Source organism: Cryptomeria japonica, chromosome 7 (assembly GCF_030272615.1).
Source record: "Cryptomeria japonica chromosome 7, Sugi_1.0, whole genome shotgun sequence".
In the NCBI taxonomy this organism is placed as follows: Eukaryota; Viridiplantae; Streptophyta; class Pinopsida; order Cupressales; family Cupressaceae; genus Cryptomeria; species Cryptomeria japonica.
Window position 1 is genome coordinate 444,776,402 of NC_081411.1, and position 72,089 is coordinate 444,848,490.

General features: G+C 35.3%; 2 protein-coding genes across 2 annotated transcripts; one reads left to right on the forward strand and one right to left on the reverse strand.

Annotated features, from left to right (window-relative positions):
- The first annotated feature begins 2,743 nt into the window (after window positions 1-2,743).
- LOC131030434 (ABC transporter B family member 15-like) lies at window positions 2,744-59,198 on the forward strand. The gene is made up of 10 exons (XM_057961270.2): window positions 2,744-2,885; window positions 3,250-3,455; window positions 22,283-22,537; window positions 22,624-22,678; window positions 23,202-23,380; window positions 23,510-23,967; window positions 24,070-24,610; window positions 55,022-55,942; window positions 57,184-58,181; window positions 58,829-59,198. The coding sequence occupies exons 1-10, from the start codon at window positions 2,744-2,746 to the stop codon at window positions 59,196-59,198; spliced, it is 4,125 nt and encodes a 1,374-aa protein (XP_057817253.2).
- Window positions 59,199-63,956: 4,758 nt separating this feature from the next.
- LOC131030385 (ABC transporter B family member 15) lies at window positions 63,957-71,866 on the reverse strand. Its single transcript, XM_059208752.1, is given in 8 exon segments — window positions 63,957-64,323; window positions 65,070-66,067; window positions 67,078-67,944; window positions 69,261-69,801; window positions 69,906-70,369; window positions 70,726-70,904; window positions 71,014-71,068; window positions 71,630-71,866. Coding segments are annotated over 8 exon segments (3,708 nt in total).
- Between the last annotated feature and the right edge of the window lie 223 nt (window positions 71,867-72,089).

Sequence of the window (72,089 nt, forward strand, 5' to 3'; positions counted from 1 at the left end):
ATTCACATGCAACATGATAAAGATGAGCTTATGAGACAAGTTGGAATTCTTGAAAATGAGTTGATCACTGCAAATGAACACAAAGACAAATTCAAGAAAAGTTCAGAAAGACTTGATGACATGCTGAAAAGACAAAAACCTGATGGAGATACAATTGGACTTGGATTTGAACATGGAGAAAGTTCGGGGACTGCAAACAATTAAGATCACAGTAAACCAGTAAGACAACCTAATGCTTATAAATTCAATGAGAAATGTTTCAATTGCAATAAATTTGGTCATAGAGAAAATCAGTGCAAATTTAAAAATAATCAGAATACAAACTTGCCCACCGGTCAATGTTTCAAATGCAATAAAGTTGGTCACAATTCAGAAAATTGCAGAATGAATGTGAAATGCTATGTTTGTGGTAGATTTGGGCATTTATCTAATCAATATAGAACACAAAATGGTCAAGGATATGGAAAATCTATTCAGAGGAATAATGTAACTTGTTATGCATGTAACAAGATTGGACATATTGCAAAATTTTATAGAAGCAAGACTATACCGGTGAACAATAAAGGATCTAGTGTGAAAGGAAAAGAAATGGTAAATGAAATAAAGCAAGAATTTTCAAAACAATGGATTAAGAAAGGAGATCAGAAAGTTGATGAATCTATCTCTACACTGGTAGAATAGAGTAACCCTCCATTGGTAGGAGATCCTTCATCTAACTAAGGAATAATCCTTAGGGGGTATTGCAGCAAATTGAAAATCATGCATTCTACCTTGGGTTGATGGGAAGAAGATACATTTATTCTTTACTGGCAGATATGTTAAGTTTTCACTTAACCGACGAGCATTTAATGCAGTTTTTGAAGAACTTTTTGGTTATAAAGAACTGGAAAACCCTCATTTCGACTCACCAAGCATTCAAGCATTTAGAGAGCGTGAAATTGAGCAAGGGCATTCTAAGGAAAATCAGCGAAGTGATTTTCAAGCATTCAAACTTTGAGTAAGAGGTATTTATCTTTCGAAATGGCATCTTCATCTTCTGCACCTGAGTTTATTGCAAACCCTACTGTGGTCTAAAATGTTAAGCGACCTAGGCCTGTGTTTAAAATCATCCTTGAAATTGCCAAGCAAGATGATTCTATCAGAAGATTTTTCAAAAATTCCGAAGGGAGTCACTTATGCTGAAAACCCTAGAATCTACATTCACTGCAATATAGAAAATCTAGGAACTGATGGTTTGGAGAACATGTACAGTGGTTTCATTACTGATGAACAAGGTTTAATTAAACCGGAGCATAAGATAGTTGAAGACTTAGGATTCATTGAGATACTGAACATACTTGAATTTCCTAAGGAGGTAATCTGTCTAGTTCTGAGTAGAGTTCATGGAGAGTTCATGTGGCTTGAATCTATTTTTAAAATATCTAAGGGAGCAATCAAGGCAGTTAATGGTTTACCCTCAACCGATAGTAGGCCCGACAAAAATAAGAAGATACCTAACAAAGGAGTTATGGAGTTAACTGAAGCTGCATCTGATAACAGATCTCTTAGGGTTAATGACATTACATATACTAATGTGAGATATGTGAGTATGGTACTTGGATACAGAGTAACTCATGCTAACAGATTGAATTCAGTTTCCAGCTTATGTACTCATAATGCATATGAGATGGTAAAGAACAATGCTAAGATTGATGTTTGTGAATGGCTTAAAGATGAATTAATAGACAACCTGAAAAAGATTAAGGGTGACAAGGAATGGACATTTCATTTTGGAAACCTTCTTGTGTGTCTAATGCTTTACTTCACCAAAGAGATACCTGACATTGGTCATAAGGACTTTGGATATGACATCCTGGTAGGCAAACAAATAAAGAAAGCTATCACCGGTATGAACAATAATAGTGACAACATTATAACATATTACTTCAAAAACTTTCAAAATAAGATGAGAGCTAGAGAAAGGTTACCCCAGAGCATAGTAGACAGGTATGGCAAGCAAATCTACTTTGTAATTAAACGTGATGAGACATGGATGGAAGCAGTTAGCCCTATAACTATTTGGGTTACTGAAATGGGTTATGAAGTGGATATAAACATTCTTAAAACATATGCAAAAACATTACTAGAAGCACCTAGAGAACCAGCTGAAGAAACTTTTAGAAATGCTGATACCATTGAGAGTGTTGTTACAATGCAAAAACAGAGAAAAAGAAGAGAAAAGTTTATCAGAGATGAATCCAAGATGGCCAAGGAGGTCAAAGAAAATGTGATGAACATAAGTGGTATATCCACCAGTGATCTAGAAGGATTGAAACTGGAAGCTCACGTTTCACCGGTTGTTACTTCTTGAGATACTGACAGTGGGAAAGCAACAGAGTTCAAAAGAGTAGAAAGGAGGAAGACAAAACCCTCACCAGTACCCTCTCCTTCTCCCAAAAGGACTAGAACTTTGAGGATGAAGCAACAGGAAGTTAGGGAACCTAAAAATAAACTAACATCAAAGAAGAAATAGACTAAGACACCAGATACCCTGACATCGGAGGAGCTGGTAAATGAGATCAAATAGGATGAAAATATTTGCAATGTGAATAAGTACTATCATTCCTACAAACATTCAGACAAGGACACTATAGAGGCCAGTATAATTTTACATTTAGATATCTATAAAAAGGTTTTGATTGAAGTTGTAGAGGATCTACCAAATGACTTATATTTAAGGCTAGAAGCTAAAAGAATGTCAGCGATGGAATTGGATAAAAAGCTAAAAATTGAAGCATTATTAGCAGTGCATCTTGTAAACTCTAGAGAGGAAATTGATGAGCTAATCTCTGAGGAAAACCAGTCAGTTTTTGTTAGTGGACACCAACAAGTAAGCCTAATGGCTGGTAGAGTTACGGAGATTGCTGATGAGACTGCAGACAAATGTGATATCTTTTTTGTTGAAAGGGAAAAGAAAGAGGAAAAAGAAAGACAAAAAATAGATAAAATATTTTGCTAAGGTGTACTGAAAGGACAAAGGGAAAGGCAAGATTGGTGGTGTACCTTCTATAAAGGTAACAGATAAAATCCCTCCACTAGCTCAGGACACCCCTCCATTAACTTCGACATCACATGTACATACATAAAATCAACTAGATAAGGCAAATAATGAAGTAACTCATGATGATACTAACCCAGAGTTTGAAATAATTTTCACCATCAATGTGGATACATAGGACATAAACATTGTTGTGGATAAAGAGATTGCAGAGGTTAAGGCAGATGATGTTAAGGATAGTAAGGTCTCTGAGATATCGACACAAGAAGAGCAACCAGAGACTGAGAAACCAACAGAGGATAAGGTGACTAACACAAAGCAACTAGAATCAGAGAAACCGACAGTTGAAGAGGTACTAGTACAGACTGAAAAATCAAATGCAGAGGTACAAACACAGATAAAGGAATTCAAAGAAAATGTAAGTAAAGTGGAAGCAACTGATGGAAATAAGGAGGAAATAGTGAAGGTAATTGGGCAAGCATCTGTTGAGAGGAACCCCATAGCAGAACCAAGCACATTTACAGGTGAATTTAGACCTACTAACACAACGGAGGTTCTATCAAATTCTATCAAGAGGGTAACAGATTGTAATGCCTTATCATTTAAGGCTATTGATAACACAATACCTATCTTGAAAATGATTGCACCTACCTATAAGATGGATCACATTAATGATTTTTTAGGTAAATTAGACACATTGTCCAAATTCATTACTGAAAATGTCATAACTATAGATAAAGTGAATGAGGAAACTATAAAGGAAAGAGTAGATAAAAATAAAGGAGAATTCTTTGAGAAAACCATAAAAAACTGTAATGAGCATATGGATTCATTATTACCGATACTCAACTCAACAACTTTGGAGTATAAGGAACTATATAGAGAAGCATGTAAACCTCACTATTTGACAGAGGATATAGATGAGGAAATCAAGAAGACACGGAAAGAAATCGATGATATTGCAGATAATTTGATAGGTTCTTCAAGACTTATCTTAGTTTTTGAGCAGGAAATGGCAGTTTTTGAGGAGAAGTTAGAGAAATTTGAGAAAGAGAAAGAAAGGATAAGGTCAAAAGCCTGGGAAATCAAAAGTAAACTTGGTCCAAAATTGGACTGTCTCATTATTCAGCGGGTTGAGCTATCAAAGGCAACAGTTCAAGGAGAACAATAACCGGAACAACAAATGCACTATCTAACTGACATGATCCATCAGACTGAGACCATTCTCTTTGACAACAACAAATTCATGTAGAGCCTAAATCTAGTTTTGGAAGACATTTTTCAGATTGTAACCAACTAGTTATAGGCGATGAGGTAGAATTTTTGTATTCTTTGATTCTTTTTGACATCCTTTGTCATTGATGTCAAAGGGGGAATAGTATTATGGAGAAAAATAAGGAGCAATATGGAGAAAGTAATTGTACAGAGGATATCACTTGCTCAGGGGGGTCACACTTCTTTTTGCATAGCAGTTTTGGATTTTTCTCATGAGTGTTGCCATCAATGCCAAAGGGGGAGATTGTTGGCATTCTACACTCTAATGAGAATAGTTAATGTTGTCATTAATGGCAACCAATTGGCAACCAATTGGCAACCAACCGACATCATAGACATCATACACCGACATGCATCGACACCGGCAGGTACTTTCATCGGCATCCAGATTACACTAGAAATGAAGTATACTGGCACTTAGGGCGACATGGGATATAGTTTTTCTTATATGAATTATATTGTAATTATAATTAATTATTTTTAAGCCGACTTGGTATATTGTAAAGGCTCATATATATGAGATCTTATAGGTCATTTTGTATGATGATTGGATATAATGAATAGGAGATTATTGTATGAGGTGATGTAGTTGACAACGAAGGTTTTTGTTAAGGTATTTGACTGAGCTTAAACTGGTACTGAACTGGGAATTTGAGATGCTATTTTGAGCAATACATTGTATTGAATTTAATTATCCATATTGTAGTCAGTGAGACTCTTTTGAGCAGTGCGCTCTAGGAAGTTGGCCTTCCTACATGTGCAGGCCCCTATTTTAAGTAGTATTTATTCATATTGGCCAATGAATAAATATTGTGGGTCACAAATCCCACCGAGGTTTTTCCCACACCAGGTTTCCTCGTTAAAATATGTTGTGTTTGTTAGTTAGATGAGAGGGGAGGTGAATCAGATAACTTCAATTATCAATACTCTAATCAGATTCAACCTCGGTAGAACTTACTTGATATGCAACTTATGACTGTAAATCATTCAAACTCATAAACAGATAAACTTAAAACATTAAATCACATTTAACACTAGATTTAATGTGGAAATCCTAATAGGGAGAAACCACTGTGGGATTTCGGACCCACAAGAAAATATACTCTTCTAGAGTATGCTCGGTTAAAAGAAAATCCTGTTAAAGATTACATAAACACATTGCTAGATGTGACTCGGTCAAGGGATTTCCCTCAAATCTATTAGAATCTTCACTTTGTTAGAAGTGACCTTGTCAAAGGATTTCAAACACTCAATTAGAATGTTACCTTCCTAGAGGATTTACAAATAAGAGTGTTAGGTCCACTCAGTTAAGAGATTTCCTGTCACTTACAAAAATAAATAACAGTAATAAAATATATCTGCAACTTCATATCTGAAATGTTATAGAAGATTCTATATGCTCAATGTGCTCAAGATAATCTTGTCATAAGACTTATCTTTCTCCTTGCTGGGCTTCTGACTTTGTTCTTCAATCAGATCTTCAATCTTCTGTATTTAGTTATCACTTCTGTAGCATCACTATGCTTCTATTTGCCCACATTCTCTGTTCATCAACATCTCTTTATTTATAAGCAGTTCCTAACCTCTTAATCTCCTTAATCACATTTCCCATGATTAATCTTAGCCATCAGAACTTCAAAATTGACTAGGTTCATTGAATCCTTCGATCTGAAAATGTTTTATCTTGCCTTGAAACTTGTATTCCTTCCTTGGTACTTGTGCTCAGTTAGGACCGTTCAATATGTGCTGTAGATCTAACTCTTGAATTTTCATTGCCATTGATCCGTAACAAACTTCTTGCAAGACATTCCAATCTTCTATAAATCTCCAGCTCATTGGCATCCTTCATTTAATAATGTATTCACTTATTTAATGCATTTTGTTACTGCTAGGTTGATACTCGGTTAATACTGAACTTTACTCGGTAGACATTCTCTCCTCGGTGCATTTTTCTTTCATTAACTAACATCGATAACCTTGGAGTTTACCGACTAGCTCCTTGCTTGGTAAAATAGAATAATATCAAACCTTTACTCATGAAATATTTTTTCCTTCTTGTTTAGTCTTCGAATACACATATATAGGATATCAAGACAATCAAAACATCATAATCTCATCACTTTCTAACTCGGTAATAGTTGCCCATTGAATAACTTATTACTCCCCTTCATTTTCACATTCTTCTGGTGTCATTTACCGACATCTTTATCCTCATGAAAACATATTTTTTAAGATATGACAACATCATATTGAATCAGAAAATCAATTGCTTGACATCAATGACAAAATAATAATACTAAGATAGTAATCATCCTTTATCAATTATATCATTCATCTCCAACAACCTTCTCAATATCATCAACCAACAAACTTATTGTAATGCCAACAATCTCTCCCTTTGGCATTGATGGCAATACCAACTTGATTTATTCCAATTGATTCGAATGCTGCTAATCTTCTCCTATTATCCTTGAGCTGTAAACTTGTCTGTTAATCTTCTCCTATTATTAGTCTTCTCCCCCTTTGACAACAAAGCCAAAAGTAAGACTGATCCATGATTACTTCCCCTGTGAAGTAATTTCCTTGTTGTTCAAACATATACAAATGTATCTCGGTCAGAGCATCTTGTCTTCATTCATTGTTTCCTGCACAACTTTAGACATCCTTCTAAAGTGTGTAAATCAGCATCAACTCACAAATAGTATTCTATGGAGTAATAGAATTGATGTTGTCACCGAACTCTGTTAGTGAGTACTTGATAGGGCTGGACCCCTAACTTACTTCTGAGATACTCAAAAGTGTCCCTTAGCAGTGGCTTTGTGAAGATGTCTACGATTTGTTCCTTTGTGCTAACATATTCCAGCACAATTTTCTTTTCTTGAACTTCTTCTCTAAGATAATGATACTTTATAGAAATATGTTTTGTCTTAGAGTGCATTACCGGATTCTTTGAAATGTTAATAGCATTGGTATTATCACAAAATATAGTTACTGGCTTGGTAACTATCTCATTCATACCTTCCAACAGTTGTTTGATCCATGCTATATTGGTACAATTCAATGCTGCAGTGACATATTCAGCTTCAGTTGTTGACTATGAAATGCATCCTTGTTTCTTTCTAAGCCAACTTACTAGTTTTTCTCCCAAAAAGAAAGCTCCACCACTTGTGCTTTTCTTGTCTTCAATATTTCCTTCCCAATCAGCATTAGTATAGACTTTTAAGTCAAAATCATTTCTCTTTTCATATAGTAGACCATAATCTTCAGTGCCTCTCAAGTATTTGAAAATTCTCTTGATTGCTATCATATGAGTTTCTTGGGGATCTGCAGAAAATCTTGCAGCTATACCTACTACATGTGCTATATCAGGCCTGCTGTGAACTACATATTGCAACTTTCCAATCATAGATCGGTAAAGTATCTCATCAACAGATGCAGATTCATCATTCTTTGATAGTTTACAATTAGTAGTCATAGGAGTACTTACAGGTTTAGAATCCTCCATTCCAAATTTCTTCAAGATTTCCTTTATATACTTGGATTGAGTAATAAAAATCCTATTTTTCATTTGCAGTATTTGTAAACCTATAAAATACTTTATCTTGTCGATTAATGACATCTCAAATTCTTTGCACATTTCATTTCCAAAGTTCTTACATAAAGAATCATTTCCACAAAAAATAATATCATCAAAAAATATGGCTGACATCAGTATTCCATCATCCTCATCATTCTTCATATACATGTTGTTGTTTTCACTAGTTCTCATAAATCCAATCTTTAATAAGTAAGAGTGCAACCTTTCATACCATGCTCTGGGTGCTTGCTTTTGGCCATATAAAGCTTTTTTCTCTTCAATACCTGATCTTTATTCTTCTCTTCAATAAATCCTTCTTCTTCTAGTATACCATTCAAAAATGCAGATTTGACATCCATTTGATATACCTTGAAATTTTTGTAAGCATCATATGCCAACAATGTTCGTACTCCTTCAAGTCTTGCTACAGGTGCAAAAGTCTCTCCATAGTCTATTCCTTCTTCTTGATCATAACCTTTGCAAACTAGCCTTGCTTTATTCCGAATGACCTCACCTTTTTCATTTAGCTTATTTATGAAAATCCACTTTGTAACGATTACATTTTTCTCTTTTGGTCTTGGGACCAGTGTCCATCTTTCATTTTTCTTGATTTGATCAATCTCTTATGTCATAGAATTTACCCAATATTCATTGCTTAATGCTTCTTTTACTATGCTCAGTTCAAATTTGGATATCAGACATGTGTTGTGTTTTAGTTTGTTCCTTGTCATCATTGGAGCATCCTTATCTCCTATAATCTGACTTGATGGATAATTTCTTCTGACATATTTTGCTAATATAGGCTCGGTAGACTCTGTATGATCTTCTTCATCACTCGGTAACTGAATATTTTCTTCATTAGCTTTCTCAGTAAAATTTGTCAGTTGTACATATACAAAATCTTCACAATCTTCTGGTTCTTTGGAGTTTCCTTCATCATTCCTTTCTGTAAATTCATCAATTTTCACATTTGCACTTTCCACAATTTTGTTAGATGATTTGATCAGACATTTAAATGCTTTACTCCTAGAGGAATAACCAAGAAATGTTCCTTCCTCACTTTTCTGATCAAATTTTCTATTTCTATCATCTTTGTGAGCATAACATCTACTTCCAAATATTTTAAAATAACTTACATTTGGTTTCTTGTCATACCAGATTTCATAAGGTGTCTTCATAGTTCCTTTCTTCCGTTGTACTCGGTTCAAGGTGTAAACTGCAGTGCTTATTACTTCTCTCCAAAATATTTGAGGTACTCTCTTTTCTATCATCAAAGTTCTGGCACAATCTACAATTGATCCATTCCTTCTTTCAGCTATTCCATTTTGCTATGGTGTCCTTGGTGCCGACACTTGTCTTTTTATACCATGATCATTGCAAAATAAGTTAAATTCATCAGAAATGAATTCTCCTCCTCTATCGGATCTTAGACATTTCAACTGTCTTCCTGTTTCTTTTTCAACTCTTGCCTTATACCATTTGAACATTTGAAAAGCTTCTGATTTCTCTTTTAGAAACATAAATGACATCATCCTTGAGTAATCATCCACAAATAATATGAAGTATTTATCACCATAGTAACTTTTAACTTTCATAAGACCACAAAGATTAGTGTGTACAAGATCTAAAATTCCTTTAGAAGTGTAAGACTTACTTGTAAAGCTTGATTTTGTCATCTTACCCATTTGGCATCCTTGACATATTGCATTCTCAGTTTTTTCCAAGCTTGGTAGACCTCTTACATGATGCTTCTTACTTAATTTGATCAGATTATCAAAATTTACATGACAAAACCTTTTATGCCATGACCAGGTATCTTCTATTTTTGCATACAAACAATTGTTCTGAGTTGAGTCAAGGTGAAATGTATTACCTCTTGTTTGAGTCCCGGTAGTAGCCAACTTTCCATGTTTGTCATGAACTTTGATAATTCCTTTATGAAATTCTATTCGGTATCCTGTATTGTTTAGCTGTGCTACACTCAACAAATTATATTCAGACCTTCAACCCAATATACATCATCACATTTAGCATTGTCAAGAAGTATAATAGAACCTTTACCTTTCACAGGACATGGTGCATCATTACCAAATATTACATAACCTCCATCATAATCTTCTAATTTAACAAACTTGTGTTTATCACCTGTCATGTGATGTGAGCAACCACTATCTATGATCCAAGAATCATTATTATTTATGTGTGATATTAAGGCTTTTTCTTCATACCTTTCTTCATCTGATCCATCTTTGATAGCCACGTATACAACTTCCTCTGTCTCAGTCCCATCAGATTTATCATCATTGGATTCCTCATCAGCTACTAGGAATGTCTTTCTATCTCTCCTTCTGAAGTCTCGATGCCTTCTGTATTGGTTGTCTTTCCATCTGTCATCTCGGTATTCTTTCTTTTCATCATCTTTGTCAGGACAGTTAGAAGCCATATGTCCAATTTTATTACAGTTAAAACATTTTAAAGGTAACTTCCCTTTATACTTACCTTTGCCTCTCAGTAACCTTCTGGCCAATAATGCTTCAAACTCTTCTTGCTTTCTGATTTCCTCATATAGTTTGTGTACTTCTTCCATGTTATTGCGAAATATCTCACTTGCTCCACTGTGATTTCCTTCAGCATACTTATACATTCTATCATTGTAATCTTCAGATTCACTGAGATGAAAAGGACTAAAATCAGATTCAACTTTGTTTACCAAAGACCCACTGTTATCAAAATTACTTAACTCAAAAGCATGTAGCTTACCGATATTAGCATCCAAAGAGACTAGCATGTTTGGTACATACCTTAATTCATTAATTACAGAGACTTGAATGGTATAAGCAGGTAGAAGTATTCTCAGCAACTTACTTGTTAGATTCTTTTCTTCAATAGTTCCTCCTGCTCCTTTGATTTGATTGATAGTTTTTTTTAACCTTGTACTATATTGGATAATGTTCTCGCCTTCATTCATTCTCATGGATTCAAGTTGTCCTCTTAGACTATCTACTTTTGCTCTTTTAGCATGTTCATCTCCACCATACACATATGTGAGCTTATTCCACATTGCTTTGGCATCATTACAACCTTCTAGATCATTAAACTCTGAGTCGGTCAAAGCTGATGTTATCTCAATCATTGCTTGAATATGTTCTTGCTTTGCCTTTATTTCTTCCATTGTCATAGGGTAGGTGCTAGGTGAAATGTAATCATTCTCTAGATAATATGTTGCATATTCTCCAATTCCTGATAAGTGTAGCTTCATCCTTTTCTGCCATGTGGTGAAACTTGACTTGTTCAACTTTGGTGCATCCCTTTTATACATCTTTGGATCTTGCCTCAAGCTCCTTTAAAATTTTCTTTCAGAGTCCAAGCTCCGATACCAATTGTTAGTTAGATGAGAGGGGGGGTGAATCAGAGAACTTCAATTATCAATACTCTAATCAGATTCAACCTCAGTAGAACTTACTTGATATGCAACTTATGACTGTAAATCATTCAAACTCATAAAAAAATAAACTTAAAACATTAAATCACACTTGACACCAGATTTAACATGGAAACCCTAATAGGGAAAAACCACTGTGGGATTTCGGATCCACAAGAAAATATACTCTTCTAGAGTATGCTCGGTTAAAAGAAAATCCTGTTAAAGATTACATAAACACATTGCTAGATGTGACTTAGTCAAGGGATTTCCCTCAGATCTATTAGAATCTTCACTTTGTTAGAAGTGACCTTGTCAAAGGATTTGAAACACTCAATTAGAATGTTACCTTCCTAGAGGATTTACAAATAAGAGTGTTAGGTCCACTCGGTTAAGAGATTTCCTGTCACTTTTACAAAAATAAATAACAGTAATAAAATATATCTGCAACTTCATATCTGAAATGTTATAGCAGATTCTATATGCTCAATGTGCTCAAGATAATCTTGTCATAAGACTTATCTTTCTCTTTGCTGGGCTTCTGACTCTGTTCTTGAATCAGATCTTCAATCAGATCTTCAATCTTCTATATTCGGTTATCACTTATGTAGAGTCACTGTGCTTCTATTTGCCCGCATTCTCTGTTCATCAACATCTCTTTATTTATAAGCAGTTCCTAAACGCTTAATCTCCTTAATCACATTTCCCATGATTAATCTTAGCCATCTGATCTTCAAACTTGACTAGGTTCATTGAATCCTTCGATCTGAAAACGTTTTATCTTGGCTTGAAACTTGTATTCCTTCCTTGGTACTTGTGCTCAGTTAGGACCGTTTAATCTATGTTGTAGATCTAACTCTTGAATTTTCATTGTTGTTGATCCTTAACAAACTTCTTGCAAGACATTCCAATCTTCTATAAATCTCCAGCTCATTGGCATCCTTCATTTAATAATGTATTCAGTCATTTAATGCATTCTGTTACTGCTCAGTTGATACTCGGTTAATATTGAACTTTACTCGATAGACATTCTCTCCTCGGTGACTTTTTCTTTCATTAACCGACATCGATAACCTTGGAGTTCACCGACTATCTCCTTGCTCAGTAAAATAGAATAATATCAAACCTTTACTCATGAAATCTTTTCTCCTTCTTGTTTAGTCTTCGAATACACATATATAGGATATCAAAACAATCAAAACATCATAATCTCATCACTGTCTAACTCGGTAATAGTTGCCCATTGAATAACTTATTACTCCCCTTCATTTTCACATTCTTTCTGTGTCATTTACCGACATCTTTATACTCATCAAAACATACTTTTTAAGATATGGCAACATCATACTAAATCAAAAAATCAATTTCTTGACATCAATGACAAAATAATAATATTAAGACAGTAATCATCCTTTATCAATTATATCATTCATCTCCAACAACCTTCTCAATATCATCAATCAACAAACTTATTGTAATGCCAACAATGTTATGGTGTGCATTTATGTTGTCTCTGTTATTTCTATTTACTGCACTATTTCTTGTTTATCGGTACATTGTTTTGGGTTGCAAAGTTATAAATAAGTTCAAATATTTTACTAACTGGTTAGACACTGATTCACCCCCCCCCCCCCCCCCCCCCTCCCAGTGTCTTTGGGACTATCATTGAATCTAACAATATTAATTTTTTACTTAGTGTAAAACTCATTTGGCATAACTTATCCACCAATATATTGACTCTTTTCAATTGAGTCCCACACCATTATTTTACTGCAAATCAAGTTTTTAACTTTATAGGTTTTTTTTAGGGGAAGTTATTTATTGTGATGGCTATATCTTTATAATTAGTTTTTCAATTACGTTAGAGATGGGGAAACATAGGAAGTATAAATTTATTATCACCCACCCGAGTGAGTTTCATCTATTGTTATGTTTTTTTGATAAAAACAAATCAACTTTTTGTGCTCCCCCTTTTTGAAACTCTTAATCTTCACCATTTTCAAAACACAGTAGTAGTTTAGAAACTAGATTCAGAGCACTACAATGCTTGTTCATATTGTATCTTCAAATTTTAAGTTTAACTATCTTTATATTCTCATATAAGATCAGACTATGCCTTTTTAAAAAAATGTTGGCATCTTAAGACCCCCATTTGGTTCCCCATATTGGTGCACTTAACTAATTATTAAATTATAAACAAGAAAATGAAAAATACAATTGCATTTCATGATTTAATGACAATTCAAATTTTACAAAATGATTCATTAAATATAGTAATAAATATAAATACCTATAAAATGCTTAATGTCTTCCAATTCTAATTTCCAATTTTCTACTCACTTTGGCGATGAGACTAGGAGCTTTTTTCATTTTGTTCTTTTTTTCCTTCACTTTGCAGATGCCCACTTAAATGTATCTCAACATAACAAGTTGTGTTATTCATTGTATCATTTCCATTTGTTACACTATCACTATGCTCTGAAGTGTTGCACAACCAGGTGAAATCCAAATGCTGGTTCCCATTGTTTTGTACATCCTGATTTTTGCTAAAATCATACATTTTTTAGAAAATATAATGATTTAAGCTTTAAGAGATCCTATTTTAAGTTTTAAGAGAGTTAGATCGAAGTCTCTCAGATCAAAATTTATTGGATAGAACCTCTCTACTTCTAAATCATACTTGCAATGGAGTCTCCTTTGCATCTATCAAATGTTGATAAAAAAACATTTTTACATTAGCTTTTGGGGGGTCAAATGAATTCATTTAGAAGTTTTGTTTCTTTAAGTATTTGGTCATTATTATAATCTTTCCAAATAGTATAATTTTTAATATATTTAATTTCATTGATATATTTTTATTTTATTTCTTAGGAATATAGGGTTTTCACCGAACATGAACTTCTTTGTTCAATGCTTATGGAAAAATAATAAACGTCACCCAAAAAATTCTAAAAAATATTTACACACTAGGTATTGAAGTCCTCTTTCCAACAAAAAAAAAATGATTTTCGTTACATATACAACAACTTATGTAATATCAAATGGTCATATGTCAAAATTACAGTTAACTCGACTTCAAATCTTAATAAAATATGAAATATTGAAGATATTGTTACAAAACCAATTGCAGACACTAGAAGTGGATGTTGCAAAACCAAATTCGAAAGAATCACATTCATATCTATAATAGAAAAAAGTTCTGCTATACAGAGTGAGTATCACTCTTTGAAAAAATTGTTTTTTGAAAAAAAACTAGTTTTCGAGGAAGATAGGAAAATGGAAGCAAATTGATTCTAAAAATTATCAAAAAAATATTTTTAGAATCTACATACAAAATGACACAAATCACTAGTTTACATCATCTACAAATTCCTTACGGTTTAGAAGCAATTGATGTCTGAATTTGGAGTTGTTTTGAAAATGAATATTGTAGTGTCAAAGTTGGCAAAAAAGTGTAACCCACTATTGTGGGTTCACCCAACCCTCTTTTGTTACATATGGACCTCCAAATTGTAAGTTCTCTTTCATCGATAAAACTCTAGATATCATACCTAGTTGTATGCATCCTCAAGCAATTTTCTAAATTCTTGTCTAATTTATTTCTTATCTTTGATTTGAAGAACCCCAATGCATGGAAAAGTCACTCATCCTCCACGGATCCCAATATCATAGTTTGACATAACTCAACAAGTTTGAAGTATTGTGAAACTAATTCACTGCAGCGTCATAATTTGTCATCGATCTAATTTACACCTCATGTTTGTGCTCCCACTTTAGTGTGTCCTATCCCCATCTCCTCTCTAGGTCCGATTGGACTCGATTCTCTAGCTTTTAGGCCATGAAAACCCATTGGTGGGTCCCATGATGACGTACCCTTCCCCCTTGTGCCTTATCTTGGTCCTGTTTGTAGAGGGACTAGGGTGTGGAATTCCCTGGTCTGGACCTAAAATGCCATGGTCTCTCTTAATGGGGACCGAATTTAAATTGGGGCAGATGTTGTATCTCCCTACCGGATATTGATCCCTGTGGCTACACATGACTATTGGAGGTCAACCTAATCGGTAAATTACCTAGGGAACTCTATTTTAAGATATTTTATCAACCTATTTTTATCTAGGCTAAGCAATCTAAGACTCCATCCCTAATATTCATGCATCTATGAAGAATTCATCATCAAGCATTTTCAGAGATCTTGAAGGCTACATATTCATCCTTCAAGCGCTGTGGAGCAAAATCACATCAATATTGTGCAAGAATGTGTGTGTGATTAGGGTTTTTTATTTTCATGTGTTTGTCCTGCCATTGCACTCAACATTTGTGATTACATTTAAAGAACATTGTATCATCATCAACATGTACAAATATGGGGTATACCTATTCAATATTTATTTCAGTATTTGCATTATTTCATTCAAGGTTAATTCCTAAACTAGGGTTTGACTTAGGAAAACCCCTATCCCCAACATCTTCCCCTTTGTTTCTGTGTGCAGGTTACAAGTGCATAGCTGTACTCAAAAGGATCAACATAGTTAATAGAGATGAATAGGTTCAGTTTTTGACAACAAAAAATTCAGAGCACCATGGCAAATTGATACTACCTGGTCCCAAAAAATCAGATCAAACTTCTAGAAGAATAGATTCCAAACATCTTATTCTACCTTGATCCAGGTCAGTGGATCCATGGGACATTTGTAGCCTACTGTTTCCGTCAGATCACTTCAATAATCTCCTATTTTCCCCTAATTTTAATCTATCCAATTTAATACTTGGGAAAGAGGAAGTCAAATCCCAACCTAGGTGAATCTAATCAGAATTCTCAACCCTTCTTTAGTGGGATTGAGGCTATAAATTTTAGGTTCACCCCTCTTTCCCCTTGTGATGGTCAATTTTTGGAATTGCTTGTGGTTGTATCATTGAAACCCTGATTTCCAAATTTGCACCATTACATTCACGTAATATCTTTCTCTAACTTAAGATTGCCCAAAATCTTGTTATTGATCTCGATCTGAAGGGATTCTCCAAGTTCTTAGTTTTCTCCTTCATTATAATCCAAAATTGGTTGATTTCTCTATGACCTTAACTTTTATTAAAAATTATTTCTATTTCCTTTCTATTGATTTTGAATTGTGAACTTAGAAATGATTGATCAAGATCATTAACCTCCTACAAAAATCACTTCGATCACAATTGACCCAATAATTTTAAGATACACAATATACATACCTTTTTGTAGTTATTATAGATGGAATCGATATATAATTTTTTAAAAAATTGTTGGAGTAAATTATTATTTATTCATAGCTTAAGTTTTACTTAGGCATCATTGGATATTCCTATGTGTTAGGTAAAGTTTATTATATTTAATTGCCTACCTACATTTAGTTAATTGTGTCATTAGTTGGCAAGTGGTTATACCTAACATTGTCTCCTATTGGTGCTCTCCTCTATCACCTTTTGTTTATAAGCAAACTCATTGTACATTGTTAGACATCTCAATACAATCATCATTTGTGTTGTGAAATATATTTTCTCTCTTGTGAAGGTTTATAGTTGTTTGCAGGTCTTGGAGGTTGATCACTCCTACAGAAACAAATCTCACATTACTCTTTAAATTAGTAATTGTAGACTTAAGAATGTTGTTAAAACATTCCCTTCTAATAGCTAGTTCTCTCAATCTAGTAGAGCGCTTGACAAAAACATGGTACAATGGTGCATTCGTATCTGAAATCCATTTACAAAGAAATAAAAATCCCCTCTTGCATTAAATTATGAAAATTAGTAGGATTGTCCACATTTGACATTATTTGCTAGCTACTAAATTTTGGACTTATAAATGCCTACACTGATATATATAGATTATCGAATGTTAGTCATGTCATTTTTCATAGTCTAGTATATTTTAAATTATATATTTATTTCTTGGATTTTTTTCACAAGAATGTTCATTTCACCTAGCATGGGGAGAATATTGTAAAAGGACAGAATCTTTATTTACTGAGTTGTGATGTTCGTACATTAGTCTGGTCAAATATCGATATTATGAAAAAAAACTCATTGTGTTGGTCCATGCACGAAGATCCATATGGTACTAACATTCTTAAGAAGTTTTTTTCCTATGGTTATTTCCTTAGCAAAATTTTGAAATTTTAGAAAAGTTTGGGACTTCAGTAGAAGTATGAGTAGAGCTCACAAAGTAGATTTTCAACTTCAGCTGCTAAATCAAACAAGTACTCACAACTTTAAATGCCAAATTAATTCTATGGGTCATGCAGTGAATAAGAAACATGTATGAAAAAGAAGTACAGTTTGTAGATTTACACAAAGATCATTCTTATGACCTTGCATCACTCAACTCCTACACTAGACAACTTTTTGGCAATAGTGAATTCATCTACACCGCTAGTTTCATTCAAAAATTTCTTAAATAGTTCAAATAAGTATTGTGATGTGGCATTCTATTACATTAAAAAACATAGAGTAGATGAGGTTAGCAAACATGATTGTGTACAATATGGACATGCATACATACCCAAGAAGTATTATCTACCACTATAAATTCATCAAGTATATAATGCAGTAAAATTTGAATCTTTTATTTTTTCTTGTACATCTTGTTTTTCTAGCTCAACAAAACAAATTGTCCATTCCCATCCACAATTTATTGACCAATGTGTTAGAGGAAATTTATGAACACCCACAAAAGATAATAAACTATTATATTGAGGGTAGTCTGTCATAAGACGCCCTCTAGTCAAAACATGAAAAACAACACTCAACTAGACAATTTTATCCTTGTATAGTTTTGTCACAAGCTTTCCAAATTGAGCTTAAATTGAACCTCCCAATTCAACTAGATTTGTCTTTGTTTTGCATATGCTCATCATATTCGATGAAATAATCAACATGCAGACATTCTTCCTTTGTTTATCATCTAATCATTGATAGTTCGTTCATGTCTATGATTTTTTTTTATAAACTTTATCAATACAATTTTCTATAGTGTCTAGCTTCAACTACAACTTCTTGTTCTTATTACATTTCAACCTATAAATCTTACACTTGCATTCTGCTGGAGGTTCATCATTGTTTGTATTCTCCACTACTAATATGAATGGGTACTTTGACACCCAATCAATATAAAAATTCCTTGTCATATCCCACTCATGCCTCATTTTTTTATTTTATTTTATTTTCCCCTTCCATGTAGTTACAAAATAATTTGTAATATTTTCATCCAATTCAAGTAACTCATTTTGGTTATCCTAGTTATCCCTTGGAATATAATCTATGACATTGACATCTGAGTCAATTAACTCATTTTGATATTTTCCTAGGTTATATTCTTCATTAATATTTGGTGCAACTCTTAATTTTATAGTTCTATACAATGGACCATCAACATTGCCAAAGTATGACATTATGGTTTTGCATTTTGATGGTATCCCTTCACCACTTTTAGGAGTCTTGTTTCTCCTTGACATCTCTCATGAAATAAAAAATATAAAAAAGTCTTTTTGTTTAATAAAGATTCATAGAATACAGGTCCCTAATTCCTCGGGCCCTAGATGCCTCCCTACTAATAATATGTAACAATGAACTAAAAATAATAAGTATATAAATAATCTTATAAAACTATAAACTAAACTGTCACTTACCTTTAGATTTTCACTGATTCCCTTATACAACAAGTCATGTAGTTGCAACTCGCCTATGATCTGAATCAAGAGTTCCTAATCAAACAAAACGTGTCGAATAGTTCACGTGCCTTGTCAAAGCTTTCACATTTTGCATACATGTCTACTAGGGCAGTTGCAAATAGAAAATCTGATAAAAAATCCTCTATTGTTTATCCTATGATATATGTCCATACCTTGTTCCAAAGCCCCTATTTTCACATAGGTTGGAAGGATGTTGGAAAATATTTGCACCCACCAATCGCATTCGATTGAAAGTTTCTAAATCCTTTTTAACATATCCATTTTGTTGGTATCTTACAATCAAGGTGTTTTATGAGAACATATTTCTTTGGCTTTCTATCAAAAAGTTTGCGTACCTTGTTTATGTCCTATTTTGACACAAGTGGGGAGTATGGTGCAAATAAAAATGATGTTGATGGAAATTTGTTTGTGGCATATATAGTGAAACTTCCATGTGGGAACACTATTTGAATTCAAACATTAACAATGCCATTTATTTGAACAAAACGAATGAGAATGAAATGTTAAGTGAAAGGATTGGACCCAAAATCACCTAAGTTGTCATAGCTTAGTGTGTTGTTTAAATTTAGTTGTGGGTTGGTAGGAATGGAATGATAAGGTTTGATGGAATTCATTAAATACTTCTTCTCCTAATAATTTTGAGTCTTCCCTCCATTCTATAGCAATAGCTAGGAAACCATCTAGATCTTGAAGTCTTCTTTCTTTGGATAGTTCAACTTGTAGACTCGAAGGAGTTGTTAAATCTACAAGATAACTAGATGATTGACATATGTTTTAGTTGATCAATTTGTGCCTTCAATTCTTCTTTCATTGTCTTATCCTTCTGTATACGCTTAAGGATGGTGTCTACAACTTGTTGGAGTGACAATTTCTCCTTAGCTCTTGTTTGCACTCTGAAGTCTACATCTTGGATTTGATAATCCATAGGCTAGATATGTTCTTCTAGCTTGTCCACCATTGGGATACCAATTTGGTCCCATCTATGCTCTTGTTAGTCTATTACGACTAAACCTACCCTCCTTGCTTTATTTTTCTTGCTCACGTAGGGGTTTTTAATACTTCATCAAAGATTAAAAAAATCTCCCTCTTTTAGCTTTGTGTATTTCCTTTGCCTCTTCTCAATGGTTTGGCTCAACAATATAAGGAGCTACTATGTTCTAGTCTCAAGAGAAGCACCATGGTCTTCAAGAGTTTGATCATCCTCTTCTTGATTTTCTCTTCTTGTTGCTTATGTTGCTTATAATCATGTCTTGGAAATTCTTCTTTATGCATTTGTTGATCTTCCTCTTGCCCGTTCTCTTCCTCTTGTTGCTCTTGCTCCTGTTGGGTGCCCTTGTCTTCATCTTCTTCTTGTTGCCTACACATTGGAACTTCACTTTCTTCATCTCCTCTTTCATCATTTGTCTCATCTTGAATATTAATCGCATGAGGCATAACCTTGCCAGTGACCACCTCTTCTTCATTAGTTTGAGAGGATGGATGGATGTTGGATTCTTTCAATGGAGATTAGCATGAGGGTGATGTTGGAGGAGTAGATGGTCTAAGAGGTGGAGATAGATATTCAGGAGGAGGCAATGGTGATTTTTGAGGCATAGAGGGTGCCTTTTTGGGTAGTGGTGTAGGATCCTTTTGTGGAGAAGGAGAATGAGAAAGAAACTATTCTTGTTGTTAGGGGGGAGATGTTGGGGTTTGTCACTTTAATGGAGCATATGACATACAAGAACATATGAATCAATAATACTAATATTCCAAAAATAAATCTTTAACAACTTTATTTTAAAAAGAGCTAATAACAAAAATAATAGATTATTTGATCAAAATTTATATTAAAAGATCTATGATTAACAAAGAAATAAAAGAAAATAAAAATAAAAAATTGTAAATTATTATTTGTCAATAAAAACTTTTATTTCTTGCTGAATAATTTAATTCTTAAAATTCTATAAATTGTTCAAAACTCATTCAATCATTAAAAACTTACACTTCATTTGCAATTACCCTATCTTAAAAATGGAACGAAATTTTGTGAGAATTATTTACCGGTGGGAAAACTAGAGGTAGCCGGCATGAGGTCGATATCAACAAAGGTGTGGTGTTTTATTGTACTATTATAACGCTATGGAAATGGTAGTAAAGAAGCACTAACAAAATGTAATATATTCTTAACAATAAATAATATATTCTTTAATAAGACTTGGTGTGTCCCCACGCCATGTTTTTAGCAGGCGAATGAAGACGAAGAGGAGGTAGATCGAATCTTGGGGTTTGCCCATTTTAAAATTCCATTTCATCTTATGTATAACTACATTCAAACTGAAACAGGTCTGAAACAAAGAGATAAGACGCTCAAACTTTAACCAATAAAATATAAAATTTTGGGACGACACAGAGATTTCTGTCTGCATTTACAAGTCTCAATCTCCGAGATATGCAACAACAAAATGAAGGACACCAGACAATAATAAATTGTTTACCATGAAATTCTGAGGTTCATGTAAGAGATTCGTGTTACAGCAAAGGTGGCAGCGAATCTGTAAACTGGTAAATGACTTATCTTTTTGTCTCACAAAGCTAATGGATACATTTGATGTCATTTTCTTACCGATAACATTTATGTTTTATTTTAAATTTTCTTTTTGGCTGAACCGATCAGTCTCCCATGTCTTAATCATAACCATAGTTCATTGCATTTCATTTGATTAATTAAAAGTCTATTTAAAAAATATCTAAACAAAAATATCTAGTGGGCTATTAATTTCTTTATTGGTTTGTATAATAAATAGAAAAAAGTTAGTAATTAGATCAATTATGTAACTTTACTAATGTCAATAGTGCACAGTTAATGGCCACTTTTTGACCCTTACATGCATAGCAAGTTCCACAATATTTGTTATAACTATCTAGAAACCAAAACAATAGCTAAGAACAGTTAAGTGGCATATTAAGACAACAACAAACTGATAGCAACATGATAGCAATAAATAAGTTTAATTTTATGTATAATTAAACTTTTTAAAGTTTTAATATCCATATACTACCATTAAAAAAACACATAACCCTCAAACTTTAGCCTGCAAAATGCGCCTCCTTGCTGTCCTGCCGTCCGCACATTTGTTGTATTGAACGTAATAATCGATATTCACATACAAGAAGAGAAAAAGCGAGGCTCCCATTTGGAGCAGATATTTGAGACAGACAATGATGGCTGATTAGAGAGTGATAAGATATATGTGGTATTGAAATGTAATTTGCAGTTAGATTTTGAGAGTAAAATGGAAAGAAAAAGTGGGCGTTCAAAGGAGGAGGGGAGCGTGTCATTATGGGCATTGTTCAAGTACGCGGACTCAATAGATTGGTGGCTCGTTGGTGTGGGTAGTTTAGGATGCATAGCTGATGGAGTGTCCATGCCTATCTTAATGGTCGTCATGGGTACCCTGATGAATGTATTTGGAAATTATGATCAATCTTCTGAAGCCACTAGGATCGAATTTATTTATGAAATGAACAAGGTAAGACACCCAGACCAGGCGTTCCAGCCTTTGATATCATCTAGTGTTGAATTTGTCATTGATTTTTGTGTCTATGAATCCTGCAGTATTCTCTATACATGGTCTATCTTGCTGTCGCCACTGGGTTTGCTGCATTTTTAGGTGAGCATATTGTCTTCCTTCAAATGATTGAATTCTTTGCAGTTGTATAGTGAAAGCCATGATCCACCATGTCCTTAATATATCAAATTGTTCTTTTTGTCGCTCACATGTGATTTTATGTGGATCTATCATAAATCTGAATACAAGGCTTATTGCATATGAAATATATGGTGTAGTAGCTATAAGTACATCAAATTATAACTATCTTTCAAAATTCATAAGTCTCATTATTTTCACTGCTCAATTTGTCACCTTGTATTGATAGTGTTTTCATTTCTATACAGTTTTCAATATTTGAATTATCTCAATAGATTGATATAGAGGTATATTTGAATCATCTCAATAAAGTAATATAAGATTAGTCTTCTCAAACTTCTCATCCATCGCTGTTTGTTTGAATTTATGCACCATGCTAGAATTATTACCTGAACAAATTGAAAGAAAATAAGCTTAAGAAACAGAACAACCAGACACTACTTGTATGAAATGTTATTGATGGACCTGTGGAATGACTTGTATAAAGCGGGATTTTGTTGGACAAGGACCGGCGAAAGGCAGGCCTGTCGCATGCGGAGGAAATACTTGAAGGCTGTGCTGAGGCAGGACGTGGGATTCTTTGACATTCAAGGAACCACCACATCCCAAGTAGTTACAAGCGTTTCCAACGATACTCTTGTCATTCAAGATGTTTTGGCTGAAAGGGTACGTTACTTGTTATTCATACGTATATCAGTCCTTTAAAAAGGAGGTCTCAAAACTTAATCCCGTGGATTCAGTTTTACAAAAGACTTACAAATTCTGAGAGATCTAACACTATTTCTTATCACCCAGATACCAGACTTCCTCAAGAACGCAGTTTACTTTATTAGCAGTTACATCACGGCTTTCTACTTGACATGGAGGCTGGCACTTGTGGCATTTCCATTCGTGATATTTCTCATAATTCCGGGAGTAATGTATGGGCGGATTCTAGTTGGAATCGCTCACAAGACGCGAAAAGCCAATAGCATTGCCTGCAACATTGCAGAGCAAGCTCTGTCGTCGATTGGAACAGTCTTTTCTTTCGTAGGAGAGGAAACAACAATCACCAAGTTCGCAGACGCACTTAATGTGAGTGTAAAGCTTGGAATTAAGCAGGGCCTGGTCAAAGGCATAGCAGTGGGAAGCACAGGAATGGTACTCTGTTTGTGGGCATTCATATCATGGTATGGTACCAGACAGATAATGTATCATGGAGCAAACGGAGGAAGGATTTTTGCAACTGGAACTACTTTAATTTTAGGTGGCGCGTAAGTGTTTTATAATATATTTATCACGATAGATAGAACTTTGTTTGTTACTTATGATATCTAAGTTTAATCATCATATACATCTCTGTCGATGTTTTACAGAGCTTTGGGCTCTGCAATTCCAAATATTCGGTACTTTTCGGAAGCTTGCACCGCTGCTCAACGTATATTTGAGATGATCGAGAGGGTGCCCATCATTGACTCTGATGATAGCAACGGAGAAATTCTTGAACAAGTGTGCGGTGAAGTCGAATTCAGAAAGGTTGAATTTGCATACCCATCGAGACCAGAAACCCTCATATTTTCTAATTTCTGTCTCACCATCCGGCCTGGCAAAACAGTCGCTTTGGTGGGAGGGAGTGGATCAGGAAAGTCTACGGCGGTTGCGTTGGTGGAGAGGTCTTACGATCCTCTGGGTGGGCAGATTCTGCTGGACGGAGTTGATATTCGGGAACTGAATCTGAAATGGGTGCGCAGTCAAATTGGATTAGTGAGCCAAGAGCCTGCGCTGTTTGCGACTTGTATCAAAGAAAACATTTTGTTTGGGAAGGAGGGAGGCAGCATGGAGGATGTTATTGCGGCCGCCAAGGCCGCCAACGCTCACAAATTTATCACCCAGTTACCAGACGGGTATGACACCCAGGTCAGATTTTTGTTTTCGCTTCTCTCCAAGTCTTTATTTATTCCCCTATATTCATGTGACTGCTCTCAATCCTTACAAACCTCTAAGATAGTTTCTCTTAGTGTCATGTAAGATTTGGGTGAAAAGATTAACTTCTAATCATTTTTCTATAATATTTTATGCATCACCTGTTGTTGGATGAGGTGCTTGATGTAATAGTGATACACCTCAATATGTTTTCTTCCAATATGAAGCATTAAATTTTGAGACAACAAAATGAAGCTTCCATTGTCACAATCCTACTTGATGTTTGTTGTGTGAACAACTGATGCTTCATCTTTCAGATCCAGCATAGAGATCCACCTTCATCTTACCATGCACTCCGCTGCACATCATCTTCAGCTAGCTTTTGTTATATGCATCCAAATAATGCATGTCTGTTCACATGCATAGGATTTTTTGTTAACATTTTTTAAGTATGCAAGCTCAGTTTAGTTTTTGTTTCAGTTCAGTTTAGAAGATCTATTTTTCTGTTACCGAATAATGGAATTTAGTTTTTCTTTCAGTTCAGTTTAGAAGCTCTATTTTTCTGTTACCGAATAATGGAAAAAGAATGCAATATGCATTAGCTATTATTAGTGAAGTTAAGTACTGTTATTCCTTAGTAGCAATTCATATCTTGTTTAGGGTCTGCACATTCTATAAAAATCAGGCCTTGTGCTATTGTATGCAAGCTGCAATAAAAAACTGTCTTTGTTATACAGTTCAGAAACATGGTATTAAAAACATGGGTGCTCTACCTTTGAATTCAGTGTATGTTATTTTATTTTTGTTGAATGCTGTTGAATCCCTATTGTTGTTTGATAATAGCTGGAGATGACCTATATGTTCTTGCTGTCATATATTTCATCTATTATGATTATTTAAGTTCAATTAGCTGTTTAAGGGGATAGGGCTATTTCAGAATCTACAATTTGATGATGATGTAGTCGACAAAATGTTCAGGATTAGACAATTTTTTGTTACTTATTAATTAAATTAAAAATCACAAGACAAGTTGTCTTGCGTTTTTTAATTTAATCAATAAATGACATAAATTGTCTAATCAGAAGCATTTTGTCGACTACATAACCATTTTGTTGTTTGACTACTAGAAGAATAGCCCATAGTTAATTCTTTTGTTGCCTTATTTCCTATTACATCCTTTTATCTTTGTAGTTGATAAGGTAGTGGTAAAGTTCTTCATATACCATGAATTTGGTGAGAATTTAGAGAGAAACCTTAGGAGAACTCTAAAACCTTGAAAACGCACCTATTGCAAAAGAAATATATGGTTCAATATGATTCAAGCACATTAGACTACCAACAAGTTGCTTGTATGAGCTAGATCCAACATCCTCACCTTCCATATCCTTAGTCAACTTTAGTTGTAGAGTACATGGAGTAGAAGCACTCTTAGGATCTTCTATCTAGAATGTGTTTAATAAGTCTATAGCATATTTGGTTTGAGAGATAAGTTCCATGATTGTTAGATACCACACCTAGATGCCAAGAAATTAGTGTATAGAACCAAGATTCAATTCATCTCAAATCTATTTTTCAAATATAATTTGTCACTAATTTCTTGTGATGATAAGATCATCAATGCAGAACAAAATAATAACTATGCCACCTTCATCTAATTCCTTTGTATACAAGTTTAGATTAGGAGAACCATTATAGAATCCTTGATACTTAAAATAGTCATCCAACTTAGCATAACACACCATTGAGGCTTGTTTCAAGTCATATAGAAACATCATTAATCTACAAGCTAATTGTTCATGTCCTAAAATTTTAAATCCTTGTGGTTGAGTCATGTAAGTAACTTCATTGGTTTCTCCATTTAAAAATGCATTCCTAACATTCATTTGGTGAAGATTACATTTGAAATGAGATACTCATACTATAACATTCTTTTCTTCTAGAGGAAAAAAATTCTTTTGTCAATCACATCATACCCTTTGACCACTAATCTTGACTTATATTTTTCAATGCTTCCAACAACCTTCAACTTAGTCTTATACATCCTGTTTTTTTAATCACATTCTTTGTTAATTTTATGGTCAAATTTAGAATATAGCATATATTAGACAATTCACACAATAATACACAACATGTACCTTGGGAAAACCTTCCAACTTGAAGGTGAAAAAACCAACAACAAATAGTCTCTGATTATAAATATAGGTATATCTTTACAAGGATGCTTCACTCCTTGAAGCGGAATGCATCAAATCACCATAGATTGCAGTACGAAGATCCAAATCACTATAGGATACACAAAATGCCAAAGTATAATCTACGATCTTCAATCTGACTTGTATGCAAGGTGTGATCTGCTGATGATGGAATACGATCTGTTGAAGGATAGAATCAACCCGCTGAAGGATGTAATGGGACTGCTGAAGGATGTTGTAATTTATTTCCAAGAGAGGAAGATTTTACCTTCCTTTATACCTACCAAGGGTGACTCTTCTCCAAGAGTCTGTCAACACCCTTCAAGAGGTCACGCCCCAATGTAAGGGTGGCAGACTTTCAAGTCGGCCCTATAAATAATAATTATGGGCAGACTTTTAATTACATCATTTATATTAAATGTAAGAAAATCACATATGCTTCTAAGGGGTGAACCCACAATATCGGGTTACACTTTTTTGCCGACTTTGACACTTCAATTTTCATTTTTTCAGAAAAAACCTCACATTCAGACACTTATTAGTGCTAAACCATAAGGAATTTGCAGATGCCATGAACTAGTGATTTGTGACCTTTTGCGTGTAGATTCTAAATATATTTTATTGAATATTTTTTTAATCAATTTATTTCAATTTTTTAATCTCCCTCGAAAACTAGTTTTTTACAAAAAAGAACTTTTTTAAAGAGTGATACTCATTTGGTATGTCATAACATTTTTTTTCTAAAATAGATATGAATGTGATTCTTTCAAATTTAGTTTTGTGACATCCATATCTAATGTTTGAAATTGGTTTCATAACATTATCTTCAATATTTCATATTTTATCAAGTTTTGAAGTCGAGTTAATTGTAATTTTGACATATGTTCATTTGGTTGATCGTAGCCTGTTGTGTAGGTATCCAAATTCAATTTATATATTTTTGTTGGAAAGAGGACTTCAATACCTAGTGCACATATATTTTTTTGAATTTTTTTCACTTGTTTACTATTTTTCGATAACCGTTGAACTTGGAAGTTGATGTTCGGTATGAAACCTATGTTTAGTTAATCTAAAAAAAAATCATAATAAACTTTTTATATATTAAAATAATTCATTAGAAATCTTTCTTAGAGTACTACTATCATGCATTTTGGTTTGTCAAAATTTGTCCATTTGAACCCCCAATTTGAGCTTCGAAGGCAAAAAATCTGCAGAAACCATGAGAGGTTTGGGGGCAGTCCAAATCCAAACACTTTCGATATTCGATCAAACCCTCTTTCTATCGAACCCTCTCAGTACAAATTTTGTAATAACTACCCTAAGCAAAGGGTTTCGATCAAACCCATTTAATTATTAATTAAAACAATAAAAAAAATAATTTCGATCGAAAGTATGACTTTTCATACTTTTGATCGAAGGTAGTGTAAAATTGATTTTGGACGATTGAGATAAATTCCTTCGTCCAAAAAAGTGTAACCCACTACTGTGGGCTCACCCTTAGTTGTCATTTAATTATATCAAATAAATCGGTTAACATAAATGTCTAAGGCCAATAGGCCAATTAGACATTTGGATTGACTATGTCGGCCCGAAGGAATCCGACCATAGCTACATTATCATTAATACCCTCTTAGCTAGGGAGGAGTTTGATGCAGAAGCATCCCTGGTTCATAGCAATCTTGCATCAACCAAAAATATTTTCCTTTTTGTTTGCAGTTTCAACATTTCTTTCTGTGTCTTGAATTTGGCTCACCGGATCCTATGGAGTTAGATTTTTCTTGAAGACTTGATTATCTTCCTTATTCCCAAACTATGGAGAATTTGGATCATTTTCTAGCAAGTTATCGCTACCGGTTTCCATGATAGTTTCCTGTTACCGGTTTCCTGGACCTATTTGCATTTGTGATCTACCGGATCCCTTCAGTAGCTTACAGAGCCCTAAGCATTGATTCCAATGTCCCTTGGCGTGTGGACGACCTTTTCCCATGATCTACACTTCATCCTTTGGATTTTACAGAGGAATCTCTTGGCGGAGGCTGACCTTGCTGGTTTTGCACATTAGGTCTTGTTCTTTAGGTTTTGATCCCTTTTTGGGCTGACTGGATACCCTTGGATCGTATAAATCATTGTAATAGAGCATTAGAATGTAACAAAGAAGTTGGACTAAGCATAGTATATAGATATTAAGATTTGAGGTCCCGGTTGTGACCTATTCTATAGTTTGAGTATGTTTTAGCAGGTCTATGAGCTAGTTTCTGTAACCCGGTTATTACCGGTTAGTTGTAATCAATTTTCATGTTATAATTCAATCTATTCTGCATTGCCTTCATCATGTATTTGTGTTTCCATTGTGTTCACTCTTGCTGACCAGTTTGGACTGATCTCTTTGAGGTCTCTCCTAACCGATGAGTGCTTCAAGTGGTATTAAAGTGAGTTTTGTTCCAGAGATTGCATTGTCCTGAGAATTTTGTGGTAGGGTGGTGGACTATGGATTCGACTTGTAGCTGCAGAGGATTGGCGTAAACGATGTCACAAAGAGGAACTAGGAATGGTGGAGCGTGTGGGAATGCAGACCCTGCTGTGATGGAAATGTTGCGAGGAATAACAACCCAGTTGGAAGCCGTGGAGACAACCCAGAGAAGAGGCCGACACATTGAAGATGTAAGTAAGGATGAGGGAGAAGAAGACCCAACAAAACAAGTAAACCCATCAGTAGTTGATCCAGATGAGGAAAGGTTTTTGAGGGTTTTGAGTAGGGCGAATACTAAACCTCATTTTACCCCATCGGAATATGATGGAAAGTTGGATTTGGATGAATTGACGGATTGGATCTCAGAGATGGAGAAATATTTTGATTTTGAAAACACTGTAAAAGAAAAGAAGGTGAAATATGCCTGTACCCAGTTGAAAGGTCAAGCATCTCTTTGGTGGGAACATTTGCAGGTTGATAGACAAAGAAGAGGTAAAGAGAAGATCAAGACATGGGATCAGATGATTGCTAAGTTGAAATCAAAATTTATGCCAGCTGATTATCAAGTGAATCTGTTCTAGAAGTTGGAAAATTTGAGACAGAAGGAATCTAGTGTGAAGGAATACACCGAAGCATTTTACAAGTTGAATATCAGATCTGGACATGTTGATGATAAAGTTGAACAAGTTGCAAGATATTTGAATGGATTGCGGGTGTCTATACAAGATGAACTTAGTTTGATCTAATTATAGAGTGTTGAAGAAGCTTACCAGTATGCCCTGAAGGCAGAAGAAAAGCTAAACAAAAGACATGAGCAGAGGCAGAGGTGGAAGGTTTTCCGGAGGTAGATTTCATGGAGGAAGAGGATATACCGAAGGTAGAGGAACCTATACAGATCAAAACAAGGACAAGGAAGTAAGCAAAGAAGGTAATTCATACCAAAAAGTTGATAGAAATTTCTACCAGAGGAGGGAACCAGATGGCTACCGGAATGAGAATTTTGGAAGACAAGACAAGAGAACATTTAGAGGAACTTTCTTTAAGTGTGGAGGAAAAGGACATCATTCTTTCGAGTGTAAGAAGACAGAGAATACCAGAAGAGCAGCAGTGGTGGAAGAAAACCCCACCGGATTAGATAATAAATGGGAAGATGGAGAACTGTTGATGATGAGGAGAGCTTTGTGTCATATCGGGAGAGATGAAGAGACCTTGTAGAGGAAGAATTTTTTCAAGACCAGATGTAAGGTATCTGGTAAGTGGTGTAAAGTTGTTATTGATAGTGGTAGTTCAGATAATCTTGTTTAAGAAGAGGTGGTGAATAAATTGAATTTGGAAATATTGAAACACCTTAAGCCTTATCAGATAGCATGGATTCAAGATGGGCATAAGTTGTTAGTAAGTGAGCAATGTTTGGTGAAATTGAAAATTGCGAATTACCAGGATGAAGTCTTGTGTGATATTATGCATACAGATATTTGTCATCTTTTGTTGGGTAGACCTTGGTAGTTTGATAGACAGGCAATACATGATGGGAGGAAGAATACATACACTATTGTGGCCAATGGGATGAAACAAACCTTGTTGCCCTTGAAGGAACCTTTGAAGAGTGAAGTCTATACGAATGCTAGAATCTGTTTGGTAGATGGAAGGAAATTCTTGGATGGATTGAGACATGAGAATGTGTGTTTTTCCTTAATTCCTAGGAAGAATGAGAATCTGGAGCATGAAGAGGAATAACTGGAAGAGATAAAATATTTGTTGACATAATATGAAGACATCATTTCAGATAATGTGCCTGATGGATTGCTACTTGTGAGAAGGATCAGTCATTGCATGGAACTAGTTCCTGAAGCTAGTTTTCCTAACAAAGCTGCACACTGGATGACACCGATAGAGAATGAAGAGATGAATAGACAAGTGCAGGAGTTGTTGAAGAAAGGTTTGATCAAAGAAAGTCTGAGCCCTTGTGCAATACCAACAATATTAGCACCTAAGAATAATAGTGAGTGGAGAATGTGTATCGATTCCAGAGAAATAAATAAAATCATAGTGAAATACTGGTTTCCTTTGCCTAGGATGGATGACATAATAGACTGTTTGAGTGGAGCCAAATACTTTACAAACATAGATTTGAAGAGTGGATATCATCAAATTAGGATCAGAGAAGGAGATGAGTGGAAGACAACATTCAAGACAAATGAAGGACTATATGAATGGTTGGTAATGCCTCTTGGGTTAACTAATGCACCAAGTACTTTCATGAGGCTGATGAATGAGGTATTTAAGAAATTCTTGGGTAAGTTTGTTATTGTATATTTGGGTGACATTCTGATTTTTAGTAAGACAAAAGAGGAGCATTTGTTGTATTTGAGACAAGTTTTGCAGAGGTTGAGAGAAGAAAAGTTGCTGATAAATATTAAAAAGTGTACTTTCATGAAGGATGATTTAGTCTATTTGGGATTTGTGTTATCTGAGGATGGTTTGAAGATGAACCCTGAGAAAGTAAAAGAAATTGTTGAGTGGCCTACACCGGAAAATATTGGAGAGGTAAGATCATTTCATGGGTTGGGTAGTGTATGATCAGGAGTTTTATGCCATAGTAAAAGCCTTGAAGAAGTGGAGACATTACCTGTTGCCTAAGAAGTTTGTGTTGTATACAGATCATCAAGGCTTGCAGTATTTGAACAGTCAGAGTAAGTTGAATCAGAGACATATGAGATGGGTAGAGTTTTTTGTAGAGTTACACTTTGTGTTGAAGCATAGAAGTGGGAAATCTAACAAAGTTTATGATGCATTGAGTAGGAGAAGGAATTTATTGACAGAGATGAGAGTGACAGTATTAGGATTTGTGGAATTGAAGACTTTGTATGATGATGACCTAGATTTAGTAGAACCTTGGAGAGCATGTAGAGAACTGGTTATGGTCACTAATACATTTGGACTAGATTTTCGACTAAGGTTTCCGATGGAGAAGGTATATTGTGGCCAAATTTTATTTTTTTGAAAAAATGCCCGCATTCGTCATAATTCTGATGAAAATTACCCATTTGGTTTCGACGAAGAAGGCATTAGCAATGAGAATTTTCTTTTTTTCAAAAAAGTGCTCGAGTTCGTTGTAATTCTGACGACAGCGGCCATTACAAAATAAAAAAAGAGGCGGGGAATTCATTTGTGAATTGCAATCCTGCGTAGGCGTCCGTGGCGACTTCAACCCCCAAGAACATCAAACCCGCGTCGAAGGCAATCCCACGCAGGAGGTAGATTCAAATTGCCTTAGTTTTTAATTTCATGTTGCAAAAAATATACATGTGGTGGTTAATTGTCCTAGTTTAATCTCGTAAAACCATAGAACTGTGACTGAGGAGTGAGCATTCAATTTTGTATCAACAATACCTTCCTCTAATATGCGAGCGTGTTGATTGTTCACATGAGATCACATCTCTTTGCGACATCGTATCAAACAATTCATGAGCCTTGTCCATGTTTCCACATTTTGCATTCATGTCAAGTAGGGCATTTGCAAGTACAACACCTAACAAAATTCCTCTATCCGTTGTGCTTGGATGGATGTCCATACCCTATTCCAAAGCTCCCATTTTTGCACAAGTAGGGAGAATGCTGGCAAAGGTTGTGGAATTTGGCTTTATGCCTTCCAATTTCATTTGCTTGAAAGTGTCTAAAGCCTTTTCGACAAATCCATTTTGTGCATATCCAGCAATCATTGCAGTCCACGAGATAACATTTCTTTGAGGCATTCTATCAAACAGTTCACGTGCCTTGTCTATGCTTCCACATTTTGCATACATGTCTACCAAGGTAGTTACAACTACAACATCTAACAAAATTTCTCTATCCTTTATGCTTCGATGAATATCCATACCTTGTTCCAAATCTCCCATTTTGGCACAGGCAGGGAGGATAGTAGCAATGGTCGTGGAATTTGGCTTTACACCTGCCGATTGTATTTGCTTGAAAGTTTCTAAAGCCTTCTCAACAAATCCATTTTGTGCAATTGCAACTACATCTGACAAAATTCCTCTATCTTTTATGCTTTGATGGATGTCCATACCTTGTTCCAAAGCTCCCATTTTGGCACAGGCTGGCAAACGTAACTAAAGAAATGCAATGATCAGCTCCAAAGACATCAAACCACTACTAAAAAAATCGAGAGTCTAAAATATGATAGGGAATAGTGTGAGCTGTCTTGAAATAAAATATTTTATTTTCAATTTCAACTAAAACATAATTACTCGGCCATTTAATGTTATTAATAAGTGTTTAATTTATGAAAGAGATAAATGGTTGGCCACAAGTACATGAGTTACTAAATGCACACAAATAAGTGAATTTAATATTCAAAACTATCTACAATGAATTTGATTCTTGTCCATTAGTCATTTATGTTTGCAATAAGCATCTTTCTTTGTTTTTCTTAATCTTTATTCATAGTTATGTGCATATTTCACATTCTATAATTAGGATATCAATTGCTATGGCTGAACACTAGCATGATGTTTGTGTTGTGGTATAGATGCATGGAAACATAATTATGGGATTGTTATATTATAGAGATCATAAATCTAGATATCGCATATTAGTTCTAGCTCTTCTTGGATTGAGTCTAAAGTTGACATACAGTCATAAAGCCATTATTAGAAGATCTATCCATTTTTAGTAAAGACAATTGAGAAAGTCATTTTGATATTGAGAGTTTCTTATTTGTTTACCTATTGATCATTATTAAGCCATAATATTTAGGTCTATTTATCTCTCTTGCAAAACCTCTGTAAGTGTCATAGATTGTCCCTAATACTCACTCTTCAATTCGGAAAAATGGAGTTCTAAACATTTGTTGCACAAGATGGTGATGAACGTATCAACAAGGCTAGCATGGAAGGCATGTTCAAGATTCCACTTGTACAACTTACAACAAATGATTTATTGATACAAGAAATTCTTGAAATAGGGATACAATCAAAAGACAAGTAAGTACATACAAACCTCCTCAGTTGAAAGTAAAATCTATGTACAAAAAGAGTACATTGAATCCCAATCCATAAACACAATAGAGATATCGATGGAGACTTAATTGGATGTAGCACGTCACACCAAAGTTGTTAGAGTATGCTAAGCTAGTACATAATGTTTCGTAAAGCCACATTAGTATTTTACCTAGATCATTATCTACCAAAACTAACTATAGTATTTCTTTTGAGGATTCATTTCATGGTGCTAGATCTTCATTTAGTTCCACTTCTTGTTGGAGAAAAGAATAGTTATTTCCTCGATATCTTTTATCGATGGAGTTATTGTCTTCGATGAGTCCTTTCTGAAGTTCATCAGTGTTTGCTTTCTTCGATGCCCCTTTTATGTCAATGAGACATCGCTGGGTCTCATCGATACTATTTGAATCTTAGATACTTAGATAGAATGCTTTTAGACTTGTTCGATAACTTATGGGTTATTACGGTATCAATGAAAATGATGATTTCTTCCAAGGGGAGATGGCTTCTATGATTTAATTTCTCAAATCAAGATATTTTACTTAATTCAGATTTGATGCTCAACAGAATGATTGCACTATCACCAATCTATCTTGAAGATTTGACTACTCTTTAGATTATGATTATGATTGTCATGATATTTCATGAGACTGCTCTATCCCCATATGAAACCCTTTGTTCCCACAAATCAATGCTTTGAACTTTCCTGCAACTTTATAGTGATCACTGTCTTTGTACAGTAAGCTTGCTACTTTCTCAACTTTTGATATATTGTAGGCTCCTAGGATGGTTTCTATCTTATAGTCACAATAACTTGCTATATTTTGTAGCTATTCTATGTTTATTTGTTTTCCACTCTTAACTCATAGTTCAACCAAATATGGTTCATCTTGGAATCAATGCACATCGGTTATAATCAGATTATATCAGTCTCCATGGTTGCAAGACCTGAAGAAGGATTCTTATCATCAATTAGATGCATACTCTTGGGAATATAGAAAGACAAAAAAAAATATTAGAACAGTATTTTTTGTTGAGTCATAATATGATGTGTTAATTTAGCTAAATAAGGGAACCAATGTTGTATTAGGTTTAATTCCATGATGAAAGTTGAAGCTTGTTAGAGATAGGGGATTTGTAGCAGTTGGCTTGTTAGGTTATGTCACAATCCCATGAAGGTCCTTGTAAACCGTTAATGTCAGTAGACATGAGACTGTTATGTAACGAATTGGATCAGCTAAACCTAGAAGTTCTGTAACCAATGAATCAACTGCCTCAAGTGTATGTTAATTATCTTATGATGGTCATTTATGACCGTTATTCTTAGTAGACATTAAGCAGTTCACTAGATAGTTGGACTAGACTGTGTTTATCAAATTCGAGATCCCCAACAAACAACTTATTGACAAAGATATTTCCTACATATTTAATTTCCCTCCTAAAGAGAAAAGCTACGAAACATGTCTATAAAAACTGCATTACAGTCTATGTTCAACTGAATAATCCTAGATTACTCAAAATTGAAACCAATAAACTATTGAAAGTAAACCAGAAGACAACACAAAATCTAGGCTCGAAAGTTCATAGTCTATATATTGATATTAATTTTGAAAAGTATTACAAAACTCAGAGTATTCTCCATAAGACTAGAAAATCCCAGATATCTTTCTATAGAGTTTTCTTACAAATTCATGCGATCCCCCTTTTCATTAGTCCTGGTATCCATTTATATAATCATGGATGCATACAAGATTCAGACCCCTTTTCAAAAAGAGTTTGTTACAAACTGAAAAATACTCCCCAAGAAACGGTTACAAGTCATTTTCAACATCTTCGGCCTCTTGCAATTTTTGCTCGGTTGCAACCTCTTGTAACTGCTCCGAAGCATCTTCTTCCTACACCACATATTTTTTGAACCACTCTTGAAAAACATCATCGGTAGGCCATGAGTAGTCAATAATCTTTTTCTTCAACTTTAATAGCTTTTTCCAAGAGTTCCTTATTTTCCTCACTTCTGACTCCAAGAAACTATAATGTGATTTGATCTTTTCTATTTCCTTAATTGTTTTAACAAATAGTGAGGTGTCATATTTATTGATTATTTCACTTACCCTTAGAGACAGATTAGCTCCTAACTCATCCAACCATACCTATTTGTCCTTTATCTAATTTTGGTTGACAAAACCTCCAGGAAACAGTTCAAATTTGTGCTTAGTATACTCTTTCCTATATAAATTAGCCTTCCTTTCCACATTGGCTTTCCCTTCTGCCAGCTTTGTCAAACCTTTGGTCAATTCACATGTGGATTTGATAGTGGCATCGGATCCAACTTCATCATAAGATACACACATGAATTCTAAATCTACTTCCCTCAGGATCCATTTATTTAGAATAGGCTCGAGAATGGCCTTGTCCTCATTTAACTCACAAAGAGTGTCAAAAATTCTCTTCGTATTGATATGTACCATGGGAGCATCAACAGTATCAGCAAAACTCAAAATTGTAGCCTTTATCTTCTCCTTATACTTATTTGCAAATAAGGCCTGAGCCTGTTTCAACTTTTCCAATTCATGTTGATAAGTCTCAATTGGTTGAAAACCAGAAGGCATAGGAGAAGGAGGGAATTCTATGATGGGACTAGTAGGTGGGGGCCTTGCTGGAGAAGAAGAAATTGCCAAGGTAGAGGACTCACCTCCTTGGTATTGTCCCATCAGCTGACTTTGAAGTTTGGTAATGATAGTGTCCTTGCTAGCTACCTCCTTTTTGGCTTCATTATAAGCCTTTAAAATTGTTTCCAACCTAATTTGGAGATCAGCCTTTTCTTTTGCTTCCTTCTCTGCTACTACTACATTGAACTTAGCAGTCTCTAAAAAAGTACTAGCTTCTTCCACTACCCCTGTATCTTGAACTCTTCTGACTATCATAGCTCCTAGAAGTTTAGACTGTGAGGTATCTTTCCTTCTTCTACCTTCATCTCTTTTAAGGGACCACATAACCAGAGAAGCGTCATGTTTGCTGAATACCACTCCCTTCATTGGCTTAGTTTCCTTTCTGATCGCTTCAAGAACCAATGCATCAGCTATATCCCATTCAGGGAGGATTAGCACACCAGCCTTATCCACCATCTCTCTTCCAGCCTCAGGAGTGATAGCTTTGAACTCAACCATCATTTCTTGTTTAACCTCTTCCTCCACTTGGGTTGCATCCTTGAGAGGTTGTTCATTTACCCTTTGCTCACATCTGATCTTGAATTGATCAATATTTTGCTTCCATAGAAGTTGCATAAAAGCTCCTGATGTGATAAAATTGCTGTCAGCTAGGAATTCTTCACTAGCTTTTTTGACAATAATGTCCAATTCTTTTCCCTGTAGCTCACCATTAGTTACATTCATTTCAGCACAGGGTGGCTCTTCTGGCATTCCTTCTTGAGTCTCATTGTAGGTGTAGGCAATTTCACCCAGACTCCCCAATTGTATCAATTGCTCAGCCACCGCTTGCTCATCTCCTATATGAATAGGGGACTGAGATGGAGAGTACTGAGGGTCATTAGTTTCAATTTCTTTACCTGTCCTCTGCCTCTTAGGTGAATCTTGAATCTCAATAGTATCTTCAATGGCCCTTTTCCCTCTAGAAGTAGAAGGTTCACCTGTTATTGGCATCATTACAGTATACTTAGATCTCTTGTGCATTATATAATCACCTGGTGGAATAGCCTTAGTAAAGGCAAGCTTGGCTAGGACCAATTTAGCCTGTCAGGATCATTCTGCATTATGGCTTCTCTTTTTTCCTTCAGGGTTTGCATTAAATCTTCAAAATAAAGAATTAAGAATTTAACCTTTTCTTCAAAAGGGGTAAAACTAGAGAGAGGATCATAACTAGAATCAAAATGATGGATAAAGTCAAGGGCTCTTCTGTATGCAATCCACTTCTCCTTCCTCAACTTCTGCTCATCTAGACTAAATTCATTCCTGATCAAATCTTCAGGGAATTGGAATTGGTGAGGCCTGATTTTACAAACTGCTCTCTTCCTGAACATGTCGTTGAAGAAATCTCCAGGGTTGGCAAACCTTGACACTGCAGTTGATAACATATATGGTTTAAAGAATTCTTCAAAATACTTCCATCCACCTTTGGTAATTACAAAATGATGAGCCATGGTGATGGTTGGGAAAATTGTCCCTTTGCCCCTGTTAGTTAACTCGGCCTCCTGCACTCCTCTAATCTGCCTTAATACTTCTGCAATCCCTATCTTTAATGGAACCTGATAGGGTAGTAGATAAGGGGTACCCCTAAATCCAAACACTCTAAAAATAGTAGAAACAGGATATAGATACATATCTCCCCAGTTATGAACAATCTTGATATCCTTTGCAAATTCTTTGGGCCTAAGGAATTCCAAAAGAGCCTTGGGAATCCTAGGGTTTTCTGCACACAAGAGAACTCTAATTTTAGATGCAAAGCATCTATCAAACTCAAGATAACTTGCATCCTCTCTATCCCAAGATAGAACAGTACTCCACAATTGCACTGGCATCTCCTCTTTATCCTTGACCTTAACCAGGTCCATCTCTTTTGCAAAATAATCAGCCCCTTTGAATAGAAACATATTCATGAATAAGGAATACCATCCAAATGGCTTGTCTACCTTACCATTCTTAATTCCTACTAAGCCTGCATGGATAGCATCAGAGAGGAAAGGAGCAAAGTCAAATGTTATGGCCAGGGAAGGGTTCAAATTTTGGGCAATCATTAACATATAATGGACGGGTATGTTTTTCTCAGCATCTTCTCCAAAAATTTGACACAGTGTCCAATACATACCCTTAGCTCTCAAGGTAAATAAATTTAGGGAAAATGGCTCCATTGTGCTAGGGCCTACAATTGTTAATCCCCCTATTTTGACAAAAAATTATCTCAATGGGCCACTCCTAAGCTGATCTCTTTGGGCATTGTAAACTTGGGTTTATGCCTCAAAATCAATTGGCTCAAGGTAGCTGGAAGCTTCACTAAGCTTGAAGACATTCCTAAATTCATCATCTTTGATTTCGACAAGGGTTGATCCCTTTATGTTTTTAATGCATCTAGCAGCAGGGTCATAATTTTGCGCAATTAGGGTCAACAGATCTACATCCATGGAAACACCTGGGACCACAAGCTTCCCTACATCTAAATTCCAGATACTATTCATAGGGGAAGGGGCATGTCTCTGACCAAAACCTACTTTAAACAAACTAAGACCGGATATCCCTATTTCAGGGTCCCTCAACCAATTTCCTTTATCATATAAACCATCCCAAATTTTCAAACGGGGGTTTTTTGGCACTAACTCCTTGGCCCTAGCCCCAACATTGGTCAACATGGTTAACTACTCAAGAAAGTCATCACAAATATTTCGGTCCTGGTAATTTACCTTCCCTGTTAATTCTCTTCTGGGTCCCATTTTAGGAGTATGCAACTAAGCCAAATATCAATCAAAGCAATTTTCTAATAGGACAAGATCACAATTCAACAATCTTTAAGCAATGGGTAAACAAAGAGCAAGAGAACCTGATTTCGGTTTGCAAAGTTCTGCTCTGCACCAGCTCTCTCTGCAACCTCTTCTGTGAAATGATACCCTCGTTCAATTGATGCGGGGATATATACGACAATTTGGCTCCTTAACTGTGACATTAACACCGCATATTCAACCGTCCCTTCAGAATTGAATTCATGAAAGAATTCAAAAAATTTGGCTCCAATGGATCAAAACTGCTCTGAGTATTTTTTATTTTGCTCTTTCACTATTTCGCAGAGCGTAAAGCTCTTACATGTTCATCTAGCGAAAAGACGCCAACCGTTGGATCAGATAGAACTTGCACCACTTTTACCCTTTTGACTCTTCCTTGCTCGGCAACAGGCTAAAAATCCTTTCGCTATTTTGCGATGGGTAACCATCTTGCATCTTGACCTCATGAAGCTGCGCTAGCTATCCGATCAACTGAAACTTGATCGATCTTTACATTGTCCTAACCGGGCGGTTTATAGCACTAATTGCGTTCAAAACGGTTAACGCTAACTATTTTCGCTATTTCGCGAACGGTAACCATCGTGCATTTAAAGGTTGTGAAATAACGCCCATCGTTAGATCCTTCTTGATATTCCCTTCCTTTAACAACCTATTAGAACCGACAGATGTGGGCCCTCTGAATCGACGCCATTCACTTTGGCATTCGATCCCTCTTGAATTGACGTGTCAACTTCCTAATTGCTAAAAGACTTCAGCGAGATCCACTTCTGAAATGCCACCTATGCCTGACAGGTCACCTCTTTATCTTCAGTTTATATCGTTCTGTTTGTTGGGCCCACCACTTGGTCGCCAAGTTTGTTCTTTGATTTATGTGATCTAGAGGACATGTGTAACCTTTTGATTTGCGATCCCTACCTCCTGGACTGCTCACTTGGAATGCCATGTCATTTCGCCACTTCGCGAAAACTAACTCTCAAGCATCTTTGGGTTGCGAATCAATGAAGGCCGTTGATTATTCTCTGAACCACTCACTCTTTACTCGTTAGAAAACCTGTCGGCTTCTGGGACCCGCCACAAACCTTTCGCTATTTCGCAATAGTTAAAACACGTGCGCTTTGATCTCATGAAATAACGAGGGCGGCCATCCGATCAAATAGAACATGATCGATCTTTAATCTTCAGATGAAGCTTGGACGTTGGGCCCACCAAACCCTTTCGCTATTTCGCAAAAGGGTAAAACTCGGTTATCTTTATCTCGCAAAACAACGCAGGGCGTCAGATCTCAGGGACTTGCACTGCTATTACTCTTTCTACTAACCACTTCACCCGGGCCCACCATCTTTTCGCCATTTCACAACTTGTAAACCACGAGCATCTTTAGGTTGTGAATCAATGCGGGCCATTGATCTCTTTCTGAACCGATTGCCCTTTAGCCAAGAAAGAAGTCCTCATCGTTGGGTCCCACCAAACCTTTTCGCTACTTTGTGATAGGTAACTTTCGGGCATGTTGAGTTTGCGAATCCACATGGGCCATCCGATTGACTGAGAGTTGCACGACAATTACAAGGCCCGACGGTCATTAGAAAAGGCAATTTAAAGGCGAATAAAAATTAAAACATTTAAAAGGACTACCTAGGTAAAAAACAACAGGGGGAACACTTTGCATGACAAAAGGACCCATTACTTAAGTGAATAAAGTAACACGGAAATACAATTATAAGGGTTTTTTCTCAGACATTTTGAAAGTGATTAAACCTAAACCCTAAACCCTCTTTAGGACCCAAAGCAATAGAAGTCACAAGACCATACCAGACCCAAGAATTTCATAGACTTAGCCTATTATGGAAAAGAATACCCATTTTTTAAACAATGATAACAATAACCTCTGAACCTTTATCTCTTCCCTCAAAAATGAAACTTGCCATTTGAATTCCTTTCTCATATTGATTAGCTTAATAATATTTGTTCAATGTTTTTTATCGTTAAAAGATTACCTTCCTTTTAGATAAATTAGTTAGATTCTTATTATGTTGAAGAACATTTAGTTAGTTTTCTCCTTCAACTAAAGTAGTTATGTTTTATTTTGAAATGCTCAATTTTTTTTATCTTAATATAGATCACAATTTATTTTCTTTAAGTATAGAATTAATGGAATATTACATATGGTATTAGAGAAACCAAGTTTGACATTGAACCTCAGGCTTTCCACCTATAAACAAAACTATATACATATGCAGGCGCACCATGGTTGAGATAATATGCATGCACACTATATACAAAACTATATTTGCAAGTAAATCTTTTATTCAAATCCACAATATGAAACACAGAGTTTTACTAGAAGAACACAAGTAACCTTATCTCCTTTAGATAATATCACAAGCAACTGCCTACAGAAAGATGCAGTAATCCACAACATATACACAAAGGAAAGACGAGTGATTATATTATGTATGTTCACAAAATGCTACAATAGTAAGCCTGAGGCTATATTCTAATTCTTCTCTAATGATCCTTATTGTTACAAAAATTCCCTCATTTATATGAGGGTATAAATTGTCACCAAGCATTGTGGCTTTTCAGCACATAACTATTAATTATCACTTTTGTTAACAAACTGGAAGATAAACAAGTTCAACATTCCTATGTGTTCAATGTACTTATCATCTTTATACATTAGAACGTCATTGTTTAGTGTCCTCATGTCACTTTCTGTTTGGAAATGATTGGATAGAATATTGTTAACACAAAGTGACAAATCTTTGTCCCGATCCAACTCTGCTACTGCTCGATTCTTCTCATCACTGAACTCTTGTTTCCACTGTTCCAATGATACTAACTCACCATTACTATAAAAAGAGGGCACCCTAGGGGTATTCCCATCATCTAGCCTCTGATGCTCTTTCCTTAATTGATTTTCCAATTCATCATGGGACTTCAAGTGAGCCTCGGCTTCAATTTTCTCACTCGGATTCATCAGACTATTGTCATTCATCAAGCCTTCCAATTGAGACCTGAGCCTTTCATGCTCTTTCACAGCTTTGACTGTTCTAGTGTATGTCTTCCAATATATTTCTGCAACATGCATCATACTTTTGAATCTATGGTCAACGACCTCGAGAACTAACTTATCCATCTTTTGTTGTTCCTTTTTTAGTTGCTGAGATGTCTTTTCGGCCCTGTTCCTCCAATACATAGCGTCTGTCAAGGCATCCATGGCATCTCTGTCAACACCGTATGTCATCCCTGTTTGACTGGTACCTGTATTAATCTAAAGCAATCTTTCTTGCAACCTCTATTTTTCTTCATCGGTTTTCTCATATAGGCTTTTGTATGTACAATTTTCTCAGACTAGAAACTCTATCTGATCTTGGTTCAGTTTAGCGACATCCAAATTTAGTTTGGCAGTTGTTCTAGGGTCAGTCTTTCCAACCTGTTGCACCATCAAATGTCCAAAAGCTTCTTCTATATCAACCAATATAGGTCTTTTATCTTTGGGATAGATAGCCCACTGTAGAAGAGCCTTCTGATCAGGATCATATCCTGATCCTCTAAAGAGTTTATCAATCTCTTTTGGCATCATTTGCCTAGTTGGGTCCTATTTCTTGAGGAATCCATCAAACAACAAGGCAGAGTTCATGTCCCATCCAGAGTATAATAGCACACCAGCTTCCTTAAGAAACTGTCTTCCCTTCCCAGGTGTCATTTCTCTCATCACAAGATCCATCTCCTCTTGTAACTTTTGAAGTTGCTGCTCTTCTTCACTATTTCTCATGTTATTCCTAATTTGAGATCCTTTATGTTGATAGAGGAATGCAATGAACTCCTTGGAAGCAATGAAGTCACTATCAGCAATGAAATCCTCATGCTCTAGGAATATGATGTTAGCCACTTCTCGGACATTCAGTTGTCTTGTTGCCAAGTCTATCGGTGTATCCTCTGCATAACCAGGGGGGTAATCCTCTCGAGGAGTGAATGGAATGATGGTAGATGTGGAAGCAGGAGACATATGAGCCAAAGGCTCTGTATTCCTAATAGTATCAATGTAATCCCTAAAAACATGAGGCGGGACTCCCTCAAGTATTTCCAATTCATGCTCCACAAGTTTGTTGGCCAACTCCAAGGGGTCTTCAATCTTTTGTAGCACGTTCTCATCCATTTTCCTTCTATAAAGCTTCCATTTATAAGCTTGCATTGCTTTCTCAAACTTTATTCACTTCACTCTGGCCTCTTCTCCGCCAATGTTCTTAATGAGGTCATCTGGTAGGTAAGATTTATGCTCGCTAGCCTTCAGCTTTTGTGATGACCGGGCTATCCTTATGTATCCTTCAAGATCAAAATTGGGCCTTGGATCCCGCATAGCCATGCCATAATAATCCAATTTTGTCTGCAGCAGGCCATAACTCTTTGAACTTTTCACAATAAAATCTGAAAATACTAACAACCCAGGTACAATTGATTTTTTTCCATGGCTTGTCAGATGTTTTGTACTCACTATTGAGAGTTGCCTCACAATTTCCAAACAAGCCACTCTATTAGGGATTGTAAGTGGTAGTAAGTATGGTCTCCCTTTGAACCCATATACCCTGACTTGTGTGCAGTCTGAAAAACAATACCAATCTCCCCAATTGTGTTCAATTGAGGGATCTTTAGTGAAATCTTTTGGTCTTAGGAATCTTTGAACCTCTGGTGCAAGGGCATGATCGCATGGGCATCCCAACAGTCTATATAATGGCTTGACAAAGAACTCCTCAAAATGCCAATATTGATTATTCACATACCTCTGGTCCCATTAAGAAACCCATAGTTGCACTGGTTTTCTCATTCCAGCATTGTCATATGTCCTGACACATAACTCTTCTGGCCATAACCCTTCATCTTGGTCCACATAAAATAGCATATGCATAAGTAAGGAATAATGCTTGAAATGAACATTGATGACATCCCCCTTTAACTTTTCTAACCCATGATTCAAAACCTCAACCAAATAAGCATAAAAATCAAAGAAGCGGGGGTCCTTAGACTGCAAATCAGCACAAATGACCATGGCTGCAATATCCATCAAAGGATGGGCTTTTATCCCTAGCACTTGGGCAACACAGTAATAGGTATACTTGAAATATGGATGGAAAGAGTTGACATCATAGGGAGCTTTGTCATCTTGACTTAGTGGCACTAAGGACCCTGCATTCCTAGGTCTATGTATAGGGAGTCTCCACGTTTTGTAAATGTGCTCTAGGTTAAAATATTCACTTGTTAACTTCTTGAGGTCAATCAATTCTTCAAATCCCCAATCCAACTCGAACACGGTGTCAATAACCTCCTTTGTGATTGCAAGAATTGGCTCACCCATGTAGTTATATATGGTCCTGGTTTTAGGGTCATAGTTGTTTGCCAATGCCTTCATGAGCTCCACATTCACGAATACATTAGCCACAACTAACCTTCCTAAGTTCAATCGCCATAAATTGTTGATAGGTTGAGGGGAAACTCCTCTATTGTACCCATATATGAATAATTCATACCCTCTCAACTCTGTCCATATGTCTCCAAGATCCTCAAACCGGTCCTCTAGGCCTTCCTCATCAGCTCTAATCTTCTTGGACCTCTAAGTAGATGATGGGCACTGGTCAATCAGGTCCTGGGCCAAAGAACGCCCTTCCCTTTTCTGTCTTTTAGGTTTTTCTTCTACAGCGATAGGTTCTTTTCCCTTTCTGGTCTTATTAGTTTTAGATGATGATTCCATTTAAATTTTGAAAAAGAGGTCTGTGTGCAAACAACTTACTTGGAATTATTGAGCTTTACTGTGAATTCACCCAATTCCTGCTTTCAGTTCGTCGCCTGTGAATTCCTTAATGCTATGTCCTTTGATGGTTGATCCACTACTTATGGCGTATTTAATCAGTTAGTAATGGCGCTTTGTACAATGGTCACTCGAGCACATGTTTGAATTTAATGAAGATGTGACCTTCCCTGGGATTTGTTTATGATTTTCGCAGCAATCAATAATCATTTCGATGAGGATATGTCTTTCGATCATTTGTCTCTTTAGTCCATCGATCTCTTTGTTTCTCTCGACAATACTTTTGTTTCGAATATTATTTCGATCAAGTATTTTTTCCCTTCATCGAAATACTGTATTCGGTCAGTATGACTGTCTCCTCATCGAAACAGATCTGATATCCATCGGGTCTTATGTCGAAGAAACCTTGGGCTTTGGTGTCCTCCTTTATTTTTCCATCGAAATACTTCTTTCATCGATATCACTATGCCTCGTCGATGAATGAGTCTATTATCTCACCGAAGCTTTTCTTTATTTTCCCTTATCGTTCTTCACCGATAAAGTTACATCGGCAAAACCACGCTTATTGAGAACATGCCTTTTAACCTCCTCGAAACCTATATCCTCATCGATATCTTTTATCGATGTAGCCTCCTTTTGTCTGATTGATATTATTCTTTCTATGAAAACGCTCCTTTCGGTGGGTCCTTTTTATGTTGCACCGATAGTATTATCTCCTCGAGAACTTTTCCCGTCGATGAAGACCCTCTCTGCTTTCTTCAATATCTTTTGTCAATGAAGTTTGACCTCCTTGAAACCTATATCCTCGTCGATATCTTTTGTGGATGTAGCTTCTTTTTGTCTGATCGATATTATTCTTTCGATGAAAACGCTCCTTTCGGTGGGTCCTTTTTATGTTGCACCGATAGTATTATTTCCTCGAGAACTTTTCCTGTCGATGAAGACCCTCTCTGCTTTCTTCGATATCTTTTGTCGATGAAGTTATTATCTTCGGTGAGTCCTTTTGGCATTTCCTTCCTTCGATGGCTCTTTTATATCAATGATAATTAATTTTTTTTATAAAAATGATCATCGTCGGAATTACGACGAATACCAAGCTTTTGACCGACGACTTCTTTGACTGTCGACAGAGTCCATTGGATTGTCGAATTTCCAATGGGCATGGCATCATCGACCAATTCGATGCCGAGTTTTTGACAGTGGATTTTGTCGACACTCCGACAAAAATTCGTCGAAAATCCGACAAATGGCCGTCGAAAATCAGCTCTGAATGTACTAGTGGGTAGATAGAAACAAGTTCAGTTGTGCATACCTAAGAGTTCTATGAGGGAGAATCTAAGAAAGGAGAAACACAGTGGAGGATTAGCTGGACATTTTGGTATTGATAAAATAGTAGCATTGTTGAGTGAGCATTACTTTTGGCCCTAAATTCATAAGGATGTTAGGAAATATGTGCAAAGTTGTAGAGTTTGTCAAGTTGCAAAGGGTAGTAGTTAGAATGTGGGATTGTATAAACCTTTGACAGTACCGGTAAGACCTTGGGAAGATATAAGCATGAATTTCATACTTGGATTACCTAAAACACCGAGAGGAAATGATTCTATATTTGTGGTAGTGGATAGATTCTCGAAGATGGCTTATTTCATCCCTTGTAAGAAGACATCAGATGCATTACATGTAGAAGACCTATTTTTCAAGGAAGTAGTGAGATTGCATGGGATACCTAAGAGCATAGTTTCAGACTGAGACACTAAGTTTGTTGGCTATTTTTGGAGAGCACTTTGGAAGAAGATGAAAATAGATTTGAAGTTCAATTTTATTTTTCAGCCACAGACTCATGGACAGACAAAAGTAGTTAACCGGAGCTTGGGAAAATTGTTGAGATGTTTAGTTCGAGATAAAACCGAAACTTGGGATTTGATCCTTGCACAAGAAGAGTTTGCCTACAACAATTCAGTAAACAGGAGTACTAAAAGAAAACCTTTTGAGATTTTTAGTGGAGTACATCCTTGAGGTATATCAGAATTAAGAGATATTAGCAGTGAAGACCAGAGAAGTTCAGAAGCAGAAGAATTTGCAGATCACATGAAGGACTTACATATTCAAGTTAAGCAACATTTAGAGGACATGAATAGTAAGTATAAGGAGAAGGCATATGAGAAGAGGAGACATAAGGAATTTGAAGTCAACAATGAAGTGATGGTGTATCTTAGAAAAGAAAATTCCCGGTTGGAACTTATAACAAATTGCAGATGAAAAAGTTTGGACCTTACAAGATTTTGAGAAAGTTTAGTTCTAGGAATGCATATGAAGTGGAGTTATTGGATAGTCTGAGTATTTCACCTGTGTTTAGCATTTCATATCTTCATGAGTGTCATGAACCAGAATTCAATGAGGATAGTATTGTAGACTTGGAGAAATAGCTGCCCCGGAAGGAACCAGATCAGATTGAAGAAATTTTGGACAATAGGATTTGGCGTAGTACCCGGAGTAGTCAGTATAAGGAGTATCTTGTGAAGTGGAAGGACAGACCAGTTGAAGATTCATCTTGGATTTCTCATGCAGAGGTTGACCATATTGGTTTTCCTCTGACCCTGACAAAGTGAGAGACTCACTTTTTCAACAACTCCAGATTTCTGATGTAGAAGCATCCCCAGTTCATAGAAATCTTGCATCAACCAAAAATATTTTCCTTTTTATTTTTCTTTTTGTTTGGAGTTTCAACATTTCTTTCTCTGTGTCCCTGATTTGGCTCATCGCATCCTCTAGAGTTGGATTTTGCTTGAAGACTTGATCATCTTCCTTATTCCCAAACCGTGGAGCATTTGGATCATTTTCTAGCAAGTTATCGCTATCGGTTTCGGTGACAATTTCTTGTTATTGGTTGACAGTTTTATATTACCGGTTGTCTGGATCTATTTGCATTTGTGATCTACCAGATCCATTTTGTAGCTTGCAAAGCCCTAAGCGTTGATTTCAATGTCCCTTGGCGTGTAGCCGACCTTTTCCCATGATCTACACTTCATCCTTTAGATTTTCCAGAGGAATCTCTTAGCGGAGGCCGACCTTGTTGGTTTTGCACATTAAGTCTTGTTCTTCAGGTTTTGATCCCTTTTTTGGCTGACCGGATCCACTTGGATCGTATAAATCATTGTAATAGAGCATTATAATGTAACGAAGAAGTTAGAATGAGCATATGAGATAGATCTTAAGATTTGAGGTCCTGATTGTGACCTATTTTGTACTTTGAGTATGTTTTAGTTGGCCTATGAGCCGGTTTTTGTAACTTGGTTATTACCAGTTGGTTGTAATCAATTTTCATGTTATAATTCAATTTATTCTGAAGTGCCTCCATCATGTCTTTGTGTTTCCGTTGTGTTCACTCTTGCTGACCATTCAGGACTAATCTCTTTGAGGTCCCTCCTAACCGGTGACTGCTTTAGAGTCCTTCTCGATCTTTGTAAAGATACCCATCATGGATACTCCCAGAGGGTGGGTTCATCATGGCTACTCCCATGAATGTAAATGCAAATGAACATAAGTACTCATCATGTAATCACTCAACTTGATGTCGTCATCTCATCATGACGTTCACCATGGCTACTCCTAGAGGTGAATAAACACAAGTGCTAAGTCATGGAGTCTCTCAACATGACATCCACCATGGCTACTCCCAAAGGGTGGAACAAGGGCTTTCACCTCAAACTTCTCTCTCACAGAGAATAATGCATTAACAAGGGCTTGCACCTCAAACTTCTCTCACAGAGAAGAATGCATTATAGTATATCTCAAGAAATCATTGATGTTGAGACTCCCTCTCAGCAAGTGCTTCATTCTCCACAACTCCAAGCTTGTCTCGAAAATGAACAAACTTCACTTTGGCAAGTGGCTTTGTGAGAATGTCAGCCATCTGTTCACCAGTACAAATATATCTCAACTAGACAACTTTCCTCTGTACCATCTCTGATGAAATGATATTGGATCTCAACATGTTTTGTTCAGTCATGGAACACTCGATTGACAGATAGCTTCATACAGCTTTGGTTATCACAATGAATAACTGTAGGATCCAATGATTGTTCAAACAATTCCATAGGGAGATTTCAAAGCCACACTGCTTCGTGAGTTACCACACATGCTACAATGTATTTTGCCTCTATGGTGCTCAGTGCCACTGAAGACTGCTTCCTTCTACACTAAGAAATCATAATAGATCCCAAATTAAAGTAACAACTAGAGGTTATCTTCCAATCAGTAACACTCCCTGCCCAATCAGAATCAGAATAGCCTTGCAAATTCAGGTCCACACTAGAAGAATATTTCAAGCCATATCCCAGTGTGCTACACAAGTATCTCAAGATATGCTTGGGTGCAACTAGATGTATCTTCCTTGGTTCACACATGAATTGACTAAGTGCACTCACTACATAGAAAATATCTGGTCTAGTGTTAACTAGATACATCAAAGATCAAATAAATTGTCTGTACATAGTAGGATCCACAAGATTTGAACTAGCTGCAGATTCACTCGACTTCTTCAAGCTAGTTTCCATCCGTGTAGACATAGACTAGAAATCTAAGATTCAAAATCTATTCAAGATATCAATGGTGTATTTTCCTTGACTTAGGATAATCTCATTAGGCCTTTGCCACACTTCCAAACCTAGAAAGAAATGCATGAGTCCTAGGTCCTTCATCTCAAATTCTGAACTCAAATTCTTCTTGCATCTAAAGATGAGATGTTATCCCCCATTAAGAAATAAGTCAACAACATATAGAATCAAGATCAAGGCTTCACCATTTATTACCTTGAAGTAAAGATTTGGATCAACATCACTCTTGAAGAAACCCAGAATTACCAAGTATTTGTCAATCTTTTCATACCATGCATGAGGAGCCTACTTAACACCATATAATGCTTTCTTTAATTTGCATACATGAGACTATTTCCCATGAATTATGAAACCTTCAAGTTTCTTAATGTAGACCTCTTCTTCAATTACACCATTGAGAAAAGTTGTCCTCACATCCATTTGGTGTATCTTCCATCCCTTAGCTGCTGCAATGGCAGTGATGGTCCTGATGGAAGAATAGCGAGCAACTGGAGCAAAATTTTCTTCATAGTCTATTCCTTCTTTCTAAGAGAAACCACGTGCCACAAATCTAGCCTTGTATTTCTCAATGCTTCCATAAACTACATGCTTAATCTTGTATAGCCACTTGGAAGATACAAGTGACTTTCCTTCAGGTCTAGGAACAATATCCCAAGCATCATTCTTAATAATGGATTGATATTCTTCATCCATAACATCTTTCCATACTTGCTGATTTGAGGCTTCCTCAACATTGGAAGATTCGGTCTCAATAAGATTACACATCAATGCAAAATAGCTAGAAAATCTCTAGGGTCTTTTACTTTCTCTGAATGTGCCTCTAGGGGCTTCAAACTTCTCTACGTTCTGCATAGTATTTCTTTCTCAAAGAGGTCTTTTTCGATTCACGATAATATCTCTAGGATCATCAGTAGGATCCAAAGGCTCAATTGAATCATTATTCACTTTAGATTCCCTCTGAATCTCAGGAGTATGATCAATGTCCATGTCTTGAGAAGTCTCTTAAAATTCATCATCTATTTCCATGCATGGACCTTTAGATTTTTTGAATGCAACATCTTCCTCAAATGTAACATCTTTTCTCACTTCTATCTGTTTCTGACCGAGAATGTAAATCTAGTAGGGTTTAGAGATTTCACTATAGCCCACAAATATTCCTCTCTTTCTAGAAGGTTCCAACTTGGTTCTTTTGTCTTTAGGTACATGGACATACACTAGACAACCAAAGATCCTCAAGTGACTAACATCAGACTTAATCTGCAAAAAGGCTTCTTCTGGAGTCATATTCTACAATATTCGATAAGGACATCTATTCTGAACATACACTGTTGTTCTAGAAGCTTCTGCCCAAAGAAAGGTTTGAAGGACTTGATCATGGGTCATGACTTTTGCAGCTTCAACAATGGATCTATTCTTTCTTTCTCCAACCCCATTTTACTATGGATTGTAAGGGACACAAAACTCCCTCTTGATCCCTGCCTCAATATAGAAATCATGAAAGCTACTAGAGGTGTATTCACCTCCATTATTAGACGTAAAAACTTTAATTATCTTACCAAATAAGTTTTCTACTTGGGCCTTAAACTCTTTAAATCTACCTAGGACTTCATCAGACTCTTTAGACCTTCAGAAATAAATCCAAGTCTTCCTAGAGTAGTCATCTATGAAAGTTACATAATACAAAAATCCACTTAGGGATGCCATTGACATTAGACCACATAAATCATAATGTACAAGATATAAAATTTCTTTTGACCTACTTTCACTGCTATGAAATGGACTCTTAGTATTTTTACCCATAGCACAACCTTTACAAGTACCATCATGTACATGACTAAGTTTAGGAATACCTTTAACCATCTCTTCCAATGATGGAAGAGCCCTGAAATGTAGATGCCCAAGTCTTCTATGCTATAGTTTGCTGGAATTGGAAGAGTCATGTAGAAGAGCTTGAACTGAATGAGTGGAAGTCTTGTAGAAACTCTCATGTCGATTCCTGATCACACATGCAATCTTGATGTTGGAGTTCTTTGGCCATGCAAGAACTCTCCCTTTTGAAAATGCTACTTGATAACCTTTGTCCTCCAAGGCTGGAAATGGACACAAGATTCCTCTTGATTTCTAGCATGAATAAGACATCACTTAGATGAAGAGAAATTTTAGATTCTAGGTTGAGTGATGTAGCACCAAATCCTTTTACTGGATAGTGTGCATCATATCCAATGATCACTTGAAGATTGGACCCCCTTTCCACCAATTCTGAAAGATGTTCTTGATAGGCTATGATGTGTCAAGAAGCTCCACTATCAATTAGCCAGGTGTCACTGTCCATGGGAACATTACTTGATTAGGCAGATATGAAGAGGAATCCATTAGAGTTGTCTTATGCTTCCTTTTGAGTTGAGACTTCATTAATGTATGCTCTTGTTGCTTAGGCCTTGACAAACAATCTCTTGCATAGTGACCAAACTTGTCACATCTAAAGCATTGAATGTGGGAGAGATCTTTCTTCTTCTTCTTTAAATCAGGTGCAAGGTTTGATCTTTGATCTTTATTCCTATTGAAATTGCCTTTTCTCCATTTTCTTCCTTTCTTCTTAGTAGATTGTGTGGTAAGGACATGCGAGTCTTCATTTTGAGAACCTTTGACAATTCCCCTTGCAACTAATCTAGATTCTTCTTGGATGCAATCAGCATAAAGATGATCAAACTTAGGAAATTTGGATCTCCCACTTATAATTTGAATACATGGCTCCCAAGAATGAGGAAGGTCATTCAATACCAAGATGACAAGATCTTTATCTACCACTAGATCTCCAATAGCACTTAGTTGATCCCTTAGTTATGAGATCTTCATGAAGAATGACATGACTGATTCTCCTTTCGCCATCTTGACTTGATGAAGTTGTCGCCTCAATGCAAGAGCCCTACTTGTATTGTTGATCTCATATAGACCTTCCAAGGTTTTGAACATGTCTCTTGCAATTGTCATTTTGGAAATGAGAGGCACTAAGTGATCCTTAACGGAGTCAATCAAGATCTTCTTCGCTTTTATGGTATTCTTCTTGAATTGAAGTTTCTCCTCTTGATCTTCTGGCTTAGGTAAATCTTCTTTTTCTACAAACTAAAGAAGGTCATTTTCTTCAAATGCAATAAGAACTCTAAACTTCCATAAAGTGAAGTTTGATGCACCTTCAAGCCTATCCTTGACTTTAAGTCCATTCACCATTTTTCGCTTGCTAAGAACTACTCCTTAGAATAAGAATAAATCATTTTTTATAGAGAAATCTGATCATGATCTACTTCACCGTGGCTCTGATACCATGTTAATTTTATGATCAGATTTAGAATATAGAAGATATTAGACAATTCAAACAATAATACACAACATGTACCTTGGGAAAACCTTCCAACTTGAAGGTGAAAACCCAACAACAAATAGTCTCATTATAAATATAAGCATATCTTTACAAGGATGCTTCACTCCTTGAAGCAAAATGTATCAATTCACCATAGACTATAGTATGAAGATCTGAATCACTGTAGGATACTAACCTGTCAAAGTATAATCTATGATCTTCAATCTGACTTGTATGTAAGGTGCGATCTTCTGATGATGGAATACGATATGCCGAAGGATAGAATCAGATTGCTGAAGGATGTAATCAGATTCTTGAAGGATGTTGTAATTGATTGCCAAGAGAGGAAGATTTTACCTTCCTTTATACCTATTGAGGGTGACTCTTCTCCAAGAGTCGACACCCTTCAAGAGGTCACGCCCCAATGTAAGGGTGGCAGACTTTCAAGTCGGCCCTATAAATAATAATTATGGGCCGACTTTTAATTACATCATTTAATTAAACATAAGCAAATCGCATATGCTTAGTTGTCATTTAATTATATCAAATAAATTGGTTCACATAACTGTCTAAGGCCGATAGGCCAATTAGACATTTGGATTGACTATGTCGGCTTGAAGGAATCCGACCATAGCTACATTATCATTAACATTCTTGCCACTGGGTATGTCCACCAATTCCCAATTTTTATGACAAATAATAAAATATGGCTTAAGTTTCACCAAAATAAACTAGGGAAATCTCTATTGACATTTACACACAAAGTGCTAGCTTCTGTTAGCAAAATATCTCCACCTTCTATTCTTTCTAAACTTCAAATTTCCCTTCCACAACACAACACAATCACAACCCACATAGCCCAAGATTTTAAACAATTAGATATAATATTTGAAAAATAAATTAAATTGATTTTATTCTTATTAATAATACAAATATATATCATTTTCATATACTATACACAATCACTTTCATCTATTTTCATTATTACTTACCGAAATCTCACAACTAATAATATTAACTATCTTAATTTATCTCTTAACCACTAACACCAAAAATATTAACAATTATAAGAAAGTTATAAATATGACAAATTTATTGAATTCACTTGCATTAATACAATTATCATATAGATCACAATGCACCAATATCTTTGAAAAAACGTGTTTTGATTAGATAAGTATGAGAAAGGTCCGAACTACTTTTGATCCGAACAAGAATTAGCAGAAAATTTGGAACCCGACCTTATACAATAGACTTCTATTCCACAACAGCTGAAAGAATGTCGAGAGATGGAAGACCTTTCCTCCCTTAATGAACTAGATGCTGAACAACTTTTTTTTTGGTAAGTTTGTCCATTAATATATTAACCCCCAAATAAACCAGCAAAATACAAAATTCAACTTTATTTTGAGTATTAATAACAGTATGAATCAATGAAAGTATTAATAACAATATTACAGGTAGGAGAGCACGGAGGGCAGATGTCTGGAGGACAAAAGCAACGAATAGCCATTGCAAGAGCCATGATAAGAGATCCTCGGCTACTTGTGCTGGACGAGGCCACCAGCGCTCTGGATGCAGAGTCGGAGAAGATTGTTCAAGCTGCCCTGGACAATGCTTCTATTGGTCGTACAACGCTCATAATCGCCCACCGCCTCTCCACAATCCGCAATGCCGACCTTATCGCAGTGGTCCATGGTGGTCATGTGATCGAGTCTGGCCAGCACAGCGATTTGATAAGAAGAGATGGTGGAGCCTACGCCACACTGGTTCAAATCCAGCACGCTTCAAGGCAGGCAGAGGAGGCAGGAGCAGAGTACTACGATGCAGGAGAGACAACAAATACAAGTGAATACGAGCGTTTTCTGAAGAAAACTGTGTCAAAATTTATGCAATCAAGATCAAGAAGCTGCAGCTTGGTGACCAAATCAAGCTCACGCCAGTCCGTATCAGTGCATCCGGAACAGGAGAAAAAGCAGGTTTTATCTTCTGCCCCATCGTTCCGTCGGCTGGTGATGTTAAATGCATCAGAATGGAAGCAGGCTGTAATGGGGTGTTTGGGTGCCATTGCCTTTGGTGGAGTTCAGCCCACTCATTCCTTCATCCTTGGGTCCACGATTTCTGTGTTTTTCATTACAAACCACGACGAGATGAAAGAGAAAACCAGAAACTACTCCCTCATTTTCTTCAGCTTGGGGATCTTTTCTATGCTGGTTAATGTGCTCCAGCACTACAATTTCGCCATCATGGGGGAATATCTCACCAAAAGAGTCCGGGAGAGAATGCTGTCGAAGATCCTCAGCTTTGAAGTAGGGTGGTTCGATCAAGATCAGAATTCCAGCGGAGCCATTTGCTCCAGGCTCACCAAAGAGGCTAATGTGGTACGTCTCTTATAACACCCATCTACTTAATCATCTTTTAATAATTGAAACTATGAATCTGTAAGATCACAGAACTCCATTTTAACAACAGTATTTCAATAGAAATTTGGATTTTGGTAACAAGAACCACAACATCGTCCTCTACCCACATTATTTATTATCAAGATATAAATTTAAATTTTTAAATTATTTATTTCAATTCCAAAATCCTCACCTTTGAAGTTAAGTGATTGGATCAAGATCAGAATTCTAGCAGAGTCATTTGCTCCGAACTCACCAAAGAGGCTAATGGGCTAGGTTTTTCACAACATCCCACATCTTTTTTGGGGGGTAAGGTTATAGCTGCAGATTTCATCTTCAACAATAAAATTTCAGTAGAAATTTGAATCTTTATTGCAAGAATCACAAAACTACAATTTAACCATCACATTATTATCATTAGAGCTTCTACCCACACCATTTATTATCAAGATATAAAATTTAATTTTTCAAATTATCTATTCAATTCTAAGATCCCCACCTTTGAACTTGGGCATTTGCAGACTCACCAAAGAGGCTAATGAAATAGGTATCTCACAGCACCCATCTACCTACATCATTTTTTTCTTAAGCTGAGGTCACAGAGAGGGGTCTCATCCTCAACATGAATATTCAACAATAACACTTTGGTAGAAATTTGAATCTTTGTGATAAGAACCACAAAACCACGGATTAACCATCATACTATACCATTAAAGACTCTACCACACCATTTATTATTAAAATTTCCAAGCTGTCTATTTTAATTCTAAGATCCCCACCTTTGAAATTGAGTAGTTTGATCTAATTCTAGTGAAGCCATTTGTTCCAGACTCACCAAAGAGACTAATACGGTACATCCCTCACAACACCTACCTACTTAAACCATTTTTTTTAAATGGGTAAATTCTTTTGATCGAATCATGAATAAATGAGGTGACAAGTGAAAGACTTCATCTCCAATATTAATACTCAACAATAACACTCCAATAAAAGTTTGAATTTTGATGACAAGATTCACAAAACCACAAATTAACCATTATAGACCCTACACACATCATTTATCATCAAGATATAAATTTTATTTTTCAAAACTATGTATATCAATTCTACCAACAACCATTTAAAACTTTTTAAAATAAAAAATCGAAAGTATTGTTTTTGTCCATTTTTACATTCAAAGAAAACAAAATAGAATTATAACTTGTGGTTTTTTTGTGTAGGTGAGATCTCTTGTGGGAGATCGTATATCTCTAATTGTACAGACTATCTCTGCAGTGGCAATAACCTTCACTGTGAGTTTGATTATAGCATGGCGTCTTGCAGTTGTAGTGATAGCAATACAACCAGTTGCAGTAGCAAGCCACTACGCAAGAAAAGTGCTTCTTACTCGTATGTCTGCAAGGGTTGTGAAAGCCCAAGATCAGGGAAGCCAAGTGGCATCAGAGGCTGTAGGCAACCACAGGACTATTACAGCCTTCTCTTCACAGGAGAGGATTCTGGGTCTGTATGAAAAGACTCAAGAGGGCCCTCACAGAGAAAGCATGGAGCATTCTTGGGTTGCAGGAATAGTTCTTGGGGCATCACAATGCCTGAATTATCTAACTTCAGCACTCAGCTTCTGGTACGGAGGGCGTCTTGTCTACCATGGGTACATCTCATCCCAAGAGTTTTTCAAAATATTTCTCATTTTGATGAGCACTGCAAGAGTTATAGCAGAAGCAGGGAGTATGACCAGTGATATTGCCAAAGGCTCAGATGCCGTCAACTCAGTTTTTGCTATTTTAGACAGAAAGAGCCGCATAAATCCAGATGATGAAAAGGGCGAGAAACCAGCCAAATTACGAGGGAATATCGATCTCAAACGTGTTTGCTTCGCATACCCATCTCGTCCAGATGTTATGGTTTTCAACAAGTTCAGCCTCAGCATAAAGGAGGGTCAAAGAGTGGCTCTTGTTGGGGAGAGCGGGTCAGGGAAATCCACAATTATTGGGTTGATTGAGAGATTCTATGACCCATTCAAGGGGGCTGTGATAATTGATGGAAGAGATATTAAAGGGTTCAACTTGAGGAGCCTCAGGCAGCATATAGGCCTGGTTGGCCAGGAGCCTGCCCTGTTTGCAGGAAGCATTCGAGACAACATTTGCTATGGAAAACAGAATGCAACTGAGGCAGAGATGACTGAGGCTGCCAAGGCGGCCAATGCTCACGACTTCATAAGGTAAGAGTTAGGCACACATTTTTTTGTTATTTTGTTTACAGTTTCAAATAGAATGGTTTTATAGGGTTATTATGTTTTTAAGGAAATGGTTATCTAGTTCTTAAGATGTATCAATGTACAAGTTATTCTTCTATATCACAATTTATACATTGGTGCATTCTAGGGGCTGGATAGCCTCTTCTTCCTTTCAAAATATAGGTAGTTTACATAAGAATCGGGTTGTCACATAAATAATTGATAAATTAACTTGTAATCAATTATGAAATGAATTGACTAACAGCTAATGAATGGATTATTTATATAAGAATCTAGATCCCCACCTAAGGAATTATTGAGTTGGCTACAACCCATGTCATATTTACATGTTAATTTGATCCCCATATAAATAACTCATGATCTAATTAGTAATTAATGTATGGATTGTCTATCAACTAGATTTTCATTATTTGACTAGCAATTATTGAGCACATAAGAAGCCCACTTAAATAACTATTAAGTTGATTATAGGCTAATAATTATTTATGGTTAAATAGTTTGTAATAACAAATAATTTATATGTTACTTTTAATTATTAAGTAATGTATCTAATATCACAAATTAGTATATCAATAATATTTTTAATTCTAACAAGTTATTTTTGTTGTTAGTTGTTTGAAGGATGGATATGATACAGAGAGTGGGGACAAGGGGGTGCAATTGTCAGGAGGACAAAAACAAAGAATTGCAATAGCAAGGGCAATAATAAAGAATCCAAGCATATTGCTACTGGACGAGGCCACTAGTGCACTAGATAGCCAGTCTGAAAAGGTAGTACAAGAGACTTTGAATAGAGTAATGGTGGGAAGAACTAGTGTAATTGTAGCTCATCGATTAAGCACTATTCGTGATGTAGATTTAATAGTTGTGATTAAAGAAGGAATGGTTGTTGAGCAAGGTAATCATTCTAATTTGATGGGGAAAGGAGTAGGTAGTCTTTATTTTTGTTTGGTCACTATGCAAGGTGCTAATGAGCCATAATCAATTTGTATTTTTATTGAACAAAAAGTTAATTTTCATCATCAAACTATCTATATATATATATATATATATTAAAGTTCTTGTGAAGCAATAACATCTTAATAATAGTATATGTTTAAAAGTGTTTCTAGATATGATTATGGAGATATTTTTAAATTATTTTGGATCTCACTCCATTATCTATAATAAAGAAGAGGGTGAACTAAAAAAAATTCTAATGATGGATTGCGAAGTATAATTTGAAAGATTGATATAAAAATATCTACACAATTATAGCTAGAAATTCTCTTAAACACTATTATGGATCTTATTAAAACATTGTGTCTATGATTAATAATATTAAATCATCACTCCTAATTTTTTTAATTTTATAAATTTTACATCATTTTTAAATCTCTTATTAATAATAATAATATAGAGAATCATTATTTGTGCAAATTAAATAACAAGTATCAAATTGATAATTATTATGCTAAGAGGTGTTATACAAAGGTATAAAAGTGTCTCATGTTATGAACATATACATTTATATGGTTCTTCTTAAATTTAACAACCATTTATATATCAAAATATTAATAAATATTTAACTATAGGTACAAATTCAAATTTGTGTCACACTTTAGACAATTTGCCATACAAGTGAATTTAAGTATTTTCAATTGTAGCTAAAATAGATATGGTTCACAACTCCTACAAATAGAGATATCCAATAAACACAAACTAGGCATCACTTTGCACCAATTCACCAAAAAAAAATTTAAAAATAATAATATTTGTACAACTCCTAGTCATGCAAATAATATTTTTTTTAAATCTGAAAAAATATTTTTGTAGATCTACAAGCGTAATTTTTGAAAAATATTTTAATAGTATTTTTTTTAATTTTTTAATTAAAAGTAGGTCATCAATACTAATATAAGATTTATTCTCTTGTCAATAAAAATATTAAAGTTTATTAAAATTTTGAAAAAAAAATGATACATTAGAGAAGCGATTCATGTCAAGATGATATGATCTTTATATATTTTGGATGACTAGTTGAGAAAAATATGGTTTCTTGTCAAAACAATTTTATTTTTCACTACATGTAAATTTTATAATTTATTTTAAAAATATATTTAATCAAAATAAGTAAAATAATCCAACAACTTAAAATTTTAAGTTATAAATATGAAAAAAAAAATTAAAGTAAAAAAAAATTACTATTTATTGAATAGCATCCAACTTAATCTCATTTTTTTACATTTTATCAACAACTTAGTTATAGTGCATTTTATAAAAATTGCATTGTTAAGTGCAATGCCATCTATGTTATATTCTACTCAGGCTAGGGAATCCTTTGGCAAGTATGGGAGGTGTTCTCCTAAAGGTCAAATATCTTGGCAATGGTAGCAAGATAGGAACACTTTATCCCAAGGTGCCTAGCCTTACTCTAGGTTGAACAAGGGGATGACTTATGCTTCTATCTCTCATGTTCTTTTGCTATGCCACCCCTATGGACAACTTTTGAGGCTATGGTTTTCAATGCTAACAATAGGCAGTGATTTTGTGGTGGATTTTTCATTGGGTGATGGTTTCAAAATAGTGTCGAGGATTGTCCATGAGGTGACTGGCCTTTCTTTCTAACCATGGAATATTTTCTATGGTTCAATTTTGTCAAGTTTTTTATTTTTAATTTATTTTGTTAATGCCTCTATTTTTTAATCAGAAATTTATTCATGATACTTATGGTTTCATTTTTTTTTATTCATTTCTTAAATTTTGAAATAAATTGAATTTTGACAAATTAGGTTCTATTCTATACACATTAAAATATATATTTTTGATTAGTTTCAAAAAAGTTAAGAGGACACATACTCAACTTTTTGTTTTTTAGGATGTCTTCACTTTGAAAATTAGGATAAAAGATCATATATTCATTAAAAAATTAGTAGAGAAATTGAGCATAAACATGATGTTAGCTAATTTTTCACCTAAGTGATTTGTGAAATACTTAAAAATAATATTCTAAGGGGCCATACAAGATGCTATATGTCATATTTTTTGACAAAAATAGGGACACTTTGTGTGGATCCCCTTTTTAAATCCCTTAATCTCTACCATTTTTTTAAAATCATAGTCTAGAAATTAGCCTCAAAGTACTATGAATCTCATTCTTATAGCATCTTCAAAATTTGAGCATAACTATCTTCAATTTATCATCCAAGATCATTTTTTCTCAATTAAAAAAGTGGTCATTTAAGACCCCTTTTTGGTCCCTCATTTCCATGCATTTACTCTAAATAGTTTCAAAACCTTGACAACCCTACATAGCATGTTTTCTATTTTCGCCTCATGTTATGTAGGTTGAGGGAAGTGTATTGATTTAAAACTTCTTGAAAAACCTAAAAACATGATATCTCTTTCTTTCCACACTTTTCTGTATAATTTATATAATTTATAGGGTCCAACTCACTACTCCATGAATATTTCCTACTTTCTTGAGGATTTTTTCTATTTTAATATTTAACAAATATATTCATGCATTAGTAGATGATTATTTTATGCACAAAGAAAAGTAAAGGATCATTTTAAAAATGTTTATATTAATTTATTTACTTTAGCATGAATAAATCATGTAGATTATGCTGCATATAAAATCAGGGGAAAAATGCACAATTCACCCTTTTCCTAACTAGTTTCCTAACTAGTTTTATGCTCATTTTAGCCTTTTCTTAAGATATGTCAACCTAGTATTCAAGGCATTTATAAATAAAATCTTATCATATATTATTCTCAAGGCATTTATAAATAAAATCTTATCATATATTATTCTCTATCCTCACACATTTATACAATAAACTTATGCATTATTAGATAGGCATTATCATAGAATGTATTATTTTAGTCTTGAAAATTGATAAAGGTATTTGTACATCATGTAAGAGATACATGTTTGATTCAAAAGAAGGATTTTACCTTTATGCAATTTTTAGGATAATATTTAATTAAAATGGAAAATAGATCTCTTTGTGAACATCTACCACTTGAGGATCTCATACATCAAAATCATGTCTTACTTGGTAATGGTAAGATTAAAAATAATTTATACATTTTTTACTATTTTAAAGTTTTTTGTAGCTTGATTAATATCTACATTTTATTTAAATTATTGCGACACAATAACAATAAAAATAAATCAATTTATATTGGTAGTTATGAGTTGAGTGAATAATTATATTCTATTTTTGTATGATTTAACCTCTGCACAAAAATTAATTGATTTTTGGATCCAAATATGTAAAGAAGGTATTAAATAACCACATTTCACATCAAATGCTTACTTTTTCTATTATTTTTTACATTCTAGTGATCGATGTTAAATTAAAATAGTATAAACGTGTTTTTAATGTATTTTATTATCATAAAATTTCTTATGAGAATTCATTCAATAATTTTCATCAAAAGTTGGGTGTGATAGTGGTGGAATTAAACTTTTTAGTTGCATGTATGAAGGGTATAAATAAATAGGGGTTATGAAAATGTCACTAAAAAATTAAGCACCTAAGATATATGGTAAAAAGGGGGGATACTTGAATGAAGATAATTTGGCAGGAAGGGATATAAAAATTTAAGATGTAGGGAGGTAGAATTGAAGTCAGGGGTATTATTTAAGATTTCATGATTATACTTGATATATAATAAGTTTACTAAGTAAATGTTCTAGACCAAACACATTCTTCTTTTACATTTTTTGGATACAATTGTTAGTAACATGGTGTAATGTTCAAGTTAGATGAGATTATTGATGCAATTATGTTTATCTAGAGTCAAATTCCCCCTAATCCTAGTTGACTTAATTATAAACTATGATAATTTCACATTGGTTTGCATGCCAAGTTATTTGATTTGAGGTGTAGTTGTCATGTATAAAGTTATTTCCTAGGTCATTAATATTATTACCAGATCATTAGAAAGTCATCAATTCACAAAGAAGGAAGCTTATCAAGAGAATAATAGATTTTTTTTATTATAGGCTCACATCACTATTCAAAAGGACAACTATTTCATTATTATTTGCAACATATAAGTGGTTCAAGGTTAAGGTGTAAGGAATATTCAAAATCTAACTCTTGTAATACAAACTCTTAAAGTTATTCCTTAACACCATGATGTGCACATTTAGATATCAAATGAACAACTATAAATTTCTTAGATCTATACATGTGAAGGACACAATCACATCTCTAATTAAAATTGTGAGTGCGATTCTAACTACAATTATAAAACACCTAAATTTATTTGGTTACCGTCTTATATATGTCAATCAAATCTTTGATTTAATACTTAAATATCAATCACAATACATCGATACATAAAATATAAAAAATTGTTAAAAGATATATTTTCCCCATTTTAATTATATATTTATTTTTAAATATTATGAGAAAAGATTATGCATTCCTTTAAATCTAATTATATTAATTAAAATATTATCTTCTTAAATTAAATCTATACGTGTAAGAAACTTAAAGTAATAGGTTTTAACCACAATTCAATAATATTATCATAATTAGTTTTAAAAAGTAAACTTTAATTTATTTAGAAGAGTTTTCAAAGTTAGTCACACTCGCATAGAAAGGTAAAAGTAGTGAAAGACTGTATTGTGTTTTTTAATTTATAATTATAGATAGTAAAATTATTTTTTCTTATGACATGATTGTAGATGTTCTCGTAATAAAAATTATTTTTTTCTCAATATATTATTTAAATCAATTATTATTCATTTGTGCTTTGCATTGCAACGAGACAAAAATATGGACTACTCTCCCCTTTTCCCATCAAATGAAAATGAGTACCTTTCTCAATAACTCTTCCTTCCCTAATCACTGCTATTAAATCTGCATCACGAATAGTACTTAGTCGATGAGCTACAATTACACTTGTTCTCCCCACCATTACTCTATCTAGGGCCTCTTGTACCACTTTTTCAGATTGGCTATCCAATGCACTAGTGGCCTCATCTAGAAGCAATATGCTTGGATTTTTTATTATTGCTCTTGCTATTGCAATTCTTTGTTTTTGTCCTCCTGACAATTGCACTCCTCTGTCCCCAGTCTGTGTATCATATCCTTCCTTCAAAAAACTAACAATCAAAACAACTTGTTAGCACTAAAAAGTTATTAATATGTTAATTTATAAGATTAATGTTCAATACTTGATAGTTGAAAGTAAGAAATGAGTTTTTTTGTTAGTTTGAACAACTAATTATAAATAATTGATTCTCATGTAAAAATAATCAACTATTTATCCATTCATCTTTATTCAAGTAAGAATCTAGATGATAAACAATTCATATCAACTCATCAATAATTTACTTGAAAACCAAATTTTCATATAAACAATTGATAAGTTATAATAAATTTACTAGATGTATAGATCCGGGGAGTTGAATTCTTGTAAAAACAATCCAAAACTAAACAATAAGAATTCTTATATTGAACTTATCAATAATTTACTAGATGTCTAGAAGGGGAGTTGAGTTTTTATATAAACAATCCACACCTAGACAATAAACATTCTTATATTGAACTTATCCATAATTTACTAGATACTTACACAAGAAGTTGAATTTTTATATAAACAACCTAAACCTAGATTGTAAACATTCCTATATTAAACTTATCAATAATTTACTAGATGTTTAGATAGATAATTGAATTCTTATATAGACAATCTAAATCTAAACAGTAAACATTCCTATATTAAACTTATCCACCTGATTCCTATATAAACAACCAATATATTAAGTGTAAACCCTACACTAAAAACTATAAATATTTGAAGTAACAAACAATTCACCATTGCTTAAGCTCTTCTATTATTTTTTACCTTATGAAGTCGTGAGCATTGGCTGCCTTGGAAGCCTCGATCATCTCTGCCTCAGTTGCATTCTGCTTTCCATAGCAAATGTTGTCTCGAATGCTTCCTGCAAACAAGGCAGGCTCCTGGCCTACCAGGCCAATATGCTGCCTGAGGCTCCTCAAGTTGAACCCTTTGATATCTCTTCCATCAATTCTCACAACGCCCTTTAATGGGTCATAGAATCTCTCTATCAACCCAATAATTGTGGATTTTCCTGACCCACTCTCCCCAACCAGAGCCACTCTTTGGCCCTCCTTCATGCTCAGGCTAAACTTGTTGAAGATCATAACATCTGGGCGAGATGGGTATGCAAAGTACACGTCTTTGACATCGATATTGCCTTGCAATTTGGCTGGTTTCTCGCCATTTTCATCGTCCGGATTTATGCGGCTCTCTCTGTCTAAGATTTCGAAGACTGATTTGACGGCATCTGAGCCTTTAGCAATATCACTGGTCATACTCCCTGCTTCTGCTATCACTCTTGCAGTGCTCATCAAAACTAAGAATACTTTGACAAGCTCACCGGATGAGATGTAACCATGGTAGACAAGATGTGCCCCGTACCAGAAGCCGAGGGCTGAATTTAACAAACTTAGGCATTGTGATGCCCCAAGAACTACTCCTGCAACCCAGGACTGCTCCATGGCTTCTCTATGTGGGCCCTCCTGAGTCTTTGCATGCAGACTCAGAATTCTATCCTGTGAAGAGAAGGCTGTAATAGTCCTATGGTTGCCTACAGCTTCTGAGGCTACTTGGCTTCCTTGATCTTGGGCTTTCACAAGCCTTGCAGACATACGAGTAAGAAGAACCTTTCGTGTGTAGTGGCTTGCTATTGAGATTGGTTGCACTGCTATTAGTACAACTGCAAGACGCCATGCTACAATCAAGCTCACGGCGATTGCTATTCCCACTGCAGATATAGTCTGTACAATAAGAGATAGACGATCACCCACAAGAGATCTCACCTGTACAAAAAAATTCACGAAGTTCAGAATATATATATATTTTTTTCATAAATAAAATTATTCAAATGGGCAAACATTTGTAGGTAGTGATTAAATTATGGTATTCTGATTCTTACAATTAAAGTTCTAATTCTATTGGAGTGTTGGGATGAGGTCTTCATTGGTGGTCACACTAATTCTTAATTTTGATCATAAGTGTTTAATAAAAATAAATTAAGATAATGAGAAACATATTGCTAAATATTCATTTTGGGGATGAGGTTCCATTTTGTGATCTCACCTATTCACAATTCTGATAAAAAGTGTTACTCTGAAAAAAAAAAAAGTTAAGATAAATGAGAAATGTATTGCTAAATACTCATGTTGGGGATGAGGTCCCCTCTTTGTTTTCACCGATTCATAATTTCAATCAAAAGCATTCACTAAGAAAAAAATTAAGATAATCAGAAATGTATTGCTAAGTATTCATGTTGGGATGAGGTCTCTATCTTGATCTCTTCGATTCACAATTCTGATCAAAAACATTTACCCCAAAACAAAGTTAGGATAATGAGAAATGTATTGCTAAATATGCATGTTGGAGATGAAGTGCCCGACTGTGATCTTACTGATCCATAAGGTCAATCAAAAGCATTTACTCAAAAACAAATTTAAGATAATGAGAAATGTATTGTTAAGTATTCATGTCGGGGATGAGTTCCCCGTCTGTGATCTCACCAATTTTTAATTTCAATCAAAAGTGTTTATCCCTAAAAAAAATTAAGATAATGAATGATATATTGTTAAGTATTCAAATTGAGGATGAGGTTCCATCTGTGATCTTACTGATTCATAATTCCATTCAAAAACGTTCACTCAGAAAAAAAAAAATTAAAATACTGAGTGACGTATTGCTAAGTATTGCTAAATATTCAAATTAGAGATATAGATCCACATATGTAATTTCACCGAATATAAATTCCCATCAAAAACATTTGCCAGAAAAAATATTAAAATAATAGAAAACATACCACATTAGCCTCCTTAGTGAGTCTGGAGCAAACGGCTCCGCTAGAATTCTGATCTTGATCGAACCAGCCAACTTCAAAGGTGAGGATCTTGGACAGCATTCGCTCTCGGACTCTTTTGGTAAGATATTCCCCCATCTTCCCGAAATTGTAGTGTTGGAGCACATTAACCAGCAGCGAAATTACTCCCAAGCTGAAAAAGACAAGGGAGTAGTTTCTGGATTTCTCTTTCATCTCAGCGTGGCTTTTAATGAAAAACACAGAAATCATAGACCCGAGAGTATAGGAATGAGCGGGCTGAACTCCTCCAAAGGCGATGGCACCCAAACACCCCATTACAGCCTGCTTCCATTCCGGGGCATTTAACATCACCAGTCGACGGAACGATGGGGCAGAAGAAAAAACTTTTTTATTCTCCTGTTCTGGATATACTGATATAGACCGGAGTGAACTTGATTTGCTTACGACGCTGGAGCTTCTTGCTCTTGTAAGCACCTCCTCTCTTACATCATGGTGCTCTTCTGCCTCCTCTACGTTACTTGCCGCTTGCTGCAGCTGAACCAGAGCGGCGTAGGCTCCGCCTTCTCTACATATCAGATCGTTGTGCTCGCCAGATTCGATCACCTGACCATTACCCACCACTGCAATGAGGTCGGCGTTGCGGATTGTGGAGAGGCGGTGGGCAATTATGAGCGTTGTTCGGCCAATTGAAGCATTGTCCAGGGCATCCTGCACAATCTTCTCCGACCCTGCGTCCAGAGCACTCGTGGCCTCGTCCAGAACAAGTAGTCGAGGATCTCTGAGCATGGCTCTTGCAATGGCTATTCGTTGCTTTTGTCCTCCGGACATCTGCACTCCTCGCTCTCCAACCTGTAATATTAAGGCACACCCACAAAGTTTAACAGGACAAAGTGTAGAGAAAAAATTGTAAAAGACAATAAGCAGCTAATACTTTTTCATTATTAGATGATCATCAGAATTTGGACTCCAAAGTCCAAACAATGATAGGGTACTATTTTACTTTATTTATAATAAAGTTAATACAATATTTAAAATAATGTCAGTAGAAGGATACATCCACAAAGTTTTAAACATGTAAAGTAAGTCAGGGTTCCATCAGGGGTCTTAAGTTCTATTTTTAAAGAAGAGGTGGTCTCATGAATTAAAAAAAATTGTGCTGGGGATTATTTGGAATCTTTTCCAAAAACATAGAAGCCCCTATTTTTTTAGGCTTACAAATTTGAGCCCGTGATAAAGAGGTGGGGAAGAAATTGCCCACTAGCTTAGGGTGTTATTGTCACTTGTCAAACATCTAAATTTAGGTTCTATTAAAAATTAATTTTGAAGGGAAATGAATTATTTTTACTTGTTTTTATCATGCATGTAGTATAGAAGACGAGTATAACATATTCATGAGTTCCACCAACTTCCTTAAATTGTGGAGCTTAGATTTGTAAGCTAGACCACACTACAAAATTCATGGGACCAATAGCTTAAAAATTTTCCTAAAAAATCTCAGAAGCTCCAACTCTATTTTTTAGGAAGCCCCGGGCCATGGCACCCCACCCTAAGAGCAAAAATACAAAAAAATAACATTAAACAACTAATACTATTCTTATATTAGACGGACCTTTATCATGATAATTTGGACTCCAAGAGTCTAAGATACTATTTTAATGTTACTAACACAATATACAAAAATAAAAATAGAACAATAAAAAGACACCCCCACAAAATTTAAAGAAAAATTGAAAAAATAAATAAATAACTTAAACAGTCTATATTATTCCAATATCATTAAAATTTTAGCCTCAAAAAATATTATTTTACTTTATTTAAAAAATACAAGACACACTCACAAAGTTTAACATAACTGTAAAAACAACAAACAGATAAAATGTTATTCCAACATTAAACGGATCTTTATTATCAGAATTTAAACCCAAACATAAGTGAAAGTAATATTATCAACAGGTTCTCAGCCATTTAACTCACTTCAACCAGCACACACTTCACAATGTTTTCCCCCTTCAGAAAAAACCTATATTTGCCATCAAGAAAGTTAAAAAACCAACAATGGAAAAACAAGTTTTTAAAGTTTACCAAATTGGACAAAATCTATAAACCTGTGAGAAATTGTGGGACGAATGAGAAGTGGGGAAGAAAATGGGAAAATAAAATCTAACCTGGGTGTCATACCCATCTGGTAACTGGGTAATAAACTTGTGAGCATTGGCGGCCTCCGCGGCAGCAATGACTTCCTCCATGCTCCCTCCCTCCTTCCCAAACAAAATGTTTTCTTTGATGGAAGTCGCAAACAGCGCAGGCTCTTGGCTCACTAACCCAATTTGGCTGCGCAGCCATTTCAGTTTCAGTTTCGTAATATCAACTCCATCCAGCAGAATCTGGCCAGCCAGAGGATCGTAAAACCTCTCCACCAACGCAACCGCCGTAGACTTTCCCGATCCACTTCCTCCCACCAAGGCGACTGTTTTGCCAGGCTGGATGGTGAGACAGAAATTAGAAAATATGAGGATCTCTGGTCTCGACGGGTATGCAAATTCAACGTTTCTGAATTCGACTTCACCGCGCACTTGTTCCAGAATGTCTCCTCTGCCGTCATCAGAGTCGATGATGGGCACCCTCTCGATCATCTCAAATATGCGCTCAGCAGCGCTGCAGGCTTCCGAAAAGTATCGGATGTTTGGAAGTGCAGAGCCCAGAGATCTGTAAAACATCCACAAAGTTGTATATGATGATTAAACTTGAGATTCCTTAAATAACAAGAAAATCTCTATCTTTATAAGATCTATCCTGAAAAACTATAAAGCACTTAAGCGCCGCCCAAAATCAAAGTAGTTCCAGTTGCAAAAACCCTTCCTCCGTTTGCTCCATGATACATGATCTGTCTGGTGCCATACCATGATATGAATGCCCACATGCAGAACACCACTCCCGTGCTTCCCACTGCTATGCCTTTGATCAGACCCTGCTTAATTCCAAGCTTTACACTCTCATTAAGTGCGTCTGCGAACTTGGTGATTGTTGTTTCCTCTCCTACGAAAGAAAAGACTGTTCTAATCGACGACAGAGTTTGCTCTGCAATGTTGCAGGCAATGCTGTTGGCTTTCCGCGTCTTGTGAGCAATCCCAACTAGAATTCGCCCATACATTACTCCCGGAATTATGAGAAATACCACGAATGGAAATGCCACAACTGCCAGCCTCCATGTCAAGTAGAAAGCCACGATGTAACTGCTAATGAAGAAAGCTGCATTCTTGAGGAAGTCTGGTATCTGCTTGATAAAAACATAGAGTTAATTAGAATTGGTAAGTCTCGCACAAAGAGCCAACATACTGTAGAAATAAACTCATGCAATTGACTGTTATTTATTTCTTGTTCTTGTGATCTGTTTCGATTAAAAATCAACCACAAATCTTAAGAAACCTTTCAATTAGATCTTATGGACTTTACAAATTTGATATGTAATTGTATTTATCATTAGTGCGATAGACTACTAGTATTATAAAATATTACTATTGTATATCTTACCAAATTATAATTCTAAATCAAAAACATTTACTTTTCATATATATTATTAATCTTAAAATTAATTTTCGACATTTTCTGTCTGGTTAACAAGTAACATACCCTTTCAGCCAAAACATCTTGAATAACAAGGGTATCGTTGGAAACGCTTGTAACCACTTGGGATGTGGTGGTTCCTTGAATGTCAAAGAATCCCACGTCCTGCCTTAGCACAGCCTTCAAGTATTTCCTGCGCATACAAGAGGCCTGCCTTTCTCCAGTCCTTGTCCAACAAAATCCACCTTCAAACAAGTCATTTCAGAGGTCCATCAATAACGTCTCATGCTAGTAGAGTAGATAAGATTATATATATTTTGTCTATATAATAGCAAAGAAAGATGAAATACTTACTTAAAAATGCAGCGAATCCAGTCGTAATACCAATATAAACGATTTCTAGAGAATACTGCAAGGATTCATAAAAACACAAATCAATGAAAAATATATCCTCTCATTATAGATATGAAAAAAATGAAATTTTTCAGTTTATGACATAAGTTTAATTTGATTATGTAAATTTGTTTTTTTAATCAATATTTTTGAATCATACTTCATGATTTATCATCTTTTTTTTTTTGTGATCTCTTTTTATTGATAGGTCATAAAATATGATTGGAATGTTGAAGAAGAAAAAAATTTACATAACCAAATCTACAAATATTTACTCATCAATCATACTCCATGATTCATCATCCTTTCTCTTGTGATCTCATTGTATTGATGGATCATAAATAATGATTGAAATGATGATGAAAGAAAAAATTTACATGATCAAATCTACAAAAATTTCTTCATCAACATTTTCAATCACAATTCATGATTCATAATCTCTTTTCTTACGATCTCATCTATTAATAGATACTGAAATATGATCGAAAACATTGAAACCTTAATCATCACATCTACAAATATACCAAGCTAACACTATATGATATCAAGGCTGGAAGAAATGGTCTGGATGTCTTACCTTGTTCATGGTATGAAGATACTCGATACGACTGCGTTGAGAAGATGGCTCATAATTTCCTAATGTATCCATCAGGGCACCCATGACGATCATTAAGACAGGCGTGGACACTCCATCTCCAATGGATCCTAAACTACCCACACCAACAAGCCACCAATCTATTGAGTCAGCGTACTTGAACAGTGCCCATAATGGCACAGTCCGCTGGTCTTTTGAATGCCCACCATTGCTTTCCATTTCACTCTGAAATTTTAACTAAGACTGCAAGCAACATTTCAAAACCAGCTCTACCTATATTATCATTCTCCACAAACTACATTTCAGTGCCGAATCTATATATCTTATCATATGCTTTAATGGAGTGGGTAATCAACTGTGCTCTATTCAACACGTCACATAATTGACTACCTCAAATCCCTTTCCTTGATGTTACCCTTACTTTTAGTTTACTCCATGAGAA

Coding starts and splice junctions, on each gene's coding strand:
- LOC131030434 (XM_057961270.2), top strand. CDS start 2,744: ATGGAATTGGATAAAAAGCTAAAAATTGAAGCATTATTAGCAGTGCAT. Junction 22,538..22,623: donor TTATTTATGAAATGAACAAG/GTAAGACACCCA, acceptor TGAATCCTGCAG/TATTCTCTATACATGGTCTA. Junction 58,182..58,828: donor AATGCTCACGACTTCATAAG/GTAAGAGTTAGG, acceptor TTTTGTTGTTAG/TTGTTTGAAGGATGGATATG.